This window comes from Vigna umbellata, chromosome 5 (assembly GCF_029865625.1).
Source record: "Vigna umbellata cultivar VRB3 chromosome 5, Vumbellata_1.0, whole genome shotgun sequence".
NCBI lineage: Eukaryota > Viridiplantae > Streptophyta > Magnoliopsida > Fabales > Fabaceae > Vigna > Vigna umbellata.
In genome coordinates, this window is record NC_142169.1 from 61,894,288 (window position 1) to 61,966,376 (window position 72,089).

At 30.5% G+C, this 72,089-nt stretch overlaps 7 protein-coding genes and 4 pseudogenes across 8 annotated transcripts; 7 read left to right on the plus strand and 4 right to left on the minus strand.

Moving 5' to 3' along the window:
* Positions 1–4,185: 4,185 nt before the first annotated feature.
* RABA3 (RAB GTPase homolog A3) lies at positions 4,186–5,766 on the plus strand. The gene is made up of 2 exons (XM_047299058.2): positions 4,186–4,727; positions 4,924–5,766. The coding sequence occupies exons 1-2, from the start codon at positions 4,474–4,476 to the stop codon at positions 5,378–5,380; spliced, it is 711 nt and encodes a 236-aa protein (XP_047155014.2). The 5' UTR covers positions 4,186–4,473; the 3' UTR covers positions 5,381–5,766.
* Positions 5,767–13,948: 8,182 nt separating this feature from the next.
* LOC124826273 (AAA-ATPase At2g46620 pseudogene) lies at positions 13,949–16,101 on the minus strand (annotated as a pseudogene).
* An 8,227-nt stretch (positions 16,102–24,328) lies between these two features.
* LOC124826262 (uncharacterized) lies at positions 24,329–25,978 on the plus strand. The gene is made up of 4 exons (XM_047299048.2): positions 24,329–24,676; positions 24,753–25,016; positions 25,290–25,449; positions 25,581–25,978. The coding sequence occupies exons 1-4, from the start codon at positions 24,449–24,451 to the stop codon at positions 25,757–25,759; spliced, it is 831 nt and encodes a 276-aa protein (XP_047155004.1). The 5' UTR covers positions 24,329–24,448; the 3' UTR covers positions 25,760–25,978.
* A 6,242-nt stretch (positions 25,979–32,220) lies between these two features.
* On the plus strand, positions 32,221–34,400 carry LOC124826274 (uncharacterized). Its single transcript, XM_047299060.2, has one exon. It carries the CDS (start codon positions 32,901–32,903, stop codon positions 33,954–33,956), a length of 1,056 nt encoding a protein of 351 aa, XP_047155016.1. The 5' UTR covers positions 32,221–32,900; the 3' UTR covers positions 33,957–34,400.
* Positions 34,401–35,387: 987 nt separating this feature from the next.
* On the plus strand, positions 35,388–37,421 carry LOC124826276 (cytochrome b5-like). 2 transcript variants are annotated; one of them, XM_047299062.2, is made up of 4 exons: positions 35,388–35,498; positions 35,677–35,771; positions 36,744–36,810; positions 36,951–37,421. In XM_047299062.2, the coding sequence occupies exons 2-4, from the start codon at positions 35,685–35,687 to the stop codon at positions 37,226–37,228; spliced, it is 432 nt and encodes a 143-aa protein (XP_047155018.1). In that variant the 5' UTR covers positions 35,388–35,498; positions 35,677–35,684; the 3' UTR covers positions 37,229–37,421. The 2 variants fall into 2 exon arrangements, with proteins under 2 accessions (XP_047155018.1, XP_087972813.1); XM_088116687.1 differs by lacking the exon at positions 35,388–35,498 and having other exon boundaries at positions 35,658–35,771.
* A 2,990-nt stretch (positions 37,422–40,411) lies between these two features.
* LOC124826263 (homeobox-leucine zipper protein ATHB-12-like) lies at positions 40,412–41,885 on the minus strand. Its single transcript, XM_047299049.2, has 2 exons — positions 41,423–41,885; positions 40,412–41,143 (listed from the first exon to the last, which is right to left on the minus strand). Exons 1-2 carry the CDS (start codon positions 41,750–41,752, stop codon positions 40,781–40,783), a joined length of 693 nt encoding a protein of 230 aa, XP_047155005.1. The 5' UTR covers positions 41,753–41,885; the 3' UTR covers positions 40,412–40,780.
* Positions 41,886–44,459: 2,574 nt separating this feature from the next.
* On the plus strand, positions 44,460–45,112 carry LOC148198781 (auxin-responsive protein SAUR32 pseudogene; annotated as a pseudogene).
* A 2,832-nt stretch (positions 45,113–47,944) lies between these two features.
* Positions 47,945–49,001, plus strand: LOC124826269 (transcription factor MTB1 pseudogene; annotated as a pseudogene).
* Positions 49,002–54,139: 5,138 nt separating this feature from the next.
* On the plus strand, positions 54,140–55,128 carry LOC124826264 (auxin-responsive protein SAUR32 pseudogene; annotated as a pseudogene).
* A 6,639-nt stretch (positions 55,129–61,767) lies between these two features.
* On the minus strand, positions 61,768–63,817 carry LOC124826270 (protein neprosin-like). Its single transcript, XM_088091763.1, has 7 exons — positions 63,647–63,817; positions 63,457–63,543; positions 63,122–63,316; positions 62,847–63,014; positions 62,622–62,675; positions 62,341–62,487; positions 61,768–62,194 (listed from the first exon to the last, which is right to left on the minus strand). Exons 1-7 carry the CDS (start codon positions 63,794–63,796, stop codon positions 61,832–61,834), a joined length of 1,164 nt encoding a protein of 387 aa, XP_087947889.1. The 5' UTR covers positions 63,797–63,817; the 3' UTR covers positions 61,768–61,831.
* Positions 63,818–66,213: 2,396 nt separating this feature from the next.
* LOC148198782 (protein neprosin-like) lies at positions 66,214–68,358 on the minus strand. Its single transcript, XM_088091929.1, has 7 exons — positions 68,190–68,358; positions 67,995–68,081; positions 67,666–67,860; positions 67,391–67,558; positions 67,240–67,293; positions 66,946–67,092; positions 66,214–66,756 (listed from the first exon to the last, which is right to left on the minus strand). Exons 1-7 carry the CDS (start codon positions 68,337–68,339, stop codon positions 66,394–66,396), a joined length of 1,164 nt encoding a protein of 387 aa, XP_087948055.1. The 5' UTR covers positions 68,340–68,358; the 3' UTR covers positions 66,214–66,393.
* Positions 68,359–72,089: the final 3,731 nt, after the last annotated feature.

Consider the following 72,089-nt stretch of genomic DNA (forward strand, 5'->3'; position numbering starts at 1 on the left):
ATTTGTGAATAACTTCACTCACGTAATAAATTAAAATAATAATAAATAAAAAAGTGAAATTATCTAATTGCTCTTGACTGTAATATAAAATATTATTTAGATGAATTATATTTATTTTATAAAAAATATTTTAATAAATGAAAATTTTAAAAAAATATATTATAATAAATAAATAATACAATATACTTACTAACATACTAAAAAAAATTAAATATTTAGATATTGAACATTTTTGTGGTAAATATAGAATAACTTATGATATATATATGAAAATTATATTTCGTTAATCCTCTTCAATTTTTTAAGTAATTTTTTGACTTGTAGAATCCATCTTATATTTTTTAAATTAATATATAAATTTTATTTATATGAAAGCGAGGGAGAGAGTTATGAACCTGCTACAAGAAACTTCCTCCAGCCCATCAAGATCCAGTTTTGTGGGTAGTACAGCAAGTTCAAGTTTCCATTTCATGCTGATTCCTATTAAATAAATTATATATTTAAGTCTCATCTAATAAAAATTAATTTAAATTTTAAGATGAATATTAACAGATTCACAGTTTCATAATTTTGAAATAAACAATTATTTAATTTCATTACTCGAAATCAAATTTATTCAACAAAATTATTTTTGGTAATTCAACAAAGATGTGAAAGAGTGGGTAGGTGTTCCCATGTAAAGACAAACAAATGTTATCTTTACTATAATCGTAGTACCAGTAGAGCATGCATGTGGAGGGAACGTGTATTTACATGGAAGATATAATTGTATCACTCTCAAATCACTTCACTCAAAGCAATATTCGAAAATCTCACCATAAATCACCCACAAGCAATTTTCGCCTATTCAACCTAAGTTTGTGAAACCACTCTAATATTATAAAAGAGACACCATTTAGGAGGTATCACTATTTATTAAGTATGTACATGCATTTATTATCTCACACATATTTAACTTAGTGCAGTATAGAAACCATGAGTCTATATTTTCTATTAATTTTTTTTGTTACGGTCATCGGTTGAATATTAAAAATACATTGATATTTGATATTTTAAAAATATTTTTAATATATTTTAAAACATAAAATACAATATCTATTAATGTATTTTGAAGATACAGCAAAAACAAAATAGTAAAAAGAATCCAACCAAAAATCCAAATTTCACCAATTACCCTTCTTGTCTAGAAAATGTTGACCTAGTGAAAGAAAATATAGCAAAAAAGTTGACCAATAAACATGTGAACATGATATGTACATATTAGTCAAACAAGAACATTTACCAAACCTAAATATGTTCTGTTAACAAGATTTTTAATTGAAAATTCTCAAACTTTTTGAAAGAAAGGTTTATATTTTTAAAGAAGTTCATTAGTTGTGAGAAATTGACGTATCAATATAATATATTATTATATATGCATTTAATTACTAATATTCACAACTAACAGAATGAATTTTCATTTTCAAAAGCATTAAATATATTATTTTAGTATCACAATAACTAAAGTAAAAAAAAATACAAATAAACACTAGTTCAATATAATCTTATATTTAATTGAAAATTATTATTAAAATAAGAATTTCTGTAAACATTCTATCAATAATATATGAATAAATGAGATGACACGACTTTTCTTATTATTTGTTGTTTTTTAATTGTAATAATATATTTTCAACTTATTAAACGAGCATATACTATTTTGTTGAAAAATATTAATAAATGACCTTCAAAACAAATTTAAAAAGCTCAGAAGTCAAAGAACTACAAGTATAAAAGTAAAATATAAAAAAAAAAAACTTTTTTTTGCTTGAATAACTTAGAAGTTGATTCAATGATTTATAACGACAACATACAATAACTATTTAAATGAAGAAAGTGTTTAAAGTGAGAAAAAAATTACTCAACCTCTGCCACATGTTAAAGTTGAGAGAAGTCTGAATAAATGGGAAAACTATGTTAAATTGAAATTATTTTATACACATTATTTTTTCTTGTAAACTGAATTTAGTTATAATTGGTACTTGTAAATGACTTGGTTATTTTTAGAGCTGTGAAAACGGATCACCTGGCCCGACCCAACCCGGTCTATCACAGGTTGGTTACTTAGTGAGCCAACCCAACCCAGTTCATTTATTAATGAGTCAGAAAAATTCGAACCCGGTTCGACTCACCATGGGTTGGTGGATAAACGGGTTGGCTCACTTAATTACAATCTTTTTTTAAATAAAGAAAATTACAAACTTTTTATAATACAAATCTAAACAAATTTCACTCCCAAATTTCACTTCCAACATGAGTGTTTAATTAATTTTGAAAATAAGAAATTTAAATAATTTTTTCAAGCAAAAACAAAATAATAAATATTTTTTTATAAAATTAAAATTAATTTTTAATAAAATAAAATTAGGTAAATGGGTTGGTGGGCCAACCCGGTCCACCAAGAGTTCAATCTGCATGAGCCGGGTTTAAACGAACCGGGTTGAAATCTAACCTGCATAAAAAAAAGACAATTTTTTCTAACCCAACCCGGCTCAAACCCGTGGTGGGCCGAGTTGGCTTGCGGATTGTAACCCATTTTGACCGCTCTAGTTATTTTTTGTTTTTTTTTTCTTTTGTTCTATGTATATATATATATATATATATATATATATATATATATATATATATATATATATATATTCTGTTTATAATACACCTTTTTAAAATTTTATAATATGATGAGAAGAATTTTACCAGTCATATCTTATTATTAAGAAAGATGACAAGTCATACAATATTTACAGAAGTCTAATAATAATCCAAATAAATCATGGAAGTTCATATGATTTTAAGTATCATATGAATATTTTGTAATCTATTAAAATCTCAATGAAATATAATATCACATATGATAAGATATTCTTGAATGCCTAAAAGTCTCTTTTGCATACTACAACATTTTTTTAATAATTAACATTACCTAAAAATATTTTGAAATTCTATCAATTAAAAAAATGTCTTTCGAAATAAGACCTATGGTTCTATCTTTGATTGCGATACCACATCTGTTGCTGGATTGGATGGGATAATTACCCACAAACAACCGAGAGGAATTTACGTGCCCCATCATCTTGTTTGATTAGATGCTGCTGCAATAAATGACCATTGTTGAAGGAGATTGTTTCCCTGACATTCATCTTTTGCTTCTTTTTTATGTCATGGACTTATAAAAATACTAAACAATAGCTTGTTTGGTTTGTTTATCGGTATCCACGGTTAAAAAAACCTGTGATCAATGCAACAATTGTCCAACAATCACTGTTACTGCAGCATGGCTGCTGCAACTTCACTGTTACATTTTACAAGGAAGAAATGATAACTGCTTGTACTATACCAGTTCTGTCGGTGCATAAAGTCTCAACCTGGATGTTATTACAGTCCCTACAACGGATTTTTAGAATGTTTATTTCGTTCGTTACCGTGATGTGCTCACTGCGATGGGCCTTTAAGAACAAATGGTAGGCCATGCATGCTCATGTTATAAATTTACACTGTGGTCCCGTCTAGATGTCTCTTCTAATACCTATTTTATAAAAAAGGTAAAGTTATAAGAAAAATTAAGTTTTCATGTTTTGTTATTTTAACATTCTTAATTTCTTCTTTTAGATGAGTTTCATTTTTAGATTTTGCATATCTCTCGTCAAAATGGGAAACCCTAGACAACAATACCAATGGGATAAGCAAGTAGAAAACATCAATTCAGATCTTTCTTCTTCCTTGGCATTCTTGTTAACTGAAGAACCTGCATAACAGCTAAGGAAATTCAGATAACATTATATCCAAGTTAGGAACTATGTTTGATTTAATTACTAGTACTTGTGCATTTGTTTTAATGACGCAAACAAATATCTTAGTCATAATTAAAATTTGGAGTCATTTGACAGATATAAAATCTGCAAAAAAAAAATCGTTAAAAAAAGGCATCTGTATGCTTGCAACAGACATTAAGATCAACTAAATACGAACCAGACATTTCATCAACCAGTCATTAAATTACCTGTGATTCTCAATCCCTTTCCAAAGCATCACAACTTCTAGACATTTTTTTTATATTGTCTGTATCTTATTTCCAATTTATTGCCAAACTACTGCATATATTACATGCATTACAGAAGGTAATAATGCCCCACAATATTGTCATGTAAATATTATTATATTTGGTATAGTGCCTTCAATTTGGTAAAGCATTAAAGGGAGACAGAGACTGGGCCATTACTTTACCCATTTCCTTCCTTTGCTGGCATTGATTGAACTCTGGTCTGGTTCATTTGATTTTTTTTGCCTTGCTTTTCCATATTCTTTGCTTTCGCCTACTTTCCTCCACAACCAATAGGAAAGATTGAACCAATGTTTTAGAGGGTAGTTTGAGCAAGGGCAAGAAGAAAGTTGGTTGCTTAAACTTGTTTTGAAGGTCTTGGTGATCTTGAGAAGAAAATGAATCAGGAAATGAATGGCGTTGAGAGTGAGAGAGTGAGAGAGAATATGCATGAGAAAATAGATTATGTTTTTAAGGTGGTGGTGATAGGGGACTCGGCAGTGGGAAAGAGTCAAATGCTCTCAAGGTTTGCAAAGAACGAATTTTGCTTTGATTCAAAGTCCACCATTGGAGTTGAGTTCCAGACCAGAACTGTCACAATCAATGACAAAGTTATCAAGGCTCAGATCTGGGATACTGCCGGCCAAGAAAGGTTCACCTTCTCTCTCTCATGCCTCATATTTTGTTTGATTTTGTTCACATTAAGCTATGTACAGATAAAAACTTGCTGAAGTTGGATCATTTTTCACAATTTAGTGTCGGCTTTCGCGACCTGGGTGAAGTAAAATCTTTATGTTAAAAAGGGTATTTTTATTTTTTTGTAATCTACTATGTATGGTGTGGTACAGGTACAGGGCAGTGACAAGTGCATACTACAGAGGTGCATTAGGGGCGATGGTGGTGTACGACATAACTAAAAGACAGTCGTTTGATCATGTAGCTAGGTGGGTTGACGAACTGCGAGCACAAGCAGACAGCTCCGTTGTGATAATGCTGATTGGGAACAAAGGAGACCTTGTGGAGCAAAGAGTGGTGCATGCAGAAGATGCAGTGGAGTTTGCAGAGGATCAGGGCCTCTTCTTTTCTGAGACTTCGGCTCTCAGTGGTGAGAATGTGGAGACTGCGTTTTTCAAGCTTCTGGAACAGATTCATAGGGTCGTCTCGAAAAGGTCATTGGAAAGTGGTAGAGGGAAGTCCACACCTCACAACAGTTTTGCCACTCTTCGTGGATCAAAACTGGATGTAATCTCAGGTGCTGAATTGGAAATTAGTGAGATGAAGAACTTATCTTCATGTTCTTGTTAAGGTATAAGTAAAAGGAGACAGACAGAGAGAGAGAGAGTAAAAAATACATGCAGTAAATCCTTTTTATACGTATAAAAAAAATCTGTTGAACTATTCATCTAATGCGTTTGATGAGATGAGGATGATTGAGTTGATCTTGTCCTTGCATATTTTCAGTTTGATTACGACACATTACAGTGACAGCAATTTGATGTATTGTTTTACCATCCAAGGGAAGAAGAAAGAGTGCAGAGCTTATATCAAACTTTGATCATGCTTTGACAGGTTAAAAAGGTGGAGATGTGTTTTAATTTGTTTATATACGAGTTTCAGGGAAAATTTTACATATGCATTTTTACTTTTTCGACCCTTAATAAAAAAAATAACATTTTGACTTTTTTTTTTTAGTTTATTCATCCTTATCTAATGTCTTAAAATAAAAATGTAATGTCAATCAGTAAATTTTATACGAAATACGGGTATTTATGAATGAGTTTATTGTGTAGATTTAGTTTTCTTGGTTTTTATAAACGATAAACTTATTAAAATATTTTCTAAATTTTGATGATAAAATTCATGAATATAGAAATATGAAAATTAATAAGGTTTTGACAGAAAATAATAATATTTTTTTGTAATATTATAAGCATCTTGGACTCAGTGAGCTTGATCACCCAAGTATGACCCAAATTATAGTCAAGATTTATAGTTTTGGAATTAAAAAAAAAAATGTGGTGGTGTAGGAAGCAATTTGAGGTGGTGTAGGAAGTAATCCTCAAAACGTAGGCTGTCATGAACGAGAATGTTTCTCCCTTCACCACTATCAAGGGTGTTGCTCCCTCCACCTCCACAGCCTTCTCCCTCCACCTCCCCAATTATCTTTAATTCCAATTATATCCTTAAAGTTAAAATTTTTTATTTTTATTATTTTATTATTTTAATATTTTAATATTTAAATATAAACTAATATAAATATACATTATTAAAATACATTAAAAAGATATTCAAAAATAATAAATCAAAATATTAAAATATCTAATAAAATAATAACAGAAACATAAAATTAAAACAAAGCTTAAACGGATGACATCCTTCAACGGATGTCAACATCCGTTTAAGGGATGTCGACATCCGTTTTTCCTTAAACGGATGTTGACATCCGTTGAAGGATGTCATCCGTTTAGGCTTCGTTTTCATTTTACGTTTTAGGGTTAAAGGATTATTGGAAAGATTATTGGAAGGGTTTAAGGTTTAGGGTTTAGGATTATTGGAAGGATTATGACTACGTACCTGGAGAGGAACCACGACAAGCACATTACACCACAAACGCACTGCACCACGTACTGCACCGAAAGCAAGAGGAAGATTGCTTGATAATTCTTTTCACGATCACTGAGCTTTGCAGAAAAATATTTTACTCATACAAGGAATTACGTAGGTTATCAGTGAAATATGTTATAAATGAGTAAAATTAAAAAACAATAATTCTAAAAATAAAATTTTACTGAGGGGCAAAATAGTAAAGGGGAGGTGGAGGGAGAAGGCTGTGGTGGTGGAGGGAGCAACACCCCACTATCAAATGCTCCATGTACCATACTCAACTTATCCTTGATATAAAATAGATGTCAACATCCATTTCACCACCCCATACCCAATTTTTTAGTTAACTATATTAAGTGGATGTGCCACATTTGTTAACGAGATGTGATCACATCCGTTTAAGTATTTTTTTTATTTTTTAAATATTATATTTTAATTAATTTATAACTTTTTTTATTTTTTTATAATATATTATAAAAATTAATTTTATTTTACTTAATTAAATTATTATTATTTATTTAATTAAATAATTTTTGTATATTGATTTAAAATATATAAATTAATAAATTAAAAAAAAATTATGATGTGACAAGTCCGTTTAATTTATAATATTTATATATTATAACAATTAATTAAATAATAATATATAAATTAAATTAATAATCATTATTTTATTAAATAAAAAAAATTTATATATAATTATGTGATAAATTTAAAATAAAATTAAATAATATTTATATATTAATTTAAAATATATAAATTAATAAACTAAAAAAACCTACACATCTGTTTAATTTATAATATTTATATATTATAATAATTAATTAAATAATAATATATAAATTAAATTAATAATAATTATTTTATTAAATAAAATAAAATTAATTTATATATAATTATGTAATAAATTTAAAATAAAATTAAATAATATTTATATATTAATTTAAAATATATAAATTAATAAAAAAAACCTACGGATGTCATCCGTTTAGTTTATAATATTTATATATTATAATAATTAATTAAATAATAATATATAAGTTAAATTAATAATAATTATTCTATTAAATAAAGTAAAATTAATTTATATATAATTAAGTAATAAATTAAAAAAATATTTATATATTAATTTAAAATATAATAAACTAAAAACTTATAAAAACACCTTAATGCCACGTCCGTTTACTAATTATATGAAAAATATTAAATTAATAAATAAAAAATTAAAAAACACTTAAACGAATGTAGTCACATCTAACAATGTGCAATATCTGTTGAAATGGATGTGGACATCAGTTTAAGAAAAATATAAAAGTATAAGATATTTTAAAATATAAAAATTAGTTTTACAATTTTTAAAAAATGATAGTGCAGGGATTAATTGAGGTGGTACTGGGAGTAACCTCCATGAACGAGCTATTATGTTTGAATATAAAAAATTATTGAAGTAATATATAAGTATATGCAGGTCGACAGTGGCACCCATAATTGATGATGGGAATGAGCCTATTCAGGCCTAAGCCTTCTAATTTGACTTAATATCTCTGTGCCTCTTGCATTTATTCCACAAACATTTTCTTTTCAACATCTATCTCTTTCTCAAACTTTTAAGACTTCTAACATTTTATTCACTAATGACGTGCCGTGTTATACGTTCGTACTATTTTACAAAATTAAAACACTAATCCTATGAACAAAAAAGTATCATTCTTCCTAAAAAAACATTCTCAGACGTTTAAATTGCGGTAGCAGAATAAAGTAGGTTACAGTATATTTCTTTTCGAAAATAAAAAACATTTTCATAACGATATTTTACATTTATTCTAAATATTTTTTATTGTTTTAGTTACAGATTTATCATCATCTATCTTTTTACATAATATTTACATATTTCGAAATAGTCATCGTGATAATATCTGTGAAGTGGTCGAGTATTTAAAACGTTGGATAGCAAGACAGTCATACTATACATTTAGTTATAATATAATGGGAACAATAAAAATTTACACTTTTCTTATATCTGAATGCTAACATTCCGTATAATCGTTTTATCCTCGTCATTTAAAAACAACAACTTCTTTACGTTAAGAAAAAAAAACATAAATACCGTAATTTAAAAACTTAAAGCAGCAAATGCGTGTAGAATTTGACAAAGAAAAGAAAAATTATGTGAACGTCGCAGTCAATTATCTATGTTATGACTACGAATCTGAGTTAGCTTAGCGCGAATTTTCTGACTTTTTCGTATTATTTGCCGGTGAACTAATACGATGTTGTTGAATAATTAACTCTTAAAAGTAATTATACTTATATATATTCAATTTTAAGTCAACATACCAAATATAATGATGGTTAGTATTATACTATAAATGCTATTTATATAATAATTTATACAGCCATTTGTATAATAATATTTTTTTCTATTTATCTCTTAGAAATTATTATTACATTTGTCACATTTCTTATTATATAAGCGATGACGTCTAAGAAAGTGTTAAGGTGATAAATGAGTGGGAAAGAGCCGAAGCATAATGATTGTGAATTATTTGACATAATAAAACATAAAAGTTTAGACCTGAAATACAGAGGAAGAGCAGAAAAACCAAAAGTAGTTTAGATCGACAATGTCCCATTATTTCAATCTCCATCATAAATATGGAAACTTACAAATTGTCATTTCGAATGAAAATAACATGAAATTTTTTCATTATTTCCTGTTGAATTTTGTTCTCACATTTATAGACAATAGACAGCACAATTTAAGTTTGTTCAAATTGATAAACTAGCTACATATTTTATAATAATTTTTTATTTTTTTATTGAATGATTGTTTAGTCCATAGAGATATCTAGATAGTTAGACATCTCACAAAAACAATTACAATATTAGGATTGAACAACGATGGTACGCATACTTATTGCTCGTCTTGTAAGAATATTACATTTATTATTGATTAACTTATGCAAAGTATGATTATTATTAATGAAACTATACTTAGATTGTTACTAATCTGAAATGTATCGATATAAGTTTGAGATAAAAGAATAAAAGATGATATTTATAATAAAATACTTGAATAGTTTAATTTTTACTCACTTTCACGTCGAAACCTCTTCTACAAATAACTTTTCAAGATAAAATAAACGGACCAATAAAAACAAATATTTAAACCTTTAGTAATTTATAAAATAGTGAAACTTAACTTCGAATCCACGCCTAAAATAATTTTTAATCTTGAAGTGATTGAAATTCAGTATTTATTTTAGGAGTTTGGTAAGTTTGAACTAAAGAGAAGTACGATCATGACTGATTTTTATTTGTATGTAGTAAATAGCTTGAGAAATTTTTAAATCTTTTATAACATTTAAAAATAAGCAACTATACAAATTTTGTAACTTGTTAATAGTGAAAAAACATAACAACAATTCCGTGTAGCTAAGTTTAACGAGACAATTTTTTTTAACCCTTTAGTTGTTCTTATTTATGTGGGATTTTCCCACTTAGATTCTCGTCTTATAAATTTTGTCAATTTAGTCCTTTATATTGAAAATTTGACTCAATTGGGTCCTTACCGTTAAATTGACTTAACGGTGTTAAGTTTTTGATGACATGTCAGATTGACGTGAACAATTTTTTGAGACGTGGCTTACAGATACCTTATACGTGGCTTTTTTATTAAATAACCCTTTTATGTGGCATTTTATAGAAGAAACATTTTAAACCCTTCTCCACCTGCATCATCGAACCCACCACGACCTCATCCACGAAACCCATCTCTCCCACATCTTTTCCCCCACCGCCAAGATCCTCACCTCTTGCAACGGCCTCCTCTGCCTCCGCCACAACACCGCCCTATCCATCCTCAACCTAGCCACCCGTCAAATCAAACAGGTAACCATCGCAAACATTTTGGCCTTCAATTACATCGGATTCAGGTTCAGCCTCCTCGCCGACGATTACAAGATCGTCCGAATCTCCATGTGTGTCGTCCCCTCGGATGACCAGGTGGTCGTTCTTGACAACGTTAGGGTAGACAATAATGACAGTGGTGGTGGCGAAATAGGGGCTTTTTTGGGTGGTTTTGGTGGAGGAATTTTGGGGGATTCGGGTTTTGGACTTGATGCTGGTGTAATCTTTGGAACCTTTTTAAAAGGAAAAAAAGGAGTTTATCAAATGCTCAAAAATCAACCGTTAATAAGTTTATGCAGAATCTGATTATCTATATATATATATATATATATATATATATATATATATATATATATATTATCTTTTATAAGAACCTCTAAACATTGTTTAGAATGAACTCCGAAATCACTATACATTTTAGAAACAAAAAGAAGAAAATCCCAGAGTGCATCGATTGGTGAGAAATGAAAGCAGGGAAATTTACTGTAAAGAAACCTACTTTTATTTAATTTGAGGGAAATCCAAATGCTGAAACTTGCAGAGATGAACATCAGCAAAGACCAACCCTTTTGTTTAGACTTACATAACCCTCTTCGCATTCTTCTCCTTACACTTGATAATTTTTATTTCTTTTTTAAGTTTTCACAGTCTTCTTCCATCTGCATCTTCATGCATCAAAGTCAGAGAGAAGATGAAGGATGCAAGGAGTAAAGGAAGGGAGGAAGGGGAAGTTGGGGATGACAATGGAGGTGTTCGAGGTGCGCAGCGGTGATGGAGTTTTCCAAACCCAATTTTAAAAATGTTTCTTTTATCAAATGCCACTTAAAATGGTCTCTCAATGTCAGGTTCAAAAAATTGTCCACGTCAATTTGACATGTCATCAAAAATTTAACTCTGTTAAGTCAATTTAACGGCAGAGACTCAATTAAGTCAATTTTTCAATATAAAAAACTAAATTAGCAAAACTTTTAAGACGAGTATCTAAGTGAAAAAACTTCACATAATTAGAGACAACACGTTAATAATAGAAAATTTTACTTTAGTCTCAGCTTTGTAGCCTTAAAAGTCTTTCTTCTACCAAATTAGAGTTGACGAAGATGTCAAACGTTTAATTAACATTACAATTAAATATAGCATAAACTTTTATAACGTAATAAAGCCAATTTTTCACGACAAAAACGGTGGGTTGTCTTATGATGAAAAAAACTAAAAAACATTAGAATTTTATACATATATTTCCATTATTTCATTTTATTTTATTTTATACATTAAGATGACAGACTGTTTAAAATTATTTAAATAATGGGGGTTATCTTAATTTTATGCACTTGACTACATTCACTGTAAGCCTTAATTAAGAGAAATTCTTAAAAACACTTTTTTATTGCATTAAAGAAACTCTTGTTATCGGGATAAATGAACAATAATAGCTCATAATGTTAATGCCAGCTGTCGGTAACAGGTCATGTAACCGGTGGGTATGGAAGCACTGTGCTGTGCCTGTGATGATGGTACTGTCTTAATTACTGCCCATTAATTTCTGAATTAAATCCAATTTCACAATTTTGGTCCCTAAATTTATTACTTCAAATTTAGTTTCTTAATTTTTATTTATTTTTTATTTTAGTTTTTATTCTTTTATACAATTTTAATTTCTTGATTTTAAATATCTCTAATTCTATTCAATTTTCAATTTTCAATTTTAAACAATATTTACGATTTTTGTTTGGTTTTATACAAAAATAAGGCAGGCACACAGTGCAGCTTCATCACTGCTTCCAGCTGGCCTGATGTTGAAAATTGCTTCCATTGAAATAAATAGTGTGACCTCATCACTGCAGAGAGGGCAAAATTGTTGTGCATGCCATTGCCATGATAAAAATTAAAGAACTGAAAGCTTCTTCCATTTCTTAATGTCACTTTGCATTATTAGACTGCAGCTCAGCTTTCATTAATTCATTTTGAAGGAAAATATTGATTACCATTTACCCAACCCTACATTCCAGAGGCAATACAGAATGTTAGATCACAAGTGAAATTTTATTACAACTTTCTTTTTCTTTCCCTTTCATTTAAGTGAGTTATTGTCCTATCACCACTTAATACTCTGCTATAAGATCAGAATCTAACTCAATAACATTCAGTAAGTCACTTTATTAAATTAAATGGGAGAAAATTAAACTTTTTACTTCACTCAAGTATATTAAGAATGAGCACAAGAACAAAATTCCACCCCAAAAAAAAAAGATTTTTATACTCTTTTTAACAAATTTAGTTATTTTTTAAGAGATAGCATAGACTAGTTACGATCGCTTGACTTATTATCTCTATATTAATTTAAAACAAGTCAATGGGCAAGGTTTTTTTATGGGATATTTTTATATTCAAGTAAAATCTTTATAATAGAAAAAGAAAAACATACGTGTAAAAAATAATTTGAAATTTAAATTTAGGAAAAATTAAAGTTAGCGCATCACTCCTTATGACAAAGTAAAATGAAAAGATTAAACACGACCAAAATAAGTAGTCCAAATTATTATATGAAAAAAATTAGTAATAGTAAAGTATCGAATTGATAAAAAAATAGTGAGGTTATGCGCGGGGACGCACACATTATCTCTTATTCCGTCACAAAACTACAATCATTGAGTTTGGCGGGGAATAAAGAAAGGAATACGCAACCAAATGACATAAATAATAAAGATTCAAAATTATATACTATATACTTGGCTAGTAATTAATTTGCTTTATTCATCAAAGATGCTTGCTAGTTGGATCCATGGTTAGAGGGTTGGAATATAAAATGGGAATATGGAAGAAGAATCATACACATGTGACTCTTCATAATAAGGACTACATGTCATTAAACAGTGTAAACACTGTTTAACACTATATAACTTTTGGTCACTGATAGGCTCCGGAAAATAACCACAACTGAGATTTTCTGATAGTTTTTGTCAGCTATTTAACACTGTCTACTCATGTATGCATGAGTTTGTGTTTACTTCGTGATAGTGAACCCAGTCCTTGTTATATGCGTTGAAATAGATATGCATTAAATTGACTACTATATTCGCCGATGACTTTGTTTTTTTCCTTTCAATTGTATACCAACTTCACTCACAACAACAGCAAACATTACAAAAGCTCTTCTGATATAGTTCACACTTCACACAAAAGACAAAAAACAGAAATTGTGGTGAGGCGTTATTATTGAAACTGTAATCAATCGCTTTAAGTTCTGTTCATCGATCTGCTATATGTTAATGAAAACAGAGACCAGTGCTTCAAAATAAGTGCTAGTTTAGACATGAATTAATTCAAGAAAATTCATTTTCTTTTTCAACGTTTTCACGTAAATATACTGTAAAGGAAAATAACCATTTCGTAATTTGTAACCAATCTAAGCACTTTTACAGACTTTATATTCTAACCCAAACTAGAACGAAATGAATTAACATATCATTCTTATGACGAAACTTTCGGGTCGTGGGGAGAGGAAGAAATATTCCAAGTGTGCATGAAGGATTTTGTTTTCCTAAAAAAATAAATCTATACATTAGATTGGATTCACAGTTCACCAAAATGAGGAAACAAACTCTAAGGATAACCTTTCTTCTGCCTACGTAAATTATTTTCCTATATGCAATGTATCAATCTAATTATAAAGATTTACAGTTCGACGCTGATGGCTGAAAAATGGACAAAAACAATCACCTTGTAAGAGTTGTAATGTTTGCATCCCATGAACAACTGTTGTTGTGTTCAATTTGGCTATGGACAAAAAAGCTTGCCACCAAATTGTTCTTCTTTGAAAGGGTATCTGTAATTATCTGTTTCCGCCGAATGAAGTGCAATTGGGAATATTGCACATATATTTCCAATCAAGTGATGATTAGTGACTAATTATCGCAATGGAGTAGCGGTCAAGGAAGAATTGGAGGATGAAGATTTTCTCGTAACCCTGAATCTGAAAAAACTGTACAGTCTCCGCAAATCCTTAACCGTATGAACACCCTCACTGCAGACAACCCCGTCCGGTTCATCCATTTCATCCTCCTCCTTTTGCCGTCCGATCAAGCCGCACCCCCTGCCATCACCGTCGGTTTGCAATGCGGTGATGACTGATCTAATAGCCCGACTCGGCGAGTTCCGGTTCGCGATCATCAACTCGCCGATTTCAGCGGGACTCAAACTCGCACCGTTTTGGAAAATCTCTTGCACCTGAGGGAACAGCTTATGGTCCTTCACCCCAAGGTAACTATTCGCCAGCGTTTTAAACGCCGAAAAATCACAAAGCGGAAAATGGATATGCACATCGACCCGACCCGGACGAAGCATGTTCGGGTCAACATGCTCCTTCGTGTTCATCGTGAACACCATCACTCTCTCTTCCGCGCAACACGAGGTTATAAGCCCGTCCATGAAGTTTAGTATCCCCGAAACGCTTATTCTCTCCGTTTTCTCCGCCACAAATCGGTCCAGGTCCTCGATCACCACCACCGATTTCGGCGTCGTATGCAGGAGGAGCAATTTCAGATCCGAATCGCTGGGGATTTTATTCAGGTCGATGTCGAACACGTCGTAGGAGAGGAAATTGGCCATGGCAGCGACGAAGCTCGATTTTCCGGTGCCGGAGGGACCATAGAGGAGGAAGCTCCGTTTCCAGACGCGGCCGAGGCGGTGGTAGTACTGTTTCGCTCTGAGGAAGGATTCGAGGTCGGATTTGACCTTGCTTTTGAGATCCGGTTCCATGGCGATGGTGTCGAACGTGGAAGGATGAATAAACGGAACGGATCTCCACTGCCCAAACTCATCGGCGCTGTTGGTGAAGAGGCGCAAGTCGCGCTTCCCTTGCAGCTCGATTTCGTCGGCTACGGCGTGAATGTGCTGAAGATAAGGACGGAGGATTCGGCGCTTGTCCACCTTCCTGATCTTGAGCACGTAGGTTCCGGTTCCTTCTGGGTTGGGATGAGCGGGTTGGTTGAACCAGTAGACTGTGGCTCCGAGAAAATGGTCCCGGATGGTTTGGTTGGGGGCAAGGCAGAGGACGACATCGTTTTGGTTCTTCCCAGTGACGAGGTTGGCTAAGTGGGAGTCTTGGATGGAAGGCAGGGAATGTAAGTATAGGGAGAGCTTGGTGTAGAGGTGGTTGTGGTGTTTGGTTTGGTTGAGTTCAGGTACTGTGAGGAATTGATACACGTGGAACCAATCTTCCATTCTTCCCCATACCCTCTTGCCACACCCAGTTTGGAACAGCACGGCCCCAACCACCGCGAAAAGGAAGGTGGCGGCGGCCGCGGCGGCGAGGGTTAACAGAAATATGGGAGTGAGAAGAATCATGGCAAAGACGCTCATCCACCTCAAAACACCATGTTTGGATTGTTGAGAGAGAGAAAAAGGCTTGTTTTATTTCACAACTTTTCAATTTATTTGTTTACCGCTCTTCTCATTCCATAGACTAATTTTTGTTTCCATTTATTCTTATTCCCCTTATGCTATCTCTTCTTTTTGGATCTGTTTTCACACAATCCATTCCGATAATTACAATCTACATTATCATCTAAATAAATTAATTAACCTCTTTATTATTATTATTATTATTCTTGGCAGGTGTTTTTTCTTTTCCCATTTACGTTTGTATTCCAAAATAATGTTTGCTCCATTGGTGTACCATCCCACACGTGTTTACGGATCAAATATTTATAATTTTCAAACAATATCTTATCCTATTATACCTATTTCGTTGAAGTATTTCTATAGCGTGTGATTCACATTCTAGATAATAATTCCTGTCAAGGGTCAGATTCAAAGTAATAATATAAAAACGTAAATATACTTTTAATTTCTTTAAATATGATTTTCTTTGATACATAGATATTTCCTACTTTTAAATCCTCAAATAGTTTAATAGTTCCTTTTTAATCATAGTCAATAACTATAATTAATTTCATGCTGAAATAAAAAATAATAAAAAATAAACCAAATTACGATATTTAAATTACTTTAAATATGCAATTCGATTAAGTAATATATTTATCATTCAATTAAAAAGATATTGCATATATTATTATTAATTTTGAATTTAATACTTTAATTTTTTTTATTAATATTTGTAAAAAAATTATCATAATTTACTTAGATACTTACATTTGTATTTAATATAATAGTTTTGATATCATCATTTTAAATTATTGTAATATATTCTTTTTCATAATCACAAACTATGATTTTGTTTCCTAAGATCAAAATAACAATCGAATAAAATCTGTTTTTTATTTTGAGTACTTTTTTTTTGTAACGTATTAAAAACGTACATGTAATGGGAAAATAATTATTAGTTGTTTTTTTATTCTTAAGTGGTTTAAAGTTAATATAAAATAATTTTTATATATAATATTATCATATATTTTCTAATAATTATTTTACGCATAAAATACTAAAATGATAAGTAATTATTAGTATTTTTTTTCTTTAATCAGATATATGTGAAAACGGTTAATAATTATTCAAGAAAAACAATATCAAAGTTATTAATCATAACATATTAAAAAAATAAAGAATACATAATTATCTTTTTTACAAATAAAATAATCATAACTAATGATAATAATTAAAATCACTAATAAAATGTGTCAAATATTTAAATAAAAATATTTTGAGAAGAATTGAAAAATAGTTATTGTAAAAACCTGAAAAATAGAGTGTTATAGAGCAGATAGATGTATTAAAATAATGAGATAGATTATTTTACTTTAAAATAATCTTATAATATAAATTGAATTTTTATAAACACTTCTCATTATTTTAAGAATATTCCATCTCTCTAGAACTATATTCCTCAGAGTTCTTTGACTTCTCTCTACATTTCCTCTCAGCTGAGTTATCTGTTCAACTATCAGGAGGTGCCTAGGCGATCCTGGCGTTGAAGACTTCGTTTTGGACCGATCAATTTCGTGTTCTTCAGCTGGTAAGTGGTTTCCATTTATGTCTGTTCTTCTCTGGACTGTGAGCATGAAATGATTCTGTATTGCATGTGGTTAACAGTTCCTCTTTCCAATTTCTAGCTCAAATTAGGTTATAAGTGTTGTTATCTATCACCAATTGATGCGTTGTAGGTTTCTGTTGAGTTTCCTTGCAGTGCAAGTACGGTTGGAGCGTTTCTGTGTTTGAGGCTGTTTATCCCTAAGGTAAGGGAAGCTAGGTTGTGTTTCAGTTATCAAATTCTACTACATGTGGTAAATTCTGTGTTAAAATGTTGTGCAGTTAAAATTTCAGCTTGTGAGTGTATGTTGTTGGAAATGTTAAATTGTGGAAATTTTGGAATGTTGTTGATGAGTTGGTTTGGATGAATCTAAGTGTTGTGATTGTGCAATTTAGAAGTGGTTACTGTATATAATCTGTTATGGTGTTGATGAAGTAAGTGTGAGGTGATTTGAGTGTGTTTAGGGTGTTTTAGAGGAAGTGAGGTGGTGAATTTGAGTAGTAATGGTCAAGGGCTGTTAGGAACTGTTGGGGTAGTGTAGATAGGTCATATGTGACTGGTTTGAGTCATCAAAATGATCAAAAACAGGTTTAAAGTGGTATAATTGGTTTTGAGTCTCTAAGTTGATGAATTGGAGGTTTTAGAGTAGAGTTTGGTGCATAAACACTTTAGATTGGAGTTAGGAATGTGTAGAATCATTTAGTCTAGTCCAATTAGGTATATACATCATATTAGGATTGTTAGAAGTTGGCAAAGTTGAGTAGAATTGGTAAAGAGGGGTTGAGTTGCATAATTCTTCAGAATTTCGTTCTGCAGAATTTCGTTCTGTAGATTATGGAGACTCACTGTGCGAATGGATTCGCATAGCGAGTCATTTTGGCGAGATGCTCTCTGCCAAGGCACTCACATAGCGAATGGGTGCATTGTGCGAGTGAAGTGAGAGGGTTGCTCTCTGTTTGTAAATCCGCATAGCGAATCTAATCGCTATGCGACTAGCTGGGGTCTGGAACCATTGATCTTTTTATTCGAACAACGAGTGGGTCTTGCTCTGCGAGTGTTTGGGGAGTCAAGTCTCTGTCTGAGGTTCTTGCATAGCGAGTTGGGACGCTGTGCGAGGGGTTGGGGTCTGATACATTTCACAGTTTATTCACATAGCGAGTTTAGTCGCTATGCGAGAGATCAAGAGTAGTTGGTCTCTGTCTAAAGTTTTCGCAAGGCGAGTTAGGTCGTTGTGCGATAAGCTTACAGTCTCGCTATGCGAAGGTGTGCGCTGTGCGAGAGGTGCATTTCTAGTTCAAGTTATTGTGTGATCTTATGTTGTTTTTATATGAATCAATGAGGGTTGTATGAAATAAAGTGAAGTTGTAACACGTAATATTTGTGGCTATTGTTGTATGTTGTATTTCAAAGTATGTATAATGGACGTAATTTCGTGATCCTCAAGGAGATGAGACATGGTGGTGTCCTATGTTATAATTCAAAGTGGAATCTCCAGTGCAGATTCAAGTAAGTTTAGAATTATCTGCATTGTAGCTCAATCTTGAGGGTTTTCCTGACGCTCCAATGGTCTTTCATTCTCAAGTAGAGAGGATTCATCCATATCGTGAGGAGTACCAGGAGGTCCTAGTCTTGGGTGCTTCCAGTATGACCCAAGGTGAGTGATAACGGACTAACCTCGTGAGTGTGGTAGGGTGAAACTCATTGGCAACGGCTTTGCAAAGCAGTAGAAGCCACCACGAGTGCATAACCCGTCATAGCTCGACAATCATTCTAAGTTCGGACAGTCAAAGTCAGTGTGGTGTTATGTGTGAAAGATTTAAGTGATGTGAATGAATAATATGCTTGTATGAATTTAATTGATTTGATGTATGATTAATTCTGTTTAAACTAGCTTACCCTGTTGTATGCTTTTGTTTTGTATGTTTGTGCTGTTTTTCTTCTGCGATGACCATCCTTTGGATGTGAGCAGAAGAAGAGGTTTCCCTGGAACAAGCTTTGGAGGGAGGTGATGCTACTGAGTAGTTGCCTTAGTTCAGTAGAATCTTGTGTATAGTTTTGAGTAGACTTTAGTATGTGTATAAAGTTTTAAATTTATAATTGTTTTTGGAAACACTGTAAATATATCATTTTAGATAGATAACTGTATTACTTTATCATGCGTGTTGTTTTTTCTTTAATATAGTTTACACTATATATTTTGGGATATTACGGTTATAACAATATATTCATAAATTACGTTCATTTTAGATGATGGATTTAGAAAAAAAAAATGAATAAGTTTGAGGAAATTTGATAATGAGTTAGATCGTTATTTAAATCTGTTTTGAGTTGACATGGAATTCTACGGTAAAACACCTTCATAACTCAAATCACCGTAACCAAATAAAAAATAAAGTTTGTCTGATGGTAGTGTATTAAAATAAAAAAATGAAAACAAAGCATGAAAATTTATACTAAGCATAATAAATAAAAATTACACTTGAAATATAGATAAATTATATATATTATGAAAAAATATCATACTAATAAAACATTAAATTATTTATAGGATTGTCAAATGAATAAAAGTCAAATTAATAAAATAATATTTTTGACAGAAGAATATAGAAAATAAAGTTTAAGTGTGATGGGTGTGTATTTTTCTTTATATAGTTGGATGTATGCTTACTATTAATTAAGTGGCATGCACAATGGAAATGCCCCACTGATCTTTCTTTATATAGATAGCGTCATGCTTCTCCTTTTCATCTTACTTTCTCTGTCATTAGTTTACTATTTTTAAAAAGCATGATTAAAAGAAAAATACTTGATGCTATAATGCTTATTCTTTTGCTATCTTAAGAGTTAAGTACAAATTCTCAAAGGACCTTCTTCATCTACATTTTAAGCAGTCAAACCAAGACTAAAACTTTTATTAGAATTGTATAAAAAGAAAAGTTTCGAGATTATAATTTTTCTACTTTAGTCATGAATTGATGAAATAAAATCCTGCGGATTTAGGATTATGCACAGCTTCTCTTAAGGATTTTATATTAACTAGTATCATAACTACAATTTTTTTTGTACAAAAATAAATTTCTCAATAATTTAAATTATTAATAATTTTTAAAATTTTAATTATCAATAGATTTTATTGATAAATTATTTATTAACAAAAGAATTTGCTGATAATATATATTTTATTTATCCGTAAATTTTTCTATTAATAAAATTTATTGATAAATATAATATGTATAATCGACATAATAATTCATTAATAATTACGTATTTTATTATTAACGATAAATTCATTGCTAATATAATTTTTATTGTATAATTATCATAAATGTAAATAACCTTGCATTAGTAATTGTTTCATTGTTCTAATCAAATATTTAAGTGTATATTTTGCATAATTATATATAGAAAAAATATTTATGTATTTACAAATTTCTTAGATAAAAATGTTGTTAAGATAAATGAGTGTTTTGCAGTAATTTAAAAGAAAAAATAATGTAATATATGTTTTTTCACAAAGAGCTTTTAATTGTTCTTTGATTATCACATATTTTCATTTTAGTATTTAGGTCTCTTAGTTTTTTTTATTAAATTATGATAAATTTTTTTTAATGAGCAAGAGAATATTAGTTTTAAATTTCAACTCCAAAATTTTGTTATTGATCCTCCTAATCATTTAGTTTAGTTTTGAGTAATTTATTAACCATGCTTCAATTATATCAATATTTGGTAAGAGTAAGAAAGTGAATGACATTTTACTTGTTAACAGTCTAATTCATTTTATTTTAATTTTGGTTTAACCATTTTCAAAGCTTTTAATTTTGCTCAAAAGTCTTTTTTAATTATTGTTGTTCTTAATTAGATTTTTATTTGTATAAAATTGATTCTGTTATACCTCTACCGTTAAATTAAATTAAGTGAATGACGTTAAGAATGCAATAACGTAATACATTTACATTGGATATTTGAATGATGTGACAAATTGAGGGTGTTATTTATGTGGGTTTTATAATTTTTAAAATAAAAGATTTTGGGATTTCATTGAATCCCCTAAATTGCCAAAATCCTTAATTAAAGGATGTTTGAGGTGTTCGAAGTTGCTCTTCTACAACGTGAGTGCGGTTGTGATGTGAAAGTTGATACTTCTTCTTCCCCAGATTTCAATTACTCACTAACAGGTTGGAGTAAGAACTAAAGAAAAGTAAAAATACATCATAAAGCAACAATGGTAAGATGGTAAGAATACTCCATATTTCAATATTTGTGATTATATTTTCAAGTTAATTTTTAAGGCCTTGTTCTTGAGTGGATATGAGAGAGTGGATTTGAGAGGATTTGAAGATAAATTTTTTTGTCGTTTATTTGAGTGAATTTGGAGATAAATGAGAGTGAATTTGAAAATAAAATTTGTGAGAATTAGTATAGAATTGTATTGATGTGACAAATTAAAAAAATTTATTTCCAAATTCACTCTCGTTTACCTCCAAATTTACTCAAATAAAGGACAAAAAAATTTATCTTCAAATCCTCTCAAATCTCCTCAAATTCACTCCCTCAAATCCACTCAAAAGAATAGGGCCTAAACTACATTCAATTAATCCACTCTTGTTTTATTTTTTTGTGTTTTGACAACAGTGTCCAGATGAACAATTTGAGGTGTTCGATTTTGACATACATGTCTCTTAAAATTATTGACCAAAATCTTTTATTAATTGAATGTAGTGTGAACTTCTTATGTATTTTAATTCAAATTTTAAATGATATTACATATTTTCAGTGAATATTTTCTCAAAAACTCATTATAAGTAAAGTATGGAATAGAAAATGTATATAAGATTATAATACATGAAATATGTGAGATAAATAATTTGTTTTAGTCTTATTTATTTATGACTATATATCAATTGTTTGACAAATCTATAATATAACCACAGAACCCACGCATACATACTAATGATGTGTAGTTGTATTATGTGTTATGTGAGAAAAACATATACTTTAATTATGTAGTATTTTCATGTGTAAATTGAATTATTTTAGTTTAGGATTGGTTAGATTTTTCAGAGGAAGATTCTTGGGTGTGCTTTTGTCTTAAGCAAGCATATTCAGAAAAGGCAGAAAATAAAAGTTGGATTGGACCTGTAATGGTACGTTGCTGAGTTTGTGTCCGTAAAACAGTTGAAGCTAAAAACAAATTGGTTTTGGAAACGGGGAAACGCGTGGAATCTTGAAGTTTCAATATTGTTTTTATTTATACGTACCATTCTGGAAATCAATCATGAAATTGGCACCATTGTCATACAAGAGAGCTGACGAATATATGAAATGGGCCCAGATTTAAAAATACTTATTTGAAAAGTTTTAAGAAATAACTAAAAAAATTATACTTTATTTGGTTTGTATGATAAAAATATTATATATTTTTGAAAAAAATTGAAAAATAAATATTTAAAAATAAATTTATATACAAATAGTTTAAATAATAAATTAAAGTTAAAATACAATTTAAAATAAAAGAATTATTATAAAACTTTAATAAATAAAATGGTTATATTTCAAAATAAAATTATATTAAAATACATTGATTTAAATGAATACATTTTATTGTATTAATTTCTTAAAGTATTTTGTTTAAATAATTTATTGTATTACACTGAAAAACGTAATTTTATTATATTAAAGAAATATTCTATTTTTGTATAATCAATGTTTTATATACTATCAAATATATTTTATATATAAACTTGCTCGTAAATTTAGTTTGTTACACGTATACATGTACCGGTTAATAAGAGGCCGACTGGACAGAGTGAGGAAGACGGACATCTCTAATATTTGTAGTTTTAAGCATAACTTTTAATTAAATTTATTCTTATTTATTAAATATTGAGTCATGATTAATTATAGGTCTATCTTAAAACTTTTATATATATATATATATATATATATATATATATATATATATTATTGTATTTAGATTATATTATTAACTTGAGTATAATGCTTTTCAAACATGATGTATAATGCTTTTCATTTTTTATGTTTTTAATATTTTACACTATATTTTTCTAACTTCCATCAATTTTAGAATCTTTCTGCCATTTTCTTGCCCAGAAACAAGCCCTACCTTCATCTTTCTAACTTTGTCCATCTGAAATTATAATCTTTATTTTAACATCTCAACTTCTTTGCTCCATTTCATTTGGATTATATCCGTTTACAGAGAAGGAAATTGTAATCTTAATAACCTCACATGTATTTATGTATCGAATACAAAGAATGACCATATTAACCAATAATCAAAATTATTTTCAAAAGTTTATATGATAATTTTAAGAATTTCATAGACCCTATACTTTTTAAAATGATTTTAATTATTTATTTTAAGTAATAATGGTGGCCATAGAATAACATTTTCAATAATTACTATGTTTCTATTTTCTATACTTTGGGTGAATGTTCCCAATCTTAATTTTTTAAACTTTAAATGATCTTAATATTTTAAAAATTTAATTTTGATTAAATGTAAATTAATCTGACATATAATACAAGAGTATGAATTCAAGACACCCCAAAGGCATGTCTTTTTTTCTCTCCATTCAATCAGAATTTTCAGACCTAAACTATGGTTTACTTGTAAAAATACTGATTTGAATGGCAATTGGAACATAAATGATTTAAAAGGTTGAACCTTTTCTTTCTTTACATTTATAACAAGGCATAGAGAAGAAAGTGACATTAAAGGACAGTAACATCTTAGGCACAAGTTCCTTATCTTTTACTGGGTAGGATCTTCATCCAAGCTCAACCCTCTCTGTCTTCAACTCAATTTCTTCTCCTTCGCTCTGCTCATTGCTGCTGTCTCCTTCATAATTCGTATGGCTGCCACACTCACACTGCTAAAGCTTCCAATTCTTCCCAGCAAACCAAAACTGCCACGCCCCTCAGCCACAAAAATTGTTCCATTTCCTACCATCCATTCAAACTCAAACTCATCTTCTTCTAACAGACACAATTCTTCCTTCTTAGATCAGAACATCGAGCCTCTGAAGCCTGCTTTTCTTTCTCTCTCTGCAATCACATTCCCATTCTTATTAGATTCCAAGGCAAGTATGCATTTTGTTGGTTTTTTTTTTTATCTGGTGGTTTAGTTTGGTTCTAATAAAGCTATTATTGGCACAGGATGCACTTGCTGTGGGAGGAGAGTTTGGGATATTGGAAGGAAGATCATTTGCTCTGCTACACCCCATTGTGATGGGTGCTTTTTTCTTCTATACATTGTGGGCAGGGTATTTGGGGTGGCAATGGCGGCGAGTAAGGACTATCCAGAATGATATCAATGAACTCAAGAATCAAGTCAAACCTACCCCAGTCACCCCAGATGGATCACCATCACCATCACCATCACCATCGCCAGTTGAACTCCAAATACAGCAACTCACTGAGGTAGCTACTGAAACAATGCATGTCTCTTACACACCCTTTCTCTGGATTGAAAAAATTGAGATGTAACGAAATAGATTTTTCCTACTGTGTGTTCTGATCCTGAAGAAGTTTATTTAAATAAACCCTATTCATTGTTACATGATGTGATGGTGTGCGTTTGTTTGATCAATTTGTGGATGCTGGATCATAATGGCATCCAATAAGATAGTAAAATGCATGGAGCTATTCATGGAATTCTGAATGAGCATCTAATTTATGGATACTGATATTCAGGAAAGGAAAGAGCTGATCAAAGGTTCCTACAAAGATAGACACTTTAACGCAGGATCCATACTTCTAGGATTTGGGGTGCTTGAGGCTATTGGTGGAGGAGTGAACACATGGTTTAGGACAGGAAAGTTGTTTCCCGGTCCACATTTATTTGCAGGAGCAGGTAAATATTGAATTTGTTTGCATTTGATGAAGCAAAAACAAAAGGGTAAAGATAACTACATATACAGTGTTCATTGTTATTATATATGTTGATGTTAAAAACATGATAATTGTTGTGTAATTTTTGGCCAGGTATTACAGTTTTATGGGCACTGGCAGCAGCCCTGGTACCCTCAATGCAAAAAGGAAATGAAACAGCGAGAAATCTTCACATCGCGCTGAATGCTTTAAACGTTCTGCTCTTTGTGTGGCAGATTCCCACTGGAATTGATATTGTGTTTAAGGTGTTTGAGTTCACAACATGGCCTTGAGTGTAAAATTCTGAGGTCTAACTTCTCTGCTATCTTACTTTCAATTTAGCTTTCTGCCATTACAAATAACGCAAATTTTGACATTTTCGACTTTCCTTTAGCCATCTACCATGATCAAGTGTCATACAAGCATTGTATAATTGCTTTATTACACCATTCTTTAGTGTAAATTGACATATGTATAACTTCTTACATTCGCATTATTACTTAATTTATTCAGTAGTGCTTGCACTGTTATATCTCAAAAATTATAGCCTAAAAGACTGATCATGAAGGTGCAACTCTTCACTTCTCACATCATTACAGCCTTGCCTGAATTAATATTTGAAAATTTGAATTGATTTTCCGAACCATGAGAGTAAGATTCTTTTTCTTTGCTTTTGTTTACATGCTACATCTCTATTTCAATATTTTCCCAACTTTCTTTTAGGCGGATTTTTTACGTTTTATGAACCCTGCGTTTTAAAGTTTGTTTCAGTCTTTAGTTTTTCACATGTAAACTCTTTGCAGAGGCTAAAGTCTTACTAAGAATTGAAATAGAAATCATAACTACAAGCAAGTCGGATCGGATCTGAGCATACTATGGATTGACTCGAGTTAGATATGTCTCACGTTGAGTTCACTGGAACGTACTCTGATTCAATCAAGTCGAGTAGTTAAGTTGAACTTATGTTAAGTCTATTGACTTGGATCCATATTAAAGTTAGAAGAATTGAGTCAAGTTAAATTCATATTGGGCAAAGTTTACATTGAGTCGAGTTGGATGTATATTTTATATTTTAACTCTATTTTATATTTTATATTAAATTAAATATCTTACGTCTATTTAAACATATGGTGATCTTATTTTATTTTAAATTTAAATATAAGTTTAGTGAGATATAATATAAGATTAATGATAAATGTACAATATAAAAAATAATACAACAATAAAAAAATATAATTAAAACGTTTTATTTATAAAAAATTATAAGAGTTTAGATTTAAGTAAAATTAAAATTAGAAATACCTTAAAACTGTTTTATCAATGAAAGGTTAAATTTTATAAAATATTGTGTCTAACTTTTTACCTTATCTTCTAAATTGAACAAAAAAACTTATAATTTAACAAGTTAATATACTATCTTCAAAATTTTCACTTATCAACTAGTTTTCAACAAGTTTTTTTCTCGCATAACCTTAAACCAAATTTAAAAAAAGATATTAAATCAGACATTGTAACATCCTAAAATATATAGTATAAAGTATATAAATAGTAGTCAACATTATAATATGATAGAACAGTTAAAGACTTGTAGATAAAGAGTTAATCTTACAGTCATCCAAAATGACTATAAAATTTAAAACTTTATATACAATAGAGTATTTCAAAACTATACAAAACAACTCAAAGATCCTAACTAAACTAAACAGCAACGTCATCATCCTCCAAGGCTTGCTCCAGAGGCACCTCGTCTACCTTTGTTCACATCCAAATGGATGATCATTGCAAAAGAAAACACCACACGAACAACATACAAACACAAGCAGAAGGGTGAGCTAGATATACAAAGAATCCTACAATTATAATAGCATGTAACATACAAAGTTCACTCAAACAAAGTATACTAGATCACACTTCCTAACATATTATATTCTAGACTTGACTTGCCTAGACTTAGAATGATTGTCGAGCTATGGCGGGTCGTGCACTCGTGGTGACTTCTACTGCTTTGCAAAGCCATTGCCAATGGGTTTCACCCTACCACACTCACGAGGTTAGTTTGTTCCGAGCCTTAAGGCATACTGGAAGCCCCCAAGACTAAGACCTCCTGCTACTCCTCACAACATGGTTCAATCCTCTCTACTTGAGAATGATTGACCATTGGAGTTTCAAGATAACTCCCAAGACTGAGCTCCTGCATTCATTCTAAACAACCTAGAATCTCACCAAGAGATTCTACAATGAAACTTACATTCACCCCTTTTAATCACATACTTTTATTTGGAATTAAACTCATAATCACACTCAATTATATACAAACATCCACCTTCAAACATAATTCACAATACATACCATAATTAGTTTAATCAAGCTCAATACAAAGTAATTAAAGAGCAACTAATTCAAACCTTTCGCCCTGCGCACCCAATTCGCAAGTTGAAACCCGAAGTCCCTCGCATAGCGACTTGTCTCGCTATGCGAATTAACTCGCAGAGGTACCAAACCTCAACCTTTCGCATAGCGGCTCCAAGTCGCCATGCGAAAGTCTAGACAGAGACCAACCTTCCTAACCCACTTGTTATGCGACCCTTATCGCTCTTCGAATAAAATCAGGAATAACTCCAAACCCCAACCAGGTGCACAACACCCTAATTCGCCATGTGAATCACTAGGCAGAGAGTAACTCACCCCAACCATTCGCACAACGTCCAAACTCGTTGTGCGAATATCCAGACAGAGAGCAACCTCTCAAGTCATTCGCATAGCGCACCAACTCGTTGTGCGAATGCCCTTGGCAGAGAGCAGCTCGCCATAGCGACTCGTTATGCAAAACTATTCGCACAGCGAGTCTACATAATCTACAAAACGAAATTATGCAGATTTGTGCAACTCAACCCCAACATACCTATTCTAACCATCTTTCTTAACTTCTAACCCTCCTAGATTGTATTTTATACTTAATTAAACTTGTCTAAGTGATTCTAAACCTTTCTACTATCAATCTAAAGCATTTAAGATTCAATTCTTACTTTAAAACTCCAAATTCAATAACTTAAGGACCCAACTTCAATTCTACCACTTTTCACCTATTTCTGACCATTTTGATGACTCTAACAAGTCACAATAAACCTACCTAGACTGCCCCAAACGACCAAAAGAGCCCCTGACTTTTAATTCTCAAATTCACTACCTCACTTCCTCTAAAATGGCCTAAAACACTACCCATTCACTTAACTTTCAACATAATAGCTACTATAACAAAATGCATTCATCTAATATATTCAATTACAGTTGCACATCACATCTAAATCATTTTACAAACAACCTTTCACAGTTTCATCATTAAACATACAAAGAATACATGATTTATCCTACACAGGAACTACAATTCAGCTCAAACAGTAACAAAATGCAGAATTCAATACACACACCTATCAAACTACCAATTCAAACAGAAATATAACTCAACTTACCTTAGAGATCACAGCACAGCTCACCGGATCACCTCTATAGTACCTTGCACCGCAAGAAAACTCAACAGGACCCTACAAATCACCATTTGGTGATCAAGAACAGCTCTTAGAGCTAGAATTGGACAGAGAATTGAAGAGAAACAACACAAAGTACATGCAACCAACATAATTGCATGATCTAGGTTTCAAAACAGCAGAGAAAAGGGAAGAACAACTTACCCGCTAGAATCGAGAAATTGATCGATCAATTATAAAGCCCTCTATGCCGTGGGCGTTTGGGCACCTCCCGATCGTCAATCTGACAACTCAGTTGAGAGAAATCTTAGAGAGAAGAGAAGAATAAAAGAACGGAGGTTTTAGAGAGATGAAGTGTTTTAGATAATGAATTGAGCTTTAGAAAGTTTTATTTACATTATAAGATTATTTTTAAAATAAAAATTCCTCTCATTGTTTTAATATACTTATCTACTCTAATACTCTATTTTCTAGGTTCTTACATACATTAATAAAGTAAATCGGATAAATCTTAAATATATTGTGTCGTGAATCATTAACAAACTTATTGACATTTTTTCACTTGTATCCATTGTGAAGTCCAAGTGAAAAGCAACAGGTGAATGAATTATCTAAGTATTGGTTTTTCTAAATGAACGTGTTTACAAAATTATCAATCTGGATTTCTTTAAAGAAAAATTATCTATAAAATTAAGTCGTGTTGTCTAAACACAATTTTGTTTTAAAAAAAATTATTATATTTGTAGATGATTTTGAATTAAAGAAGTGAAATTATTTAAATAGAACTTGTCATTATATGTGACAACGTTAATGTAATTGATTTTAAATTGAAACTGTCATCATCTATAATAACTTTAATATAATTGGTTTTAAATTGAAATAAAAAACCGACTTCAATGTAATTACTTTTTGAATTCAAGTCGTTATATCTTTTGACGATTTCAGTATAATTGATTTGATTCAAAATCAATTATACTAAACTTTTACATAAAAGTCAGCGTCTGTTTTGACGATTTCATTTATATAGTTTATCCATGGATATGAGACTTTTTCAAAATAAAATCGTGTTTAGACATCACGACTTATCCTGCAGGTAATTTTTTTTAAAAGAAACCCAAATTGGTAATTTTCAAAATTAGTTGATCCCATTCGTTTGAAAACCGTAAGTATTTTAGTGAACATTTGGTAACCTTCACCACCGACAGATTATATATTGGTATGTATTTTATTGGGAAAATAGTTTTTTATACATTGCAGCACTTGACAATTTAAGAGTATTTTAGTCATTAGAAAAATTTAACTTTTGTATTTGTAAAAAAAAAAAAGATTAAAATGTAAAAATTAGATGTAAAGTATATATAAAAATTTGTTGGTTGTAAAAATAATAAGACTCATTTTATTGACATCTCTTACCATTTATGCTTAACTGATAATGTTCATTAAAAAGAAGCATAAAATCCTGCACAAGGAGGTAGAGTAGGTGGAATCTAAACAATTCCATTTAATCATCATGTAAACTGGCCCAATTCAAGTTACTATTTTAAATGAATAATTAACATAATAATGACCAAATCAACATACTAACAAACATAATCAACAAATTAATAAATGAAAACTCAATTTATATTTACTTATAATTATAATTATGAGAAAAGAAGCTTATTATACATAAAACTTCAAAATTAATGTTTTAAGTTAGAAGGTTTAGTGTATGACCGCATAATTAGATTCACATGAGAAATGAAATTATCATGATGTGTTAAACTGTTCAACTTTCACGATATTAATACTATCATTAATTAGCTTAAATTAAAGTATAATTATGAGCAATTGTGATAAGACTCTTATTAATTCAAAGCTCATTCCAAAAACCATATGTAAAGAGATAAATTATTGCATTTAATATGTATTAAAATGTTAAACATTCATTGACTTTGACATTGAATTACCTTATGTATGTAATTTCTCAGTTTGACCGAACATGCATGCATTATACAGATAAAATAGATAACTTCGACCCAATATCAGAAACAAAACGTACAATGAAAAGGGATATTCATGTATTTTGGATGCTATTACAATATCAACAGTAATAATATATGTACTAAACTTTCAATATTGGTTTGAAGTAAAAAAACGTGTTTTTCTATCAATCAGAATGGTCGTGCATGTGAACACTTGCTAGTAGAGTCCATAAATATGGGAGAGGAAGAGAATGTTAGTGTTTTCTGCCATGATGAAGACACATACATATTGCTAAGTGCATAGTCTACAAGATTTTGATACAATTAACAATGGTTTGGGACATAAGGAAGGCCTCCTCCACATAGAGAAAAGTGATGTAATGGAGAATTCCAATTTGACTTTTTTTTTTTATTACACGTACCATTTAAAGATAGGAAGTGTCCAAATATTCTATATCTATTGGTTTCTATTTAAAACAAAGCAATGTCACTGTTTACATTTACAAAAACATTTATCTGAATGAGTTTTAAAAGGCATCAAAATTACCCATGACTATAAGTATATATGCAAGCATAATATATGAACAAATTCTTGGTTCTCCACTCCTAATTTAAGAAATTTAAACCTACACCGCTCATCGGTGATTGTCATATGTATAACGAATATAATAGTATGCTATTGGTCGAGCTTTATTTCTTCAAATATGCATTCTTCTTTTTTTAATTAAATACGAAGATTGGTCACCGCAAGTTTAAAATGGAATAATAACCTTCATTTCAAAGTTTTTTGTTAAGGTATGAATAAAACAACACGAAAATGATATTCGTCCTACCCTAAAAATAATTTTCCTTCTTTACATTTTTTCACTTTAGTCTCTCTCGTTCCTTAACTTTCTAAATCCAAGAATGGGTTGTACAATAACAAAATAAGCACCACTAACACTTTTATTCTAAACGTATTTTACAATTAATAAAAAATTATCAGAAAAATCGAGTGAAATTCATATTTTTTATGATTTTAATAAACTACGCAATGTGTTTTTAAGATTTCTATGTTGAAGAATAAAACTAGTATGTCTTATATACGAGGGATGATGATTAACTTTCTCTTTTGTATTAATATGATGTGATTTTGATTTAAACATTATATTGTTCTAAATAATAAAGCATTGTGAAGAAAGGGTAATTAAAGAAAGAAAAAGCATATGACAATGGACATTTACGGATCAAGAAACAGATTGACTTGAAAGAGACGAATGAAACATGTTGCACATATATAAATGTAAATACATAGGTTCTTTTCTTGTGGATGGCTGAAATAAGGTAGTTAGTTTTCAGACGTACGGAAAAGGAAGCCGCTTGAAGCATCTTGAGAAAAGAAGGAAAAGGATGGAAGCAAAGGCAGAGAAAGCAGAGAAAGCAGAGAAGAGAAGAGAGCATCGCTCCCTCACTCTCCTTCCAAGCAAAGTCACCTCATTTCCAAAATAGAAGTGGCATAGTAAATGAAGCTGTATCACATCAACGGATATACCAATATTAACACTTCCGCCGTAATTCTTTGTTCCTCCAAACATGAATATATAACATCATTCCAGTAGAAAAATGTGCATGTATTTTATTGTAATTGTTGCATTACAACTCAACTAAATTCTAAATAACTCCAGCAGATACCAACCTCACTTTGCGAGCTTTCTGTCAGCTGGAAGTGCCAGTTGAATCAGATGCTTGCTTTTCTCTCTTTTTTTCCCTTTTAATGTTCTTTGCTGCTGCTACCAGTAATGTCTCTCACCGCACGGCGTAATCACAATTCCCTTTTTGTTTCTTTCTACACGAAACTTGGGACAAGTTGAACTATTCCTTTTTCACATTTCCCTTTCTCTCTGTCTACACACCAAAACCAGAAGATGGTTCTATAAATAACACGGCCTCCATCGTGTTACCCTCATCCTTATTTTTCTACACGGTTTCAGCAGTTCCTAAACGTCATGGCTAACCCTCCCCCAGTTCGTCCCTGGTTCCGCTTAGCCTCCATTCGCTCCACCCCTGCTGCCCCTGCCCCTGCCCCTACCCCTACCCAAGAGCCTCGCATTACGTTGGGCCTGCCCGCATTTAGAACTGCTTCGGCACCTTCATCACCACAATCTCACCCTACCCAACCTCAATCTCAATCTCAACCTCATCCTGCTCCAGAACCTTCATCTCAACCTAACAGATTTTCTTCTTCTTCACTCCCAAATTCTCCTGTCCGCAAGGCCATACTTACAACATCCCCCCCACGTTCCTCCCCTGAAAAGAATTCGCGTGTGCATGTCTCCAGTCCCACTCACTCTCCCAAAACAATTAAGCAATCTGATCGTAGCCCAATGCGCTCGCCAAACAATAGCAGAACCATCACTCCTCCACCTTCTCCTCTCACCCTCCCACCTTCCCAGTTGAAGACCGAGCCCAAGATACCTGAACAGCCTGAGCCCAAAACCGTGCTGGTCCAGAAAACCATCGACAGACCCAGGCCCTGGCACAATGGCGCCACTGAAACGCACAAAAACAATGCCCATGCCCATCATGGAAAACACGTCACTGGCAAGGAAAGTGAATCCAAGGAGAAGGGTATTCACAAAAAGCTTTCGGATTCCGAGGACTCTGGCATGAGGGTCATAACCATTGCCGGAGAAAACAGAGGGGCTTTCATGGAACTGATCCAGTCCCCGAAGAAACCCGAATCGAAGTACCTTCACAAGAAGGGGAATTCGAGCATCAGCGTGGATGGGGTGGAGTCGGAGGGTTCGAGTGCTGAGGAAGGGAACAAGAAGGATAAGAATCAGAAAGGTAAAACAACGTCTTCGTTCCCCATGGCTGCGTACATGAACAGCAATGTGCAGTGTGTGAACAACTCGCTCCTGTACAACACTTCTTGCTCCCACCACGACCCCGGAGTGCGCCTTTCTCTTTCAAAGAAACCATTCGCTGAAGGTTTCCATCTGAAGGAACACGCTGATGGTCACCACCCTGATGGTCACCACCCTGATGGTCACCACGCTTGATTCCAGAGATAGTGTTGTTGTTGGAATTGGTGTTAGTTGTTTTGTGCTTCTGGCTTACGTTATGTTATGGTAAGATAATATGATATATGGCATATATATATATATATATATATATTGGAGAAAGAAAAAAAAGGTTGAGTGGCCAACTTGGGGCACGCACGAGTTATAATTCTTCTGCTTCGCCCTTGTCTTTTGGAGCAAAGTTGAAGATTCTCCACTGCCTCAGTGGAAAATAAATATGTTTAATGTTTGTATGGGTGATGCTTACGGCTTTATTCAAACACTTACGGTTTTTGTATGGAAGAGATTCTGAAGCAGTCTATTACATGGGGGAGAGGGTTGTGTATATCGTTCATTTTCCTTTGTTAATTGATCATCTACACTATGTGCTCTTTCCAATAAATTTGTATCACCAATATAATTAATGTATGTTGTGTTAAAACATTTTTAGGGTTTTTCAACTTCAATTAACTCACTCAAATATAGCCCTTCCATTCTTGTATACATTTCTTTCGTTTTCACCATTTTGTTTTTTTAAGACACTTTTTATTTTTCTGAATGTAAAGTTTGGTTAATATTTGTTTAGAACTATTTGAATTTGAATTGAATACATTAATTTAGCTGAATCCTATAATAAATTAAATAGTGATCTAAACTATTTTTTTATGGTTGAATTTTCAAATTTGAACTCAAAAAAAAAAATTTTGATTTATATTTCATTTTTATACTTTAGTTCAGTTTAATTAGTTTTTATTTTTAGTTTAATTTAGGTTTTTTATCACTCATACATTTATCTATTTAATAACACGAACCTATCATGCATCCAGTAATATATTACTCTAAACCCCATCGCGTGGAACGCATGAAATGAAAACACAATTTTTTATTAACAATGAAAGGCAAAATTAAATATTAATTTGTTTTGGACGTTGGATCGAGATCAACTATTAAGTGCAATGTGTAACCGTCAAACTTCGGTAAAGCGGTTTGTTTGTCCATTCCGTTACATTGAGAAGTTATATATATTCCGATGAGAAAGTGAGTAAAAATTAAATTCGGTTATTAAAGTATTAGTGCTGTAATAAATTCAATTATTTACTCTTTATTTTTTATTTATATTTATAAATTTTAAAATAATTGTTTGATTAATAATGACCTAATTACAATCTAATTAATAATAATCGCTTTATCTTAAGTCGGATAAAATTAATCTAATATTTTTATTTGCTAACCATTCAGTCCATCTCCTAATCATGTGTCAGGAAGGAGACTCCTATGGAAAAGTAGACGGACTACTTTCCTTAAATATAAAATTTCATTATTATTAATTTTATTACAGAAATATAGAATAAATTTTACTGCCACTCTTTAAATAATGTACTATATTAAATTTTAAATGTTAGAAAAGACTGAAATAAAAAAAGTCGGGTACAAAATTGAAATGTGCTGGCAATGTAATTTCATAAAAAAGAAAAATAGATAGGTAGAGAAATGAAGGTTTGAAGTTGAAGGGCAAAAAGTTGCGCCGTACTCCTTCTCCATGTAAGAATTTTTCTTGTGCTCTTTTTCTTTTTAATTTGGGATTTCCCTTAGTATTCAGATTAGCTTCAGTTTGTGAGTATTCTGTTCTGGATTGAGCTTTCTTTTCCTATTAATATATCGCTACTTTTTCTCTGAAGAATAATGTTGGAGTTGGTGTGTGCTTGATTTTGTGTGGCAGAGTCGACAATGGCTTCAAATCCCAAAACCTTGACTTTTGAGGAGGTGTCTAAGCACAACCACAAAAAGGATTGCTGGATCATTGTCAATAGAAAGGTCTGCATCTCTTGTCTTTCTTCTTCATCTTTTTCTTAGTTTATTATCCGTTTCAGTTATCGGGATCACCATTATGCGTGCTGAAGAGGGCTGACGAATTAATTCTAAAGGGTTTGAAGGGGTTCAAGATTCTCTTGTTAATCTCCTATAGAGTATTTTTCTAGCAGCAATCTCCTTTTAGAGTATTTTAAGTGCATCAAGTTTTATTCAGACTAACCATTCATGAATCCAGTGCAGTCTTGAATTTAACATTTAATAAATCAGCGAAATTAGCGTTAACAAGTAATGAAGTGAATTGCTTTTATTTTTTGTTAAGGATAATAATCAAAGCGTAGTAACCAGATAACTTTGTATCAGACAAACCAGGTTGGAATGCCTATTCTGAAATTGACACTATAATAAAATTTATGAATTGAATTTTATAGTAGCATTTTAGCCTATGGTATACAGGTTCATTTTATATAATTAAAATTCAAAATATATAAACATTTTTCTAATTTATAATTTATAATTTATAGCCTGATTGTTGCAGTCTCCTTTTGCACATTAGGCCTTATGCTTGGAGTGTTACTGATACTGTTATTGTTGCAGTTTTTGGTTGAGTTCTTTTTGCTATGTTAGAAACATGATAAAGGATATATTAGTGGTATTCGATAGAGTTATTTTATTTATCACAGCTTCTTCTTTATTTTTGGTTTAGTAAAAACTATTGCCTCATTATTATTGGAAAGAATATGTTATATCCCGAGAAACTTGCGCGTCACGTTGATAAGTTCTCAAGAGCAGTGTAGTTCGTGTAAATTTTGCTTTGGAATATATTGAAGTGTGTATTTGAGATAAAAGTGGCCAACACCAGATGCCACAGCTTCAGATTGAATTATTCTGTATTACCTTTCACAATTGGTATTTAAGACTTTAGCTTGTAGTATTTCCATCAAATTTGTTATACTTTTATGCATTCCACTTTGGCAGGTGTATGATATCACCCCATTTTTGGATGACCATCCAGGAGGTGATGAAGTTTTGGTGACGTCAACAGGTAATTGATTTATCTTCGTTGGCTGGCTCATATGAATAGTCTGTAAATAGAAAACTATTATCTTATCAATGGGCTGGCCAGCCGGAGGTTGGAATTGGTAAGGATTGGACTAAGAATCCCAAACTTTGTCATTTTTACAGCGAAGGACGCCACCATTGATTTTGAAGATGTGGGCCACAGTGATTCTGCCATAGAAATAATGGAAAAATACTATATTGGGAACTTCGACACTTCCACTCTTCCTGCCAACGTTAACCATAGACAGCCACCACCTACACAAGCTCACGGCGGTGGCAATCAATCTTCTGAATTTGTTGTAAAGATCTTGCAATTCCTGTTGCCTTTGCTGATATTGGGCCTTGCCTTTGCTCTGCGGTCGTATGGCAAAGAGAAGCAGGCAGCACCACATGAAAGCTGAACTTAGGCTAGAGCCGAAGTTTCAGTAGGTTTACTAATTCATTGCCGATAACTGGTTATACTTTGATCAATGTTGTTTCTCTGTACCTAAAATTCGTCACCCCACCCAACACTATGTAGGGCCCTTGATGCACTCTGGATACTTGTTCCTTTAAACAATTGGTTTAAACTCTCATTTGTCAGCTTTTGATTGACATTGGCGCAGGGATGGATTTGAATTCAAATTGAATGCCTTTTGAAATCAAATTAGCGCTTTCAAACTGCTGCAACTATTCCCCCAACTTCAATCTCTGTCCCCTTCTAATATTTTCAGAATTTGTTTTGAAAATGCATATATATTTGATCAGCTGAAGATCATCAAAATGTTCTTTCACAAACTATCCCAGTTAAAGCTCACTAGTGAAAAAGGGTGATTTTAGTCTACATTGTCATTTGTCAAGTGACATTTTTAAAGTATGTGTAAGACAACACAATTCTAATCAAAAGTTTCTGAAAAGAAATCGGGTGGTTTGGTCCCAAGCTATAGATATCAAAGCTCAAATTAAGATCTGGTCCCTGGATTATACATATCCATGAGAACATGACCCATTTAGCTGCTAAAATCATTGGACCCCCTCTTTATTTTGGAGCTAGAGGATAATTTTAAACACCACCCTGCATAACCACATTTTTTTTAAATTCTAAAATTATCTTTTATATTTTAAAATATCCTACACCTCCATCTCCATCTCTTTTCTTAAACGGATATCGACATTCGTTGATGAATTTCTTCAACGGATGTGCCACATCCGTTGAATTTCTTTTTTCTAGTTTTTAGTTTTTTAATTTATTGTATTTTAAATTAATATATAAATATTATTTAAATTTTTTAAAATTATTACTTAATTATTTATAAATTAATTTTATTTTATTTAATAAAATAATTATTATTAATTTAATTTATATATTATCATTTAAATAATAATTAAAATATTTTTTAAAAATTTATTAAAACGGATGTGTCATTCGGATGTGGCGACATTTTTCTTTCCTTTTAGTTTTTTAATTTATTTATTTTAAATTAATATATAAATATTATTTAATTTTTTTAAAATTATTACTTAATTATTTATAAATTAATTTTATTTTATTTAATAAAATAATTATTATTAATTTAATTTATGTATTATTATTTAAATACTAATTAAAATATTTTTTAAAAGTTTATTAAAACGGATGTGGAATATCCGTTTCCGTTGAAGTTTGTTCTTTTTTCCTTTTTAGTTTTTAAAATTTTTAATTTATTGTATTTTAATTTAATATATAAATATTATTTAATTTTTTTAAAATTATTACTTAATTATTTATAAATTAATTTTATTTTATTTAATAAAATAATTATTATTAATTTAATTTATGTATTATTATTTAAATAATAATTAAATTTTTTAAAAATTTATTAAACGGATGTACCACATTTGTTAAAATTATTATTTTTTAATTAAAAAAGTAAAATAAAATATAAAATATGTAAACAGATATCAACATCCGTTCACAGATATCAACGTTCGTTGAAAGCGAAACGGATGTTGACATCCATTTTATAGCAAAGACAAATTAAAAATGCGGTAATACAAGGAGCATTGGATATGGTGGTGAAGGAAGCAACACTCTTCTTAACTAGGCTCAAATTTCTTTTGGCCTAAATAGACGAATTGAAAAACCGTTGCAACTCACTACAAACGAATGAATTCATTCCCTGTCTTCATTCAATTAATCAAGTAAAGTTTCTGGTCACGTTATTGTCCCACTTTATACACTTGAATATTAATACGAAAATAGAAAAATAACTTTAAGAGGGCCAAAATAGTAATAAAAATATAATTTTATGGATATCATAAAATTATTCCAGGATTTAACTTTTATATTTTTAACATTTTTTTATTGGCAAGTATTAGTTGTCAGTGGAAGAGTTGAATTCACAACCTCTCACTCTCTTTTTCAAAATTTTCAAACCAATTTTATATCTTTCAAATTTTAGTGGAAGAAGTTAAATTCACAATCTCTCAAATTCTCTTTTTCAACTTTTATCACTGACTTTATAGATCTTTATATTGTTAATACATTTTTTTAAATATAATTTATTGTTATTAAGTTCATGTCAACTGTACTCTTTTTCAGCTGTTAATCTAGTTCTTGCAAAAACCTAACGAAGGTGTAGATGAAATATCATGAGACAAATTTATGTTTGACAAGAACAATATTTGTTATAATATAACTTTATTGATGACAGAATTTTGTTCGAACAATTCCTCGAATATATGATTATACCTTCTTAATGAAATTGGTACTAGTAAGTTTTCAATAGTGGATTGTCATGGTGGGAAAACGATAGTGCTTGCTTGCTTAGTAAGTTTTCAGATGATTGATATTGCTGTGGAGTGTTGTTGAGCGATCAATGGTCATGGATCCAAAAAGAAAGAAGAATCAAATAGTCACAGATATCTCCATGCTCTTTTTCTTCTGAAATATCCTTACTTCATAAGTATTTGAATCATTTTAATGTTTTGAAAAAATTAGGAATTAGTAATGTTACATCGGCGTGGTTACTTCTGAAACATTCATAAAATTAGAAACTTAAAATATCAAGTTTTATTGTTCTTGTCAGTCTAGCAAGATATGTCCTAATCAGTATATTTAATTCAGATAATCGTAAGATCCTTTCATAAACATGCAAGTTAAACTATGTTTAACTTCACTGATTGGAATAAATTAACTGTGAACAAATTGAATTTTTGACTTATAGAATTAGAAAAGTGCATAGAAGCCGCTTCCCCCACTAAAAACCAAAGTGCAATCAACTGCATAAATAACAGAAGCATTATTATCTATAGCTCATAATATTTTTGTTACCAAAGATTTGATTCGAGATGTTAATGTATATTTTAAATCAGTGCATTACACCTCCTGAATATTAACCACCAATTCATACATAATCCTATGATGGACATTCTTTATCAAATTATATTTAATCCTGCAGTTACTTTAATTGGTTGGTTTCAGCAGCCATTAAACACATGAAATCTTTAAGCACAGCAAATGTTACTTCTGCAATCATGTTTTATAGATTGTGTGATCTAATCAACAACTTCAGTAGTTTACACTCTTTTTCTTTGTTCTGTTTCACTTATAAGCCTGCGAGTAAATCTCCTTTTAGCAGTGTTTCTATAATGGACGATTCGTAAATCGTCCAGTTAGAGTTAATTAGTATATTAGAAAGCAGAATGTGTAATCACTTAACCAAGATTAATGTGTAAGCTACTTATTTCGATATTATTTTTCTCTTTATGTACGACGATTACACTGAGATTATAACCTATTATGTTATTCATAACAAGACAAGAGCATGGAATGAAATGCGAAGGAAGGAGACCAGGTCTTGTTTAAAATATTGAATCATATACTATAACGTGATTTGCTGATTCGGTCTTTATCATACGGCAACCAGCAACACTTTGTTTCGCTTCAGATATGTCATGCACATGCATAAAATGATTCGGTTGTTCTGTTTCATTCAGGACCAGAAGTCCCACCATTGGTAATCACAGCCCATGATATCATCTGATTCCAACAAACCCCAATGTTGTGGTGTTGTCAAAGAACCATCGGTGTTCTCGACAAAGTTCAGAAGAGAAGCTTCATCTTCCACACCAAAGTATTGTTTTGCCTTTATGCTGCTGTCACAGTCCGAGATAACACTACGAACAATGCCTTCTGATCTTCCTGCTGTCCAGCAAGGCCGCTTTATCTCCTGTTCTCTTTTGACTGTTTCTCCATTTCGCGCTTCACTCTCCATGCTGTTTGCTGCTTTGTATCGCGTACTACAACTCTCAGTTTGTTCTAGGGGCTTCTGTAATCGATTTTTCAGATCCTGCAACTGTTGAAAACTTAATTCGTTAGAGCGTATCCTACACAAACTGTCTATGCAGTTTTAAGCTAATTCTAACGTTGTTCTATTATTGGACCCATTGATGTAACACAGAATCACCCACTCAACTGCAATGGATGTCACTACCACAGCACAGTAATTTTAAAAAAATTAAGAAATAATTACATGACCCATTTAAGAAAAAAAATTGAAAGTCAGAAACTTTATGCATGAAATGTTTGTATATCTCAAGCATAGAATCAACAGTGTATCGCAAGTATTTCTCACCTGTGTTAACATTGATTGATACTCTTTGTTGAGAGCATCAAACCTTGAATCCAACGTCTTATAATTGGCTCGAAGCGTGGTGTAGTCTCGCTGAAGCTGCTTTAGCTTCCATCGAGCTCTCTTGTTCTGAAACCATATGGCAACTTGTCTTGGTTGCAAGCCAAGCTCTCTTGCCACCTCCAATTTCTTTGCCGGTTCCAGTCTGGAGTCTGTCTCGAACATGGATTCCAGTGATTTAACTTGTCCATCGCTGAACCTTTTTTTGTTTATGCTCCTCTTCTTTCTCGTGCCTGCATTCGATGAATGAGAATATTCCGCAATATCTGACATATTTGGTGATTGATGATCAACAGACGAATAAGGTGACGTGTGATGTTTTGGCTACTCAAGTTATGGGAATTGCTATTTATACAATATGGTATTATGATGAGAGAATGTGTGAACTTCCGAATCGAGTATTGAAATTGTGCATGGATCATGATTGTTGAGAATGGAAAATTTGTTAGTTTAAATAAAGACGATTTTTATCTGTAACGATGGGATAAGTTCAGGAGGGACACCGAATGACATGTAGCCACAAAACATGGTTACTCGGTTACGTTCTTCTTTTGTCCTTCTGTGAAAGGAACCAAGTGGTTATACGTTCAAAGCACTATAAAAAATTTGGCAACACGTGGCGTTGTTTAAGATTAGTGTCGTACTTTATTCAGAGACTGACAATTCTGGGACAAGCATTTCGGTACAGGTGTCGATCGCTTTTCCATTTTAGACTGAATTCGGTCCACGTAATCTGTTCTTGCCTAAGAAATTTCTTTCATTAATTTTTAATATATCTTATTAAATAGTTTAACTTTGTAGCGTATTTTTTAAATAAAATATATATGGCTTTTTAAGTTAATTATTAGTAATATTGATTTTGTAAACATGATTTATATACTTTTTTATTTATTTTTGTAATTTTTGTTTAATTTTTGACTGAAATAATTATAAAAAGGGGCAATGCTGTTAGTTGCATATACCATATTAGAGAAATTTATTTATTTTTAATATTTTTCTATTATGAGCATAAAATTCTTTATGTATTTGAGATATTTTTAGTTTTAAAATATAAAACTTTTTTATGTTTTTAAAATTATTCGGAAGACTAAAAGTAGAAAGTATATTTAAATTGTTTTTAATTTTAATTTTATTGTGAAACTGCAGCGAAATAAATGTTTTTATATATAATACAGATATTGATGAAATAAACATAGATTCTTTTTTTCACGTGTATGGAAAATGAATGGACATCATTCTTTCTTGATAGCTTGACTTTCCAACCATATCATGAAATTCAAAGAGGCTTGTTCTTCACTTTTCTCGTCCTCTGTTTTGCACTTTCTCTATATGAAGTGAACAGAGTGTTAGCTAAGAAAAAAAAAACATTAGAGTTGGATAGTTGTATTTGTTATCCAATTGGTCCAATAAGAGACAGTTAACAAATAGTAGGAAGTATTTGTATTAGGATTAAAGTCATCTTAACGACTAAAAAACTTAAAGAGGCTTTGGATAATGTGTTATTCAATTTTGACACTTCTATACGAACATATGCAAGAAGGATTGAGACTAGTTGTTGAGAGATACAGACCCAAAGAACATTGGTCTAATAGTAAAATGTTTGTCAACATGATTTGAAAGACATTTATCTAGTTCCCTTTCGAATTAGAGTATACATATTTTGAATATTTAACTGTAGAAGAAAATACCTAAATTGATTTTTAAATTGTGTAGTTTAAGATACTATATTGACTTCCAAATTAATGTTCTGGATTGTGTAATTAGGTATAAGTTTTTGAGTTCAAAATTGCATAATCTAAAAAGTTTCAAAATTGCATAATCCAGACAAAACTTTATACCGAAGGGTAAAATAGAGATGTTAATGTTTTGGGGAGTGTAGAAGAAAACTGAGGTGCAAAACCAATGGCCTGCCCCCATTATTGTTTAGGGCCCATCATAAAGAGACAGATGAAAACCAATTAGGTATAAACACAAGTTCTGAGTTTTTTTTCCTGTCCTCTACTAAGCATTATCAATACACTGATGCTATAATATATTTTATTAAAAAATATTTTAAAATTTTAATAAAATTAAATAGACTTTAAAATATTGTTTTGGGCCAATCATCAAGAGGCACACGAAAACCAATTGGGCCCAAACACCGACACTACAATGAATGACAATATATATTGTTCATAAAAGTTGTCCTTACAAGTTTACTACATGTCCTGGAAAACTCGTTTAATAAAATGACATAAAATTTCTCGTACAGAGAAAAAGGAATTTAAAATTTTGAAACAATTATAATACAATTACATAAAGTTCTGAAACAATTTCTCATTAGATGTGATAAATAGTTAAATTTAAAAATAAGAAATTATATAATAAATATTCGTATTTGTAAATATCAATAAAAAATAATAACTATACAGTTTAACCTAAAAGAAATCGGCCACCATCTAATAAAAATATCCACGATGACAAATTACAAATTATATATACAATTGAAAACACACAAAGAATTACAATTGAAATTTGGAAGCAAAGTTTAGATTTAAGTAATCGAATCACTCACTTAAATTCTTACTATTTCAATTTCTTTAAAAGAATATATTTAAATAATATATTTAATTGTAAAATAGTTTAATTTTTGTATAAAAATAAATACAGTTTAAAATTTGTCATCCAATCATATTTACAAGAATCTTAGGTTACAAGATCAAACACGAAGCGTATAGGTGAGAGATCCACTCTTAAACGAGTTGAATCAGTGTTCCCAAGTTTGAAGTCAAGACAGAATAAACACGTTCTTATTTATAACATTTTGACATAGTATATGTATAATTTTTTTTTATTAAATTTGAAATACATCAACATAAAAATAAAAAAATAAAAAAATATTATGTGTTGAATTAAAATATTACGAAAAAATGTGTAAAAAAAAAATCTTTTTCCTTAATTTATTCCCAGGTGACCAAGTCATCCTCTATTTACTCATTTTCCCACTTACTACCTTTTCAAGCCGCCACTTTCCCATTACGATTTTCTCGATTGCTTCCTTCTTCGTTGCCATAAATATCCATTCATTCCTTAATACCTTCTCCATCCTCAACCTTATCCCTCTACAAAATTTTACATATATATCTGACAAATTTAGGGTTTTTGCATCAGAAATGTTGGGCATAAGCTTGAAACAAACGTACGAGGGAGGTGAGCAGGAGGTAAGGGAAGTGGTGATGGTGAGGAAAGAGATACGAAAAGGGTGCATGAAAATAAAGGTTGGTGGTGAAGGCGAAGAGCCGCAGAAAATAACGGTGCCGGTGAATTACCTGAAGCACCCACTGTTTGTTCAGCTTCTGAAGGAGGCGGAGGAAGAGTACGGCTTTACACACAAGGGAACCATAACTATCCCTTGTCAACTCGCCCAGTTTAAGCACGTTCAGCACTTGATCGATGCCGACACCTCCCTCCACCACCATCATCTCCACCTCGTTCCCTGCTTCTGGGTTTAATTCATCCATCTCACCCACCATCCTTCAAACTTAATTACCTTCCAGATCCAGGGATCTTTGTGCTCTGTAAATTTCTATATACATATATATCGTCATTTTAACTCTCGTAAAAATTCATGTATATCAGTTTTCTTCCCTGCAACTCTGTCTTTTTCCCTCCCAATCATTTTGCGTTTATTGTTAGTAGCTGTAATGGATAAGGGCAAAACAAAAGGTCGTAGTTGATTTTTACTTTTCAAAACTGTCTTGCTTACAAAACGTAGGTAAATAACGTTGGCGGTAACGGTAAAAAATGATACAGGACACGTAATTCAATGTCGAATTGAAGGAGAAGACAACCCCCACGAAAAATGAGTTTGGATTCTCTCTTGAGTTACGTGTTGTTTCTCTTTTCTGCTTTCAGAATACACTGATATAATGATACTGATGTTGAAGTTTTAAAATATATTAAAAACATTTTAAAATTAAATATTAGTGTATTTTTAATGGTCAAGACTTTGACAAAAATAAAATATCATAACGAAATTACCACTCGGTTCATTGTATCTGTTTCTTTTTTTAGAATACTTGTTTATAAATAATTGTCAACATGTAATTGGCTTTAAGGTTATTTTACCATGAACAACATGTGGGTGTTTGTAAAACTGTGATCGAAATAATTCATCTACAGATAAAATATTTGAAGAGTCAAAAAATAATTTTAAAAGGAATTAAATTATAAAATCCTCAAAATGTATTTTTACCATGAAATAAAAAACAAATTTAAATAAAAATATCATATAAACATTTGTATGGTTTTTTTTTTTCATTTATACCAAATATTTATGATTTAATAAGTTGGCTTGACAACTTTTAACTACCAGCTACCAACTTTTACCTTTAAGCAGATTTTTCATTTTTAATTATATTTTAATATTTATGTATTTGCAACTAATTTTGTCCAAGCCTTCGAATGTAGATTTTTACATGAAATGGAGAAAAAGAAACGACAAAAGTCTAAAATAAAATAAATCCTTTCATTTTTGCATATGTTTTTTGTGTTAGTGTTTTTTTTCCTATCCTTGACGAGGTGAATGTCACTGTTTGATGTGGGGAAACGAATGAATACACAGTATCAACTTGGTCCAAGAAGACAAGCGATTATTTGCAAGTTGATACATAACTAAAAATATATCACTGACCCACCAATGCAAAATATCTTTTGCTTCGTATAAACCCAACTACAAATTTAGGTATACTCCTCTTACACATTTATTCACTATTATATTTACATTATTTTTAAAAAATGATAACTTCCTTAGCTCCATTTTCGATATTTTTTCTAGATTTTGATTACTCTTTTTACAATCGAGCATCCTTATGGATTTATTATTTTTATGCTAAAACTAAATCCATATTCCTAATTTTTTTGTTACGCACTTATCTTTATTTTATTAATTGGTGATTGTGATTTTACTCAATTGTATAAGGATTTGTTATTGTTATATTATTTTGACAGTCTTATTGCATAATATGATTTTGATATATCTTCAAGAAGTATTATACTTCATCATTGAGAGATTATCTAGTAATAGATTTTATCTTAAACAAGTTTTGTTGATCAAAATAATAAGTAATATAGTAATTCCGAGCTATCATGAATAAGTTGTATAATAATTAAAAATAATAAAATATGAATTTCAACCGATAAATTTATCTCGTATAATATTTTATTATAAGAAAACTAGATTAAATATATCATCTAAAACAAATATAAATAGTAATATAATAAATTTTAATAAAATTAATTAAAACAAAATAATTGTTAAATTAATAAAAAAATGCAAACCGGTAAAAGAAGACATGAATATCCTTTTTGTTAAAACATTTATTATATTAGTTTACATATTTTTTTTAAATATATAAGCGTTAAATTTATTTATATTGCTAACCAGAAAAAAAAGAGAATAATAGTGAGTTTGAATTAAAAAAGGTATATTTATTTTTGATGAACCTAGAAACGCTATTTAGTTGACCGTATATAATACATGAATCAGAAACTATACGGCATCTCTATCAATCCCCACCCGAAATTTTAATTCCTACCATTACTTTGACGTTTGAAATGAAAATGATTCTGTACTCTTTATTTTGATCACAAAGAAATACATACATTGTTCGCGTCTTTTATTATGATATTATTTAATTTTAATGAATTAAAAAGTTAAGTGGCATATTAATTGAAATATATTGTCTTAAAAAGAATATTTATGATATAAATGGAGCAAGTAGGTAGAAGTTTAGTTTTTTCGCGGATGGTTTCCTTCCCTCCAGATTGGACGGTATTTAACTTTTTCAATCCCACTTTCCTCACTTTGCATCTGTGCTCATTCCTCCCCATTTTCTTCTGTCTGCTATTGCCATTGCCTAACGCAACGCAAACATACATTAATCATCAAGCACCACCACCAGCTACTGCTTCTAGATTAATATTATTCATTTCACATATATTATAAAAGTAAAATAATTATAAAAAAATAAATTTCTATTTAAAAAGAATAAAAAAATAAGAAAGAGTAATATAAAATCAATGTAAAGAATTTTCTATGGAAAAATATGATTTCTTATTATAATATATTTTAAGGTGTGGATTTTAAGTCTAACTCAATTTCATAAAACTAACTTGTAGATAAGGCTATATTTATGTATAGGGTTAAATATGTTTTTAGTCCCTGAACTATCAAGCGATTTTGGTTTTAGTCCCTACTCAGAACTTTGATGGTTTTTAGTCCTTATTGTTTTGAAACTCTGAGTAATAGTCCTTAAAATTGGACAGCGTTAACTTTTGTCTCACGTGGCTAACGACCAATCCACGTTTTATGCCAGCTATGAATTTATTATGTACCATATTTTGTTTTCTTTTTATTTCAAATTTGCACAGAAGCCCTTAATTTCTTCTATGTTTGCACTTTGATTCTTTTCTTTTCTTTTCTCTGTTTCAGACTGTTGTTTTAGTGCCTACTGATATGGGGGTGGTGGAGATGGGGTCTGTGAGGATGGTGGGTGAGAGTTTTGAGCTTTTGCAGGCTTTGAAGTCTGTGTTTTCTGCACAGGCATCGTTGGTCCCTCTCAGGATTAAGCCAATTACACCATTTGATTTGGTGAGTGAGAAGAGAGATGATAATGCAAATGCCCCTTTTTCTGGTGTGGCAATTGGGGATAAGGAAAAGAATAACAGCAGCAATGCTAGTAATAATAGAGTAGAAGGAAACGGAGTTCCAAAGATTTTTGGGCAAGATTTGAACAGTGTGACTCAATTCAGAGAGAAACTTGCTGTGAGGAAAATGGAAGAGAGGCCGAGGGCGTGGGGAGCTCATCCCAATGGGAATAGTGTTGGTTTTCCAAATGGTATCCATGGTTCTGGTTGGGGGGCCGGTCAAGTTGTGAGACAGCTTGGTCCTCCTGAAATTCATGCTCCTAGGTTGTCCACCTCCGGTGCATTGTCGGTGCCGGAGCTGGCCAATGGCACGAGGCATGATTTTGTGCATAACAATTATCAGCAGCAGCAACGGAAGGCTCAGATGCAAATTGATTTCTCAGGAGCAACTTCAAGGGCTTCAGGGAGATCAATCATTGCGGAATCTGAGATTTCTGATGTTGAGGCATCGTGCAAGGAGGAGAGAGCGAATGTTGCCGATGACAGGAGGCCGAGGAAACGGGGAAGGAAGCCGGCCAATGGAAGGGAGGAGCCCCTCAACCATGTGGAGGCAGAGAGGCAAAGGAGGGAGAAGCTAAACCAGTGGTTCTATGCCCTGCGTGCGGTTGTTCCAAATATCTCAAAGATGGACAAAGCATCTCTATTGGGAGATGCTATTGCTTACATCAATGAACTTCAAGCGAAACTCAAGACGATGGAGGCTAGGTGGCGGCGACCTTGCGTTGGAGGTTCGACAGCTATCTGCGTTTCCCCTTATGTGTTTCTGTACTGTTAGATGGCTGCCTCTTCTGAACCCTAATTGCAGTGTTAATGCTAAAGTGTAAACATCGTAGAAATTAGGGACTTCATTGCAAATTTAGAATAAAAAAAAAGAAAACGTGGAGAGAATAAAATCACACTTGGCATTAGACGTTAGCCACGTTAAATAAAAATTAACGCCGTTTAAAATTAGGGACAATTTATAACAGTTTCAAAACGATAAGGACTAAAAACCATCAAAGTTCTGAGTAGGGACTAAAACCAAAAACGCTTGATAGTTCAGGGACTAAAAACATATTTAACCCTTATGTATATAGTCTAAAATGACTTTGATATTCTTTCGGGTATGAGATTAGGAATCACAATCAAAAACTTCTTTACACTTTTTTGAACCTTGTAATTTTGTCTTTAATTTCAGTTACACAATTCTTCCAAGTTCTTAATGTTTTGATGTTTAAGTCAGTATTTCGATGGTTCGGTTAACACAATAAAATCTTAAATTTATAATAAATACAATCAATTATCTCTTTATGTCATAATCATATTTATAGATTTTGAGATAGATTATAATTACTATAGTTAATCATGATCCAATACGTGATAAGCATATTTTACATGTAAATCTAATTATAGGTAACATTAAGATTTTTAAGTGTTTACGACTATTGGATCATCTTCGATATCTGACCGAACGGTTGGTTGATGCAAACCCTAATGCATTGGTCTTAAATCACTCGGGACCATATCACCATGTAACCTTGTTTCTCACGTGACTTCTAACATAATAAATTAATAATTTTCTAACTCTCTTTACACTCAGAATATAATACTAATTGAGGAATTCGCAAATCCAATGCCTCACCTATTATGGGAATCAGATACACCATCCAGTTTCATCATTATTTAATTAACTCAACACTCAAAACTAACCACCTGTCTACAATTCAGATAAAAAAAAAATCAAACAATCAAATCTCGAATTCAAAATGAGAGTGAGTAATTTTCTCTTAGAGGGTGAGCCTCACTTCACGAATATGTATTTCTTTTTTATAAAAAAGATGGGTAGAGGGAGGTCGAATCCTTGTTCCTTTGACCAATGTCTATGACTTATAATTAGATAGATTCTTAATGAACTAATATTAATCATTCGTTATATTTTATTCCAAAAGTGTTACCATCTTCTAATGGATTATATCTATCCAGAATTTCCTTTTCAATTCATATATATCATGTGGCTGGGACGAATAATTATTACAAAAGTAATTCAGTATGGATATATATCTCCACAAATCACTACTTTAATTTTAATTTATAGTAGTTACTGGTTTAACTAACTATTGTCTTTAAATTACATTCTTACACATAATTTAATTAATTCAACTTTTTTCAACTGATTCATTATATATTGTAAAAATTTAAAGCCATCTATTAATGTTGCAACTTACATATGGGACCGTGCTTTTTAATCCTTCCAAAATAAATTATTATTATTTTTATCTCCTTTACGAAAATAGTACAGTTCAATTTTTTTAATAAATAAAGAATTCCGAGGGGACAGTTTTCTTTGAACGGAATTAACTACATTTAATTTGTTTTCATAAATGAAGGTGCAAGTGGCGAAAAAATTAAGACTACAAATGAATGCTATTCATTTACGATATATAATAAAAACATATTTAACCTAATGTTACTAAAATTTAATCTTCATTTCTTATTGGTAAAAAATATACACATCTACGTTTAATGGTAATACATATTCATTTTTTAAATTTGATGTCTTAATGATTGCAAACATAGTTTTCTCTCTTAAAAAATATACATTTTTTAAATGTATTCCAATAAAAATTCAACTAATTAGACGAGATATGAAGTTTAAGATTTTTATTTGGAAATGAATAAATGTGTAGAATCCAACTTCATCAGAAAGGTTTTTAAATATGACAAGTGGTGGCACCTATGCATACAAATGGCAAACATTGAAACTGTATCCAAACCATAGAAAAAGAATCCAAATTTGAGTTTAAAATTAATTAAAAAAGGTGGAACCAACATTTGTTTATAGCACGTATCGTTAGATAAAATAAAATGAAATATTTAATTAATCAGATTCTTCTCTCTTTTTACTTAAAATTATATCGAATATTTTTTTTCTGAAAGTGGAATATTAATTAAATTCAGTTATCGATTCAATTTATTACATGTTTAAATGTTCATTATTAAATTCTTATTATTAAATCTTCCTTTTAGTCTTCTTTGTACAGTTAGGTAAGTACTTCTCACATAAATTATATAAAAACGCATCATCGCATTTTAAAAAGTCAAACGTGAAATAAAACAATGGATATATAAAATACAATATAAATTACATTTACATTTTTTAAATTAAAGTTAAACAAATAATACATGTTAAATAGAGATAATAAACGTAATTTTGAATTATAACCTTCAATTAAAATTCAATTTACTTTGAATATTAAATAATTTAAACCATAAATAATCACTTAGACATAAATAATCACTTAGAGTAAGAAATACTAATAATAGTCTATATTTATTTAAGTGAGATCCATAAAAAAATATATATAAAAGTGTTAATATATATTATATTTATTTGACAAGATGCGTTAAAGAACATGGTTGAACAAGACTCATTAAATCTTTTCATCTTATAATAATCTAAAATAGATCTATTAAGAAAATATTCATATATTAATGAAAATAATAATTCATCTTGTCAGTTTTGTATAGATCAATTGTTCATGTTAATCATATAAATACAATTAGTACTTCTTAATAAATACTCAATCACCCTAATAATCACTCAATCTCATATACACACATATTGATTCTAAAACTCTTTAACTAACTTAAGCGTCATAGAATCTTTTCCAGAACTAAAAATAACTCCAATAATTGAGCACAGATCTTGAAGGTGGACTTAAAGATAGAATTTGGATATTTGTAAACTGTGTGTATTAGTATTAGTATTTATAAGAGAGTGAACTTTAAAAACTCTTTATCACCTCATAAATCAAAATTTAACCATCAATCACCCTAAAACTAAAATATATCATTTTAATATTATTTTTGGTCTTTTGATGAGAATATTGAATTTTTTTTGTACCAACTAATTTATGAATTTTATTATTTATATGTTAGTTAATTTTTATTTATTTATAGTTATAAAAGAACTATGATTTATGTTTTTAACTTTTTTTAGAGTGAGAATGTACTGAGGAGATTAGTGTGATGTGAGCTTAATCTAAACTATTGTCATCATTTTTAATGAAAAAATCTTAAAACAATATATTTATGAATATTTTATTTAGTGATGTCAAAATGGGTCGTAATCGGTGAACCAATCCGGTCCACCACAGGTTTGAGCTGGGTTGGATTTGAAAAAAATATAATTTTTTTATGCGGGTTAGTTTTCAACCCGGCTTACTTAGAACTCGGCTCATCCAGTTTGAAAACCAACCCGCATAAAAAAATTGATCCGTGGTGAGCCGGGTCTGAAAATTATTCTGAGCATCTTTATTATAAAATTATTACGTAAAGTCACTAACTTGAGCATAGAGTGTCTTCTGCAGGCACCCTCCCCCACGGGTAGGAGAAAGAGAAGAGAGAACAACGTAACCTAGATGATGCAGCGAACAACTTTGAATGCTTTGAGTAAAGGATTTCAACCCTATCGAAAACTTATATTATTTTAACATGACATATTGTTTTCTAACCTATACTAAGAAGAAATTTTGAAATGACGATAATGTTATATCATAATTATCAAAATTGGTTATCAAAATGAATTATAGATTACGGGATAAATTCAACACTAATAAACTATAAACAAACTTATATAAAAGACTATGAGACTAACTTTAACTCACTTAAAAAATGATAAATTTGTAATTTTTTTTATATTTTGTTTAACTTTCTTAATTTTAGTTAAGATAATACACTCATTTTATTAACTAAAAGTTTCATCTAAATATATATGTCACAAAAAGAATGGAACGAACAGTCGTATAGATAATATTTTGAACTTAGCTTTTTATATTCATTAAATTGTCCAACCAATAAGTGAGAGAAAAAGGTCTATCAAAACAGGCCACCAAACCCAACCCAACTCGGTTTAATCCGGTCCGGTTTACAATGGTTGGCTATTTAGTAAGTCAACCTAACTCGGCTCATTTATTAGTGAGCTGAACAAATTTGAACCTAGTCCAACCTACCACGGGTTGGTGGATTAAACAGGTTGACTGACTGATTCACTTAATTACAAGTGTTTTTTAATAAAAAAAGATTACAATTTTTTTGTAATTTAAATTTAAATAATTTCATTCTAAAATGATGATAAACTCTGACAATTCAAAATAAAAAATTAACATACAATTCAAATATAATCCAAAAGCAAATCCAAAAAACGAATAAATAAGTTTATAATATTAATAATTTTTGTGTCACTTATTCATTTATAATATTAGAGTTTTGAATAGATAAATTTATAATATTTTGCTCTCTTGAAATATTTTTTTCTATATTTCTATTTACAATACAATAAAAAAATGTTAATTAATAATATTGAAACACAAAATAATAAATAATTAAATTAAAGTAGATGAATTGATGAGTCAACCTGACTCTCACCACATATTCAACCCAAGTGAACCAGATTTTAAATGAACTAGATTGAAAATTTGTCTATATAATTTTTTTTTATCTTTTTCAAATCGAACACGGATTGACGCTCAAATTCTAACAATTTTGAGAGTAGTAGTTCTAACCATGCATCATCGATGATATAAAACACATTCTCTTTTTCTACTTTGAAAAGGTAAAAAGTTTACTAATTCTATTGAGGTTTAACTTTTGAAAAAAAAAATGTAAACTGGTCTTCCCTCGGGAAATAAAGTGTAACGTTAGTTTGTATTATCTAGAAAAATATTGTTTTGTAAGATTCTAGGCATAGTTCAAGAAGTGAGGGGCAGGTCCGAGATGGGCACAACTGTCCTTGATCGTACGTACGTAAAGCCACATGGAAAGGTTAGCGTTGCATCCTATTCTTAACTTCTTTTCTACTCTGTGTAGGTCCACAAAAGATCCGTTGATCACAGTAATGAAAAAGATCGGACGGAGCAGAGTTAAAGTGAGTGGTGAAGCACGTGACACAGTCACACTTGTACACTTCTCTCTGGATGGCGTATATATATGAGTATAGTCTTTGTTTGTGTTGGGGAATGCGTTTCTCTCCCGTTTGTTGTGTTGTGTTGTGTTGTGTGTCTGAGTCATGACTAACGTCCCAACCTCTCTCAGATGTTACTCCCTTACCTGCTTCCACAAAGCAGCAATCACACTCTCACACCCTTGGCGCTTTTCCCTTGTTTCCTTTTGAGCTTTTTCCAGAAACTCTCACAAACATTCAGACCTCCTTTCTGTATTGTTTTTGCAGTGATGGGTGGCAGTGGGGAGAAGAGAGTGAAGGGTTTTCAGGGGAAGAAGGAAGGGTTCCGAGGAGGAGTGCCGAAAGGGTGTTTGGCCATAAAGGTGGGTCAAGGAGAAGACCAACAACGGTTTGTGGTGCCAGTCATGTACTTCAATCACCCACTCTTCATGCAGCTTCTCAAGGAAGCAGAGGAAGAGTACGGCTTCGATCAAAAGGGAACCATAACCATCCCTTGTCACGTCGAGCAGTTCAGGAACGTTCGAGGCATCATCGACGGCGAAAAGTCTCTCCTTCATAACAATCACGTTCGCTGCTTCGGCTTCTGACCAACCAACACAGACCTTCTTCACCCTCACTTTATAATTTCTTGCAGGTACCGATGATTTCGCCTTGTAAATTCTCCGTTTTGTTTTACTTTCGTTAGTTGAGTGGTGATGACAGTGTGACAGAAACGAGACGAGGACGACAACATAATGTTACATCTTGCTGTTGTAGTTACCTTGTTATAGTTTTGCTAGCAATCTCAATGGAAAAGAGATGCTTTTTCTTTTTCTTAATTTCTAGAAGGATTTGTGGCCGTTAATGACAGAAGAAAGAGTTGAAAAGAACGCACGTGGGGGCCCAATTTAACGACTTCTATTATACTTCTTTCATTTCGGTCCTTAATAGTTTCTTATTTACCGTACATTATCGTTAAGTGGTTTTTATTAGAGGGAACTAATTACAGTGCGAATATACAAGTTTCTCTGTTGTTCCGTTCTTTTCAGAAGGCTACAATTTGTTGTCGATAGCCTGAATTCTTTCTTCTCTTTTTGTCTTATTTTCTGAATGGTAATTATTAATTACATGGATATTCCTTCTGATTAATGTAACTGTTAAATTTTAGTTTACTTAGGAAAGAATGTCGAAATATTATTCCAAAAGCATAAATAATAATTACTTTGGAAGTGCTTTATCCCGTAAACTCTTGCACGTGCCTGTGAACAGTTGAAACTTGAACAGGAATATGAAGAATAAAGTGAAATTAAAATGGGGTGTGCACGAAGGAGAAAGATAGGGATAGGGCGTGGACCATTACTGAATGAAGCTGAACCCTGTGATTTCTTTCGATGGTAGGAAAAGAAGTTGTACATCCTGCCTCCTTTTGGTACTACTACCCTACTACAACCATTTCGTGATTTATTATTTAAACTTGGTTAATTTAGTTATTAATAGTAGAAACAAATATGATTATATTTTTAAAATTAAATACTTCAATTTTCAATCTACAGAAAAAGAAAATACTCATTTTTCTATGACACGATTTTTAATATAATATCATCAGCGATTTAAAAGTAAAAAGCACGTTTGATAAAAAAATTGATCGTTGGAGGTAAAACCAATGTTTATGATATATTAAAAAAAATGTATTACAATTATTCAAAATTATTGTTTAATCTTTTGGTATATAATTCAAATTGAGCCTGAGCTTTGTCTTCTTCCTAATAATAATTTGAATTATTAGAGGAAACTGAAAACTCCTTGAAATATACTTTTGAAGACGAGAAGGATCTATAAGCCTTTCTTTTGTTTACTTATTTTCATTTTTCATGTATACTATGGGATTATCCAATTCCCCTTTTATGATTAGAGAGTGTTGCATGGATGATTTGTTTTATGGATTTGTTGCGATTTTTAGGTAAATTGAATGGATATAATGGTAAAATAAGAAAAAACTTAAAAGAAAGAAAAAATAAATTTCTATGATATAAATGACGTTATTTGTGATAGTAGATTGAAAGTAAAGAATCAAAGAATGTTGGATATATTATGACAGGTTATGAGAGGTAAACAAAAGTGTGTCATAATAACATATAGATATTATGACATGTAACCAAAAATGTATGTAACCGAAAATGCATTATAGTAATTAAGGTGGACTTTATATGACATATAACCCAAAGTTCATCATAGTAAATTGAACTTATGACAAAAATTTTCACTATCATAGAAAACACGAACAATGACCGTCAAAACACCGTAACACTTATCATATCCATTTTATTTGTCATAAAATATCATTTATGTAGTAGTGTATAACATGTTTCTACATAACATGTTTCTAAATAAATTATAAAATCTAAAAAGAAATACAATGCTAAAAGTAAAATAATGGACAAAAGAAATTAAAATGGTATTAAAAATAGCAAATCATTGTATATTATAATTTAAATGACGCATAATTATATTATTTATAGAAAAAAAAATATAAATATATGTTTAATTAAATATTGATCAAATTTAGAGTAAAGGAATATCCTTCTCTTTCATTAACATCAATCAACAATTCAAATATTGTTCCTACTAAATCTGATAATGGACTTAGTTCAGAAACACTCAATGTTTCTTTCCTTTAGTGATAGTGTAGTGGATTTTTATAAAGGCAAAAGCAATTAATTTTCCCTTTGTAGCTTAAGAGTTCATTGTTCTAAATGAACTTAAAGTTCAATATTTAAATCCAAGTATTATATTTTATTCATCTAAAGATCGAGATTTATACTATCATGGAGGGACCATAGCTTCCAAGCTCAAGCTTGGAAGGTGTAGAGTATAAATGTCTCGTACTTGTATAAATACTGAGATTCACTATCTCATACAAATCATATATAGTCCTCCATACTCAAGATTGCAAGGTGAAGAGCCTAAATACTCGAATTTTCATTAGTGCAAAAAGCGTTTTTTTGAAATTGTCTAAAAAGCGTTTTTTTTAAATTGTCTAATAGACTTCGGTTCCAAGTAAAACAAAGTTTTTTAAAATACAGTGACATTTTTTAAATTTTTTATACAACTATAGGTTTCAAATCTAAAATAATCGAAGTCTAAACTAGTATAGTATTTGGTTTTTTAAAGAATTGAAGCCTATAGTTTTGCAAATAATTTCAAAAATGACATTGATGATATTTTTGAAAATATTTACACAATTATACAATTATATGGTTTAGTTCTAAAATAACCAAACTTTAAAGAATCGAAATCTAAAGTCATCCCAAAATTTTAAAAATGGTATTATTTTTTAATTTTATCTTTGTGACAGAATAAACTTCGGTTTTATAAGAACTGAAGCCGATTCTTTTGTTAGAGTTAATTTCTTAGATATTTAGAACTCGATTCTCGATTATAAGCATTTGTTTCATTGTGCCCTTCAGAACTCTTTTGTTTTGCCCTACAACTCGAAGACGTGAATGCCACTGTCATTTCTCCATCGTCGTTACGAATGTGAATGTCACTCTATTTCTCCATCGTTGTTGTACTCGTGAGGTGTCACTTTCACTACCATTGTGCAATCCTCTCCATTCTTCCTCACCTTGCTTCATTTCCATTATTGGCTCACTCATTTGTTCTCTATTCTCTCTTTTTTCTCTCTTTTTTTCTCCTTAAGGTTTGTTATGTTCTTCCTAACTCATGAATTTTGTGTTGTCATTCGTGTCCATGTTTTGCATTAAATTGACATTGTTGTAACTCGTGTTTCCTTACCTCCAAAATGTGTTTTTCATTGTTGTAATTAGAGTTGTCAAAATGAGTCACAACCCGCGGGCCAACTTGGCCCACCACGGGTTCGAGCCGTGTTGGGTTTGAAAAAATTATATTTTTTTATGCAGGTCAGATTTTAACCTGGCTCATTTAAACCCGCGGGTTGAACCCGTGGTGGACCGGGTCGGTCCCACCTACCTAATGTTATTTTATTAAAATTTAATTTTAATTTTACAAAAAAAATATTTATTATTTAAGTTCCCTATTTTCAAAATTAATTAAAGATCAATGTTTGGAGTGAAATTTGTTTAGATTTGAATTATAAAAAGTTTATAATTTTTTTTATTTAAAAAATTTGTAATTAAGTGAGCCAGTGAGGCAACCTGTTTGGGTCGAGCCGGATTCGAATTTTTCTGGTTTGCTAATTAATGAGCTGCGTTGGGTTGGCTCACTTAGTGACCAACCCGTGGTGGGTCGGGCCAGGTGACCTGTTTTGACAGCACTAGTTGTAATACCAAGGTTCTTAAAAATTTATATATTTTTATATATTATGAATATATATTTTTATATGTTTGATGTATTTGGTTTGATATATTAAAAATTTATTTAATAAGGTGTTCATAACTATTTATTTATTTAATTTATGTTTAGTGAGGTGTTTATAATCTGTTTTTATTTATTATTCTATTTATGTAATTTCTTTAGTGAGGTGTTCGTAACTTTATTTGTATTTTTATTTATTATTTTTGTTTATTTAATTTATTTAGTATTCATATTCTCATTTTATTTATATTTATTATTTTGTTTGTTTAGTGAATTTTCATAATCTCCTTTTAATTTATACTTATTTAATTTATTTAGTAAGGTGTTAATAACCTTATTTTTATTTATATTTATTATTTTGTTTATTTAATTTATTTAGTGATTTGTTCATAATCTTAATTTTATTTATATTTATCATACTCTTTATTTAATATGTTTAATGAGGTGTTTATATCCTATTTTTATTTATTATTTCGATATTTAATTTTTTTAAGTGAGGTGTTTATAACCTAATTTTTATACATTATTTTGGTTTAATTAATTTAGGAAGATAATCCTAACCTTATTTTTTTTATACATTGTTCTAGCTATATATCTATATTGTTTGGTTTTAATTTTTAATAATTATATATATATATATATATATATATATATATATATATATATATATTATGAAATATACCGATTGATGTTACAATGCGAATCAATTTATCGATAGGGGTAGCCGATCGGTCGAGGCAACCACTTTAGGTAATTAAAGATTAATTAATAGTGCAACGGTCATTTATGAGCAATTAGTAGGTATATTAACCGGCATTAATGGTTTGATTGCCGTATCAAATATGAATATACGACATTAATGGTTTGATTGCCATATCAAATATGAATATACAATATTAATGGTTAATTAATGAGCTTGATTGCTATACGACCTATAAATATATTATCAATGTCCAGGTATAGACACATTTTACCAATTCTAACAAAATAGAGACCTCCTTTAGAGACATATCTGACTTGAGCGTCAGAGTGTATTCTGCAGGTCAACAACCGATTGGTGTGAATTGCGTTATTGAAGAGGATTGGACGATTGAAGCATAGAGCAGAGCAAAAAGGAACAATCGACCCTGACCCTTTCAACAGAAACAATATATATATATATATATATATATATATATATATATATATATATATATATATATATATATATATTGATAAATAAAGATTTAATTTATTGTAGTTGGAGGTATAACTTTGGGATTTAAATGAGTAGATATTAGCTCATTTATCCTTACTAGCCACTACTAAATAGATTGACTTATTGAAGTTGGAGGTATAACTTTAGGGATTTTAATGAGTAGACTATTAACTCATTTTTTGTGGTTGTGATTTTTATTTATGATGGTTGCAAATGTGCATGGGAATAAACATTTCACATGCAGTAGTGATTATCGACAACGAGTTTGTGAAATTATAAATAGAAATGAATGCATACATACATTGATGTGTTCATGTATTCAAGAGTGTGTCTTCCTTAATAAAAAATGTTTTCACTAAAATAAAGTTATTTAAAATTTTGGAAAACTATAAATATGTAGTATGTATATTTACATTTTTGTACTAAATATTATTATTTAGTAATGATCTGAATAGTTACAATTTATATATATAAATTAAAAAGAAAAAAAAACAATTTTTATGTACCGATTAACTATAAAAAATATTTTTTTTCACTAGTGTTTGTCACAGGTTAACTACTTATTAATTCTCCATTGGAAATTAAACTGATCCCGACTCTAATACTAATAGTTAAATTGAACATGTATAATTCTGTCAAATGTTATAGCAGTTACTTTGTCCATTGGAAATTAAATTCAGGACTCTGAGTCTAATACTAATTTGTTAAATTGAACATTTATAATTATGTCAAATGTTATAGCAGTTACTTATTAATTGTCCATTGGAAATTAAATTCAGGACTATGAGTCTAATACTAATTTGTTAAATTGAACATTTATAATATGTCAAATGTTATAGCAGTTACTTATTAATTGTCCATTGGAAATTAAATTTAGGACCCTGACTCTGATACGAATTCTTAAATTCAAATGTTATAGCAGTTACTTATTAACTGTCCATTGAAAATAGGATAATGATACTATGACAACATTTTTTTGATAATATTTTAACACTGTCTGCGTGTTATTCTGTGATTGGTTTATATTGATGTTTATGATTATTATTATTGATTGTAGAATAATTTTGGACCAATACATAAACAGTCTTAAAATATTATCAAAAAAATGTTATCAAAGTATAATTGTCCTTGAAAATCAATGAGGATCCTAACTCTAGTACTAATTGTTAAATTGAACATTTATAATTATGTCAAATGTTATAACAATTAGTTAAGATGCAATTCTTTCCACTTAAGTGCCTCGGAGTTTGATTCTAATTTGGTCCTCAACTTCTGTGAACAATTAATGGCACGTGCAATATTAATTATATTAAATTTTATTAAAAGTCTAATATTCTTTCTAAAATGTCATTATTACCAGTCTCCTAAAAGAAATAAAATATACAATAGATAATGGTTAGAGTTATTAAAACCGGTATGATATTGCTACATTAGTGAGGTGTACGTTACTTTAGGAAAGCTGAAGAGATAATCAGAAATCTAAACGTTATTACTTTGATTTGATATTTTCTTTTGCCCAAAAAGAAAAAAAAGGAAGAAAAATAGCGATGAATTTTTAACTTCATATCTGGCCAATGACAATAACAAAATAGTAAAACTTTATTAATATTAGTATAAAAGAAAATCATCACTATACATCTAAACCAAGCTCTATGATAAAATTTTTACTTTCTATTTAATTATACAACTAAATATAGAGGCAACATTAGTAAATTTAGGTATAAAGACATCATTAGTAAACTAAGTAATACCATGAAACTCAAAGCATAAAACTATTAATTACAATACATGCGTTTTGATATATAATATAATAGTCGAAAAATATTGAAATAGTCTCAGCTATCACGAATAGCGTTATGAATGAGTTAAATATATGAAAAATTTTGTTCACTAAATTTTAACTCAACAAGTTAAAGTATATGCGATTTAATAAATGATAAAGTTATGAAACAGAAAATTAAGATGTATGAAAATGTAACTGAAAATATATATGAAAAAAGTTATGAAAATTTAAGATTGAATTAAAAGAATTAGTTTAAACTAAAAAAACTTGTATGACTGTTTGACTGACTATAAACAAAATTTTTCCAAGTAAAGTAAAGATGCAATATAACAACATTATTAATAAATGTAGTTGACGAAAGAAAATAATACGAAAATGATATATTGTGATAGTTTTGTTTATTTGATATAAAATATAATTGAAAGAAGATTAATCGCCACAACTACCACCCGGCCCTCCAAACTCAATATAGTAGCCATAGTGACGTCCTTTGTCTCCGTAGTTTTTAATATCATAACAAGTGGGTTTGTCAAGTATAGGATAAATTTGGCTTGGTTCAGGTCCACGAGGAAGATCACCTCTATCTCTAAACCACATTTCTCTAAAGTAACAACCACTGTTTTCAGGAAAACGTCCAGACCCCATTTGAGGACTATTAGTACCAGGACGAGTTTTTGTTCTTCCACCCCATCCTACATGATCAGCTGAACTCATGTTCGTGAACAATTTTGCTGGAAAATATCCAATAAACTTATTGTTTATAATTATCCACCAATTTTTGGTTTTTGGATCCTGAAAATATATACACACATTTATCATATCCAATGTTAATTACGTCAATCATACTGTATTAATTTTTTATCATTATATTCACTTAAAGAATTTATTCAACAAATTAAAATATTTATTAATCTCAAATAAATTAAAATAATAATTACCTGAGAAATAGCAATGAAACTGTCAATAGTTGGTCCACCATAGATAGATACATTGGTTATGCGTTGACCAAGATGAAATAATTTATGTGTTTGAATAAAACCTGCACATCGAAGATTATAACATCCTGTCTTCTTGAAGTTATCTACCTGAAAATTTATAACGCATCAAGTTTTGAATAATAATATTAATATGATAAACTAATTAATTAAAATTTATTTAGGATCTAGCTTAATTATATCTTTATACACAAATTGAAACGAAAAAAAGATAAATCCTTTACCGTCCACGAGGTATAAATATGAGATGCATAATCACCATATAGTTCTGGAGCCACCTGATTATAATACATTAATTAGATTAATTAAAATATTTTTTATTTTCTTAAAATTAATACTAATAGTGATATATAATATATATATATATATATATATATATATATATATATATATATATATATATATATATATAAATGCAAGAAGAGTTCAATGTGAAAATTATAACTTACATGCCATCCTAACGAGATTTTATTAGTAGATTCTACTGTTCCGCTTTCAACCCATATATGAGACATAGAGATTTGAAACTTTGAATCAATATGTGGATTATAAATACTATTTGTTCCTGCCACTCCGTAATAAGGAGCATAATGTGGTCTAAGAAAAAATTCTGCAAACTAAAAAGTTTGATATATACAAATAAATAGTTAGATTAAAAAAATGTAGAATACAATTTATAAAAGAAAGTATTGACATTTAAAAGTATTTTTATGAAACATCTTACATGAACACCAGGAATGTCTTTAATCAATATATGATCGTTTAACATTGATTGTTCTCGAATAAGGTCCTCCTTTGTTGTTCTAAGTATAGGAACAGTCCCTTTCGGACATTCATCTTTACTCAATTCAAACATGAATTTAGTTTCTAAATTTTTCTGACTTGATTTTCCAAACCCAGTTTGAAAGTTTGGTTTTCTCTAAAATTAGATATAAAAAAAAAACAAGCGGATGTTATAACATGGAAAACATTATAAAAGAAGGGTTGAAAACTAATCCTAAATATTGAAAACGAAATGAAATTCAAATTTTAATGTAATTAAATGATTTGGGTATATACCTGTAATTTATGGTCCTTTAATAAAGGATGATCCAATGATGGTTGTTTGTAAATGTCAATGCAATCAATAATGTCTCCAAACTCCGTCTATGAAATCCAAAATAAAACACATACCCATAAAACTAGTAAACCATGTAGTGCGATAACAACTAAAGAGCTTACGATGAAACATACTAAAGTGAAGACATACATGGATACTTTTTGATGGAGGCTTATTAATAAGTCGAAGTTGTCTCTCCAACTCCAAATCTTCTTTTAGTATAGTTTGAGTTCCTTCAACTTTATGGCAAACATGAGTACTCAAAAATTGCAGGATAAAAAATAATACATGGATCATCATTTTTCAACTCAACACAATCTCTCTCTCTCTCTCACACACACACACATATATATATATATATATATATATATATATATATATATATATATATATATATATATAATTAAAATATCAAATGTTTTTATGTAAAATTATAGTCGTAAATTTGTTATATAATGCTCATTTGGTTCTTCTCATTTCATTTACTATTTTAATTTTTTTAATATATTTGTTGTGTAGTAACTGGTATACGTTACTAATTATATAGTAATTAATGCATAGCATTTAATATTGATATTTAGTATTTATTATTTAACATTTATTAGTTTGAATGATAATAGGTTAACAACTCTTTTTAACAACTTTTTTGATAATATACTGCGTGTCATTATTTTACTGGTATGTATATTTGAAACGAACAAATCACAAACTAACACATAGACTGTTTTTGTAAAAAAATTATCAAAAAAAGTTGTAAAAAACATTTTTCTATTAGTATTTATGATATATTTTTTATTAATATTTTAATAAATATTTTGAAAATTAAATATGTTTTTAGTTCCTAAATTATTATAATAAAAATATTTGTTTCTAAACTAAATTATAAAGTATTTTAACCCTACAATTTATGAAAATAATGCAAAACATTTTTCTCAACAAATAACATGTGAAGGTTATATTATAGTATACTTTGAAATTCTATTAGTTACATGACAAACATTAAGTATCTTTTGTTCATGATGATATTTTACATTACTTTCATAAAGTTCATAGCACTAACACAACGAAAGCCTTCTATGTAAGATATTTTATGTTTATTACATTAGCAATATATTTAATATTGCAGAACACAAAAACTTGAGTTACGTGAAAAATGCATGATGTAAATTTATGTCACGTAAAAAACACACTATGTACATTTACGTTGGACGCTAGAATAGATCCAACATAAATGCAGTAATTTACGTTGGACAATACTAGGTTTAACATAATATTGATCAACTTGTACAACTGAATCTTGTTCCCATGTAAATCAACATCTGTCTCAAGTTTTCATAACATTGATTTTACGTACTTTTATATGTATATTTTTATAAATAAATCAACTCCTTCATAGTTTTTACTTTGTTTTGTTCTTAAGTTTAGTGTGTTTTCTTGTGCTTTAGTTAAAAAATTATTTTTAGACAAATATACACCCAACATTACAAACATAAAGAAAAGACACACCTGTAGAGTTATACTACCTTGCACCACACTCAGACGATTAGAAAATCACCATTGAGCAAATCGTTGGCAAAAAATATGGCTCACCTAGTAGATCACATGTTAGAGAACATCAATTCTAGGTCTCAATGGCCGAGAATGAAATCTCTTGGTAAGTTTGTCAATTCTAATATGCGAAAGTGAGTATTTAATCACTTTTTCGCGATAGTTTTGTGATTCTCTCCTCCCCACTTTATTATTCACTTGAAGCAACTGGGAGAGGCCCTTGGAGGCTGTTTGAGGGGAACTTTTCCCTTCTCCTCCTTGGGCTTCAATATTCATCAATTGTGTTTTTTCTTGTTTTGGATTGAGGAAGAAGATGAGTAGTAAATTGAAGATGGAAATTCGAAGAGGAAGCACAATTAAAGCATGAAGTAGAGGCAAATAACCTTGGGGAAAGGCATGCATCTCTTTTTGGTTTCAATTTCTTCTTATTTTTAAACCTTAAGTTCTCCATTGTGGGTAGCTAACCTTATTTGTTGATATTAGATGTAATAAACTGAATATTGTGTATTTTGTGACGTTAATACATAAGTTTTCCCATTTCAAAGTTAATATTTGATTTTTATGCTTATGTTTGTTGTGACTTGATCATCCATGGCTTGATTGTTGTTCTTGAGGTGTTTGAAAATTTCTTTTGACCTAAAACTTAAATTGAATACCTAATTTAGCTTGTATCTATGGATAAAACATCATTAGTAATCCTAAGACTGGTGAACTTAATGAATGATTGTTTGTTGAAGATTCAAGGAATTAAAACTTAATGAGTTATCATAAACTAAAAGTCATTAGCGATATGATTTAAGTATTTTGTGAGTTGATTTTGACTCAAATATGGAATTGAGATGTTTATGTATTTATGGGAATAAGTAAATTTAGTCTTGACAAATTGTAAATACTCTATGTTAAATTTCTTATTGCACATCAATTGTTTGATAAAAATAAAAAATGAGTTTCTTTGTGTTTTTGTTATCTTTGTGTCTAATTAAGTTGTGAATTTTTAGGATTGTCATGTGTTTTACAAGTTTATGTAGAGAGAACAATACTTGTTACTTACGTACAATCGATACACTTATCATTTTTTTATTATCACTATTCTACTCTATCAAAATCCTTATTTGTTATATAATAGGCTAAATTGAAACAAGATTAAAAATACTCATTATTCACTGAGGGGCAGAAAATGAAGACTTTGTTTTTAACATAATAATAAGCTTAAATAACTTTTTGTTAGATACAATATAAACTTAGTTTATATTTATCATTTGATGAATATTTCAATAATAAGACAATAAAAACTATAAAGTATTATATAATCTATCAAATCGCTTGTACTTTATGTAATTGAAAGAAGATTAATCGCCACAACTACCGCCAGGTCCTCCAAACTCAAAATAGTAGCCATTGTGACCTCTTTTATCTCCATAGTTTTTAATACCATAACAAGTGGGTTTGTCAACCAAGGGATACACTTGATTCGATTTAGGTCCACGAGCTACAGCAGATGGATCTTTAAACCACATTTGTCTAAAGTAAGAAGCAGTATTATTAGGAAGATGTCCAGACCCCATTTGAGGACTATCAGTACTAGGACGAGTTTTTGTTCTTCCACCCCATCCTACATGATCAGCTGTGCTCATGTTCGAGAATAATTTTGCTGGAAAATATCCAATGAACTTGTTGTTTATAATTATCCACCAATTTTTGCTCTTTGTATCCTGAAAATAGATACACACATTTAATCATACCCAATGTTAATTATGTCAATCATACAATATTAACTTTTTTATCATTATATTCACTTAAAAAATGCATTCAAGAAATTAAAATATATATTAATCTCAAACGAATTAAATCTAGCTCTACTACCGTTTTATTATACAGAAAGTTATATAAAATATTATTACCTGAGAAATAGCAAGGAAACTGTCAATAGTTTGTCCACCACAAATAGATGTGTTGGTTATGCGTTGACCAAGATAAAATTTTTTGCTCGTTTGAACAAAACCTGGACATCGAATATTGTAACATCCTGTTTTATTGTAGTTATCTGTCTGCAACAATTTATAATACAACATCGAATTTTGAATAATGATATTAATATGATAAATTAATTAATGAAATTTTATTTAGGATGTAATGATACCTTACGTATATATTTATACATAAAAAATTGAAACGAGAAAAGAAAAATCCTTTACCGTCCATGAGGTGTAAAAATGAGAGTCATAATCATCATATATTCCTGGAGCCACCTGATAATAGTGCATTGAATTAATTAAAATATTTTTATTTTCTTAAAGTATACATATATAAATGTAAGAAAAGTTAAATGTGAAAATTATAACTTACATGCCATCCTAATGAAATTTTATTATTGGATTCTACTGTTCCTCTTTCAACCCATACATGAGTCATAGATATTTGAAACTTTAAATCAACTCGTGGATTATAAATACTATTTATTCCTGCCACTCCGTAAAAAGGAGCATAACTTGGTCTAAGAGAAATTTCTGCTAGCTAAAAAATTTGACATATACAAATAAATAGTTAGATTAAAAAAATGTAGAATACAATTTATAAAAGAAAGTATCAACATTTAAAAGTATTTTTATGAAACATCTTACATGAACACCAGGAAGGTCTTTAATCAATATATGATCGTTTAACATTGATTGTTCTCGAATAAGGTCCTCCTTTGTTGTTCTAAGTATAGGAACAGTCCCTTTCGAACATTCATCTTTACTCAATTCAAACATGGATTTAATTCCTAAATTTTTCTGTCTTGATTCTCCAATCACATTATGAAAATTAGGTTTCCTCTAAAATTAGAAAGAAAAAAAAGTAAATATCAAACCATGGAAAGCATTGTAAAAGAAGGTTGAAAACCAATCTTAAATATTAAAAATAAAATGAAATTCAAATTTCAACGTAATTAAAGGATTTGGGTATATACCTGCAACTTATGGTCCTGTAATAAAGGATGATCCAATGATGGTTGTTTGTAAATGTCAATACAATCAATAATATCTCCAAACTTTGTCTATTAAATCCAAAATAAAACACATACCAATAAAACTAGTAAATCATGTAGTGTGATAACAACCAAAGGCACATATATATGATGAAACATAGGAAAGTTGAAACGTACATAGATACTTTTTAGAGGAGGCTTATTAATAAGTCGAAGTTGTCTCTCTAACTCCAAATCTCTCTTTAGTATAGTTTGAGTTCCTTCAACTTTAAGGCAAAGATGAGTACTCAAAAAATGCAAGACAAAAAACAATACATGGATCATCATTTTTGCAACTATTATTCAATATAATCTCTCTCACACACACACATATATATATATATATATATATATATATATATATATATATATATATATATATATATATATATTAAATATCAAATGTTTTAATATGAATGATAATGTAAAATATATATAGTCGTAAATTTTTCATATAATTCTTATTTGGTTCTTCTCATTTCTTTTATTATTTTAAGTTTCTTTAATATATTTTTTGTATAGTAACTAGTATACGTCACTTATTATATAGTAATTAATGCATAGCATTTAATATTTATATTTTGTATTTATTATTTAATATTTATTAGTATTTATGATATATAAATGTTTACTTTGTTTTCATGTTAAAATGTGTATTTCTGTTTAGTATCCCCATTTTAAAAATGAAGATATTGAATTCTATGATATTAAAATTGTTTCATTTCAGTACTATCAGTTTTAACGATGTTAAAATTGATAATGTTGAAATTATTATGGAGGTGATTTGTACAGATACAAAAAAAATGTCGTTGTGTCATTTAGTTGGCCTAAATTTAATTACTTGAGAGGAAGAGTTTGGGTGATGTGTATATTGAAAGTTTAGGATTTTTAATTCAGGAAATAAATCCCAATTCTGGTTCTCTTTCTGTCGCGGGTTTCCAAACCATAATCCCCAATTTCCTTTTCTCTTCTACAACGGTGGAGATGCAACTTGCTCCTTTGTCTTCCATGGAAATCCTTACACTGCTTCATTCTTCCTGGCAGATTCTGGTCACAATCTCAACACCATTAACGAACATGCCAGGCGCGAAATCCAGAATCCCATCAATCTCAAGAAGCTCATCAGGCACGAGCGTCTTCAAGAGAGTCCTAACCAGAAGAGAAGCGAGTTCTTCGTAACGAAACCTCTCGGGAAGAATATGAAGCCTCAAAGCTCTTTGAAGCAAAGTCGAAGGGTTGGGGCCAATCAACATGAAATCAGGAGGAGCAAAGATGCTAGCAAAACCCAAACTACCTGAATGATCTTTCTTTATTCCTTCAAGAACTGAATGCAGTGTAAGGGAGAACGAAGCATACCCTTTTGCACGGAGCAAGTGAACAACGCGGTTCCAGGGAACCCCGTTCTTGGAAAGGGAGTCGTTGAAAGAACAAGTGGGGGATCGAATGAAGAAATCCAAACCCCGATGAAGAAGGTCTTGCGATCGGCGTTTTCCTTTCACTTGTGTGGCAGATTCTCTGCGTTGTCGTCTGATTCACTTAAGGTGCGTTTCTTTCCTTTAATTTATTCTCTGGCGTAGAGTTTCTGCGAATAGATCTTATTCTTATTCCGTCGAGGCGATTTTCCTTTCCATTTCGTAGTTTTGTGATTCCAACGCAGCGTCGTTTCCATTCATACTCGCGGGAGAAGAGAAAACCCTAATCAGACATGGGGAGGAAGAAGCCGACTGCGAGGGACGAGGAGAACGCGTCGCAGCAAGGCGGTGGCGGGAAATCTAAGAAGAAGGGTGGTCATCGACGATGATAAGTATTCCATTAGAACAAACCTCTCTGAGGAGCCGGCCCTGGAAGAGAAACCCGTTGCAGCGGGAAAGAAGAAAAGTAAGAAAGGCAATGCTAAAAGTAAGAGTAATGATAATGGTGTTGATGATGACCCTGAAGTTGTGTTTGCTACGAAGAAGAAGGGGAAAAAGAATTTAAATTTTGCCAAGTTAGATATTTATTTTTTTATTTACCTTTAATATTTATTTTGAGTGTGTAAAATAAGCTATTAGAAAACAGTTTTATTGAAAGAAAACAAGTTGAAACTCAAATAAGCATGATTAGAAAATAAAGAATATTTTTTAGACAAATACCTGCTTAGGGGCACTAGAATCACACTAAACATGAAGAAAAGACACACTTATAGGATTATACTACCTTGGACTGCCCGAACAACTAGAAAATCACCATTGAGCGTTAGGCGAAATCATTAAGGCTTTGTTCACTTGAGTGGATTTGAGGGAGAGTAATTGAGGGGATTTGAGAGGATTTGAAAATAATTTTTTTTGTTGATTATTTGAGTGAATTTGGAGGTAAATGAGATTGGATTTGGAAGTAAATTTTTTTAATTTGTCACGTCAATCAAATCCTACACTAATTCTCACAAACTTTACTTTCAAATCTAATCTCATTTACCTCCAAATTCACTCAAATAAACAACAAAAAAATTTATTTTCAAATCTTCTCAAATCCCCTCAATTACTCTCTCTCAAATCTACTCAAGTGAACAAGGCCAAGCGAGCTGGCTACTTGCAGAGTGAAAATGATATCCCAAACTTGCAATATTCGAATCGTTGGGCAGAAATATGGCTCGTCTAATGAGTTACAAGTTATAGAGCATCAATTTTTAGACCTCTCGAGGCGAGAATGGAGTCACTAGGTGAGTCTATCAGATATGTGAAAGCAGGTATTTAATCATGCTTTTGCAAGAGTTTTGGGGATTTTCTCTTCCCAAATTTCATTATTCACCTAGAACGATTAGGAGAGGCACATTGAGGTGTGTTTGGGGTGTTAGGAAGCTTTCCCTTCTCCTCCTTGAGCTTCAATATTCATCAATGGTAATTTTGCCCCTTTTGGATTGAGGAGGAAGATGAGTTAGGAATTGAAAATGGAAATGCAAAGAGGAAGCACAATTGGAGCATGAAGTAGAGACAAAGAACCTTGGGGATAGACATATATCTCTCTTTGGTTTCAATTTCTTCTTATTTTTAAACCCTAGGTTCTCCACCGTGGAGAGCTAACCCTATTTGTTGAGATTAGATATAATAAACTGAATCTTGTGTATAATAATTAACATCACAAAGTTAGTATTAATTTCTATGCTTAATGTTTATCGTGGCTTGATCATCTATGGCTTGATTGTTGGTTCTTGAGGTGCTTGAAAATGTCTTTTGAACCTAAAACTGAAGTTTAATACCTAATATCTAGGGGTAAAACATGATTCATTAGTAATCTTAAGACTCTTGAACTTATTGCGTGGTTGTTTGTTGAGGATTCAAGGAACTGAAACTTGATGAGTTATCATAGACTCAAAGTCATTAATAATAAGATTTAAGCATTTTTGTGTGTGACTTGAATATGAAATTTAGATGTTTGTGTATGCATGGGAAAAAGTGAATGAAATCTAGTATTGACAATTGTAAATACTCTATGTTAAATTTCTCATTGCACACCAACTGTTTGATAAAAACACAAAAAGAATTTGTTTGTATTTTTGTTATCATTGTGTCTAATTGAATTGTGAATCGTGAGGGTTATCATTTGTTGTAGAAGTCTCTATAGAGAGAGATATTTATTACTTGTTGCATGTAATTGATACACTTGCCGTTTTCCACTAGCACTCTTCCACTTTAGCAAAATTCTTCATTTTATATATAATAGGTTAAATTGAAACAAGATTAGAAATAGTCATTTTGTTGCAACATTTATTATTGGTGATAAACTATTCTATGCCAGACCTGGTAGTATCCAACATAAAATGATGAATTTACATCGGACTTGTAATAGTGTCTAATGTAAATTTATGTTGGTCTCTTCATATCTTATGTAAGTTTATGTTGTGTGTTTTTCATGCAATATAAATTTAGGTTATGCAAAACATCAAATCTAAGACTCATGTAAAATGTCCAAAATAAGTTACATAAAAGACTTTTTGTGTGTGCTAGTGGTATGATAATTAACATTATCATGTTTTTTATTTTGTTATTTTTATCTTTTATT

Bases quoted from the DNA above. Each gene is read 5' to 3' on its own strand.
- LOC124826262 (XM_047299048.2), top strand. From the start codon at position 24,449: ATGGCTGCCACACTCACACTGCTAAAGCTTCCAATTCTTCCCAGCAAA. The intron at 25,017-25,289 runs GTAGCTACTGAA...ACTGATATTCAG, and splicing joins AAATACAGCAACTCACTGAG to GAAAGGAAAGAGCTGATCAA. The intron at 25,450-25,580 runs GTAAATATTGAA...ATTTTTGGCCAG, and splicing joins ACATTTATTTGCAGGAGCAG to GTATTACAGTTTTATGGGCA.
- LOC124826274 (XM_047299060.2), top strand. From the start codon at position 32,901: ATGGCTAACCCTCCCCCAGTTCGTCCCTGGTTCCGCTTAGCCTCCATT.
- LOC148198782 (XM_088091929.1), bottom strand. From the start codon at position 68,339: ATGATGATCCATGTATTGTTTTTTGTCTTGCATTTTTTGAGTACTCAT. The intron at 68,082-68,189 runs GTACGTTTCAAC...TGGATTTAATAG, and splicing joins CTCCTCTAAAAAGTATCTAT to ACAAAGTTTGGAGATATTAT. The intron at 67,559-67,665 runs GTAAGATGTTTC...CAAATTTTTTAG, and splicing joins AAGACCTTCCTGGTGTTCAT to CTAGCAGAAATTTCTCTTAG.
- RABA3 (XM_047299058.2), top strand. From the start codon at position 4,474: ATGAATCAGGAAATGAATGGCGTTGAGAGTGAGAGAGTGAGAGAGAAT. The intron at 4,728-4,923 runs GTTCACCTTCTC...GGTGTGGTACAG, and splicing joins GATACTGCCGGCCAAGAAAG to GTACAGGGCAGTGACAAGTG.
- LOC124826276 (XM_047299062.2), top strand. From the start codon at position 35,685: ATGGCTTCAAATCCCAAAACCTTGACTTTTGAGGAGGTGTCTAAGCAC. The intron at 35,772-36,743 runs GTCTGCATCTCT...CCACTTTGGCAG, and splicing joins GGATCATTGTCAATAGAAAG to GTGTATGATATCACCCCATT. The intron at 36,811-36,950 runs GTAATTGATTTA...TCATTTTTACAG, and splicing joins AGTTTTGGTGACGTCAACAG to CGAAGGACGCCACCATTGAT.
- LOC124826263 (XM_047299049.2), bottom strand. From the start codon at position 41,752: ATGTCAGATATTGCGGAATATTCTCATTCATCGAATGCAGGCACGAGA. The intron at 41,144-41,422 runs GTGAGAAATACT...AGTTTTCAACAG, and splicing joins ATCAATCAATGTTAACACAG to TTGCAGGATCTGAAAAATCG.
- LOC124826270 (XM_088091763.1), bottom strand. From the start codon at position 63,796: ATGATGATCCATGTATTATTTTTTATCCTGCAATTTTTGAGTACTCAT. The intron at 63,015-63,121 runs GTAAGATGTTTC...CAAACTTTTTAG, and splicing joins AAGACATTCCTGGTGTTCAT to TTTGCAGAATTTTTTCTTAG. The intron at 62,676-62,846 runs GTAAGTTATAAT...TATTATAATCAG, and splicing joins AAATCTCGTTAGGATGGCAT to GTGGCTCCAGAACTATATGG.